This window comes from Schistocerca americana, chromosome 4, assembly GCF_021461395.2.
Source record: "Schistocerca americana isolate TAMUIC-IGC-003095 chromosome 4, iqSchAmer2.1, whole genome shotgun sequence".
NCBI classification, from domain to species: Eukaryota; Metazoa; Arthropoda; class Insecta; order Orthoptera; family Acrididae; genus Schistocerca; species Schistocerca americana.
In genome coordinates, this window is record NC_060122.1 from 308,708,614 (window position 1) to 308,778,113 (window position 69,500).

The 69,500-nt window shown below is 40.1% G+C and overlaps 1 protein-coding gene across 1 annotated transcript; it reads left to right on the plus strand.

The window, feature by feature from the left end:
* Positions 1 to 39,117: 39,117 nt before the first annotated feature.
* On the plus strand, positions 39,118 to 39,651 carry LOC124613438. The gene has a single exon (XM_047142140.1). The coding sequence runs from the start codon at positions 39,118 to 39,120 to the stop codon at positions 39,649 to 39,651; it is 534 nt and encodes a 177-aa protein (XP_046998096.1).
* Positions 39,652 to 69,500: the final 29,849 nt, after the last annotated feature.

The following is a 69,500-nucleotide window of genomic DNA, read 5'->3' on the forward strand; positions in this document are numbered from 1 at the left end:
TTGCTGATGATACCACAATTTTTATGAGCAGTAGAACAGACAACAATCTTGAGGAACTCATTAACCACATACTCTCAGATGTGGTTAATTGGTTTAAGGTGAATGGTCTCTCACTAAATTCCAGTAAGACTAGCTTTATTCAATTCTGTACAAAAACAGCAAAAGAGAGAGAGAGATAAGTGTGACATGTGGTAATCAACCAATACTAAGAAGGGAAACAACAAAATTTCTTGGAGTGCACATTGACAAGAAAATGAACTGGTCTTCACATATTATTGATCTCTGTAAGAAGCTTAGCTCTGTTACCTATGCTTTATGGGTTGTCACTACATGTGATGAACCTAACACTGCAAAAGTGGCATACGGTGGCTATTTTCATTCTCTCATTGAGTACGGAATTATTTTTTGGGGCAACCAGCCATTAGCAAGGAAAGTGTTCATTGCACAGAAGCGAGCTTTAAGAATTATATGTGGATTGTGCCCAAGATATCCGTGTAGAAATAGTTTTCGTAAACTTAAAATATACACAACTACATGCCAATATATTTTTTCTCTCATGTGTTTTATTTGTAAAAATATAGAGATATTTCAACCAAACAGTAATTATCATGAGCATAACACATAGAGGAAGAAAGACATACACAGCGAGCTCAGAAATTTGAGCTTGGCACAAAAGGGTGTCCACTACACTGGAGCTAAACTCTTCAATGCTCTTCCTCCCAAAATAAAGACAGAGATTCATAACAAGAGTAAGTTTAAGAAAGCACTAAAAATATTTCTGCTAGAAAAACCTTTTTACAGTCAAGATGAATTTTTAACTAAATAAATTGTAATATTTTAATATTATATAATACAAGTTGACATAACGCCACTAAGAATGTTATTTAACCTGAGCTCTGCATCTGTGTGTGCTCTGTATCTGTTTTCTGTAGTGTTTTAATGATTCTAAGAAAATATGTATTTTCTTTTTCTGTATTGCTGCCCGAAGAATTTACTGTATAAATTTTTATGTACTTATGTACTCAAATTTCTGTATATGCTATAAGATTATCAGATTGTATTTGTAAAAAACTGACTCGTTCCACGTCATTGTGTATCCAACACAGTTGGACCTATGGAACACGAAATAAATCAAATCAAATCAAAAAGAAGAAGTTATTAATCTGTGGCGATTTCAGTGTAAATTTTCTAAATAATTCTGAGAGGAAAAGTGAACTAGAAGTGTTATTAACAACATATAACCTAGAATCAGTCATCAATTTCTCTACACGTATAACTCAAGACAGTAGCATACTAATAGATCAAGTATTTGTACAGAAAGAGGATGTAAAACAAACACATGCTTTCTCTGTGGTAAATGGATTGTCAGAGCATGATGCACAGCTGATTAACTTACAAAACCTAACAGGGTGTACAGTTCGGAAAACATTAAGTAAAAATGTAAGGTCACTCAACCGGGTATCTATAGACCACTTCAAAGAAAGCTTAAGAAACGTTAATTGGGAAGATGTATATAATGAGCCAAATGCTAATGATAAATGCATCCTATTTCTTGATAAATTTATATCCCTTTTTGAACATCATTTCCCAAAGAAAATTACTAAATGTAACACCACACACTTTTCAAAGAAACCTCGGGTTACTACAGGTATTAAAGTGTCTTCAGAAAGAAAAAGGAAACAAGTGAAGATCCAGAAGTAGTTTTACACTATAAAAATTATTGTAACATACTGAGAAAAGTTGTAAGGAAATCAAGAAATATGTGTGTTATAGAAGAAATTAACAACTCTGGCAATAAAATCAAATCAGTATGGAATGTTGTTAGAAGGGAGACAGGAAAAGTAGCCGCTGGGGTAGGTAGTATTACTATTAAGGAGAATGAGACCATCCTAACCAACAGTACAAAAGTACCTAATGTATTTAGCAACCATTTCCTAAGTGTAGGAGAAAAAATTGTTGGGAACAGTTCAAAAGAAAAAGGCAGGCAGTACATGGAAGAGCCATTTTTGAAAAAATTTAGTCAGATTAAGTTTCACCTAACAACCTCTTGTGAAATAAGTAAAATTATTAAATCTTTGAGAAACAAATGTTCTGTTGGAGGAGATGACATCTCTAATAAGATATTAAAATAATGTGGAGCAATTAGAGCTGTTGTTTTGAGTCACATATGTAATGCATCATTAACTCAAGGTATTTTCCCAGACAGGTTAAAATATGCCGTTGTCAGGCCACTCTACAAAAAGGGAGACACCACAGATGTCAATAATTATCAGCTAGTATCTTTACTTACAGCATTTTCAAAAATCTTTGAGAAAGTAATGTACTCAAGAGTGGTTAGCCATCTCAACAGTAATGGGATACTTAGTAAATCACAGTTCGGATTTCAAAAATGCTGTTCCACTGAGACAGCAATATACAGTTTCACTGTCCACATAATAGTATCTTTAAATAATAAAATGTCACCAGTAGGAATTTTCTGTGACTTGTCCAAAGCATTTGATTGTGTGAACCATGGCATTATGTTACAGAAATTACAGTTCTATGGTATAAATGGAATAGCATATGAGTGGTTAAAGTCGTACCTACAGAACAGGAAGCAAAAAGTTTCCTTATATGGGTCAAGTGATTTAAGTAAGTTTGCCACTTCATCTAACGGGTGAAATTACATTAGGCGTTCCACAGGGTTCAATCAAGGGTCCCCTTCTGTTCTTGATATATGTGAACGACCTCCCTTCCTATCTGAAATGGGAAGCTGAACTGACACTGTTTGCTGATGATACAAGCATCATTATTAATCCAGCAAAAGAAAATCCAATTGAAAATGATGCAAATAAGGTCTTTGGAAAAGTCATTACTTGGTTTTCTGGAAATGGGCTTGCTCTAAGCTTTGAAAAAACACAGTACACCCAATTTTCTGCTGCAAAAAGTACAGTTCCTCCAATAAATAATGTAACAGAAGTCAGTAGACAGGGTAGAGCATATTAAGTTTTTGGGTGTGCACATAGATGAGAATCTTAATTGGAAAATTCATATTTTGGATCTTCTAAAGAGACTAGGTTCAACTACTTTTGCAATCCGAATAATTGCCAATTTTGAGGATATAGAAATTAGTAAGCTAACATACTTTGCATACTTTCATGTCATATAGAATAATATTTTGGGGTAACTCAACATTTAGACAAAAAGTATTCACTGTTCAAAAGAAAGTGGTTAGAATAATGTGTGGGGTCCATAGTCGCACATCTTGTAGGCATCTTTTTAAAAGATTGGGAATTCTTACAACAGCCTCACAGTACATTTACTCACTAATGAAATTTGTTCTCAACAACATGGACCAGTTTAAAAACAACAGTGACATTCATGGTTATAATACCGGAAAAAAGAAAGACTTACACTATCCATTACTCAACCTATCTTTGGCACAGAAAGAGGTAAAATATGCTGCTATAAAAATTTTTGACAAATTACCAGATGAAATAAAATGTCTGACAGACAACAGTAATAGCTTCAAAAATAAACTGAAGTCATATCTCCTTGACAACTCCTTCTATACCATGGATGAATTCTTGAATAGGAATAAATAAATCTATAAATATAGTATATGCATTTTGTGCCATTTAAGGTAATGGGGTAAATAATGGAAATTTTCATCCTTAACTCTGATTGTAAAATATACGCAAACATACATACAAAATTCTAGCTTTCACAACCAATGTTTGCTTCGTCAGGAAAGAGGGAAGGAGAGGGAAAGACAAAAGGATGTGGGTTTTAAGGGAGAGGGTAAGGTGTCATTCCAAACCCGGGAGTGGAAAGACTTACTTTAGGAGGAAAAAAGGACGGGTATACACTCGCACACACACACACACACATATCCATCCACACATATACAGACACAAGCAGACATATTAAAAGGCAAAGAGTTTGGGCAGAGATGTCAGTCGAGGCGGAAGTGTAGAGGCAAAGATGTTGTTGAATGACAGGTGAGGTATGAGTGGCAGCAACTTGAAATTAGCGGAGATTGAGGCCTGGTGGGTAATGGGAAGAGAGGATATATTGAGGGGCAAGTTCCCATCTCCGGAGTTCGGATAGGTTGGTGTTAGTGGGAAGTATCCAGATAACCCGGACGGTGTAACACTGTGCCAAGATGTGCTGACCGTGCACCAAGGCATGTTTAGCCACAGGGTGATCCTCATTACCAACAAACACTGTCTGCCTGTGTCCATTCATGCGAATGGACAGTTTGTTGCTGGTCATTCCCACATAGAATACGTCACAGTGTAGGCAGGTCAGTTGGTAAATCACGTGGGTGCTTTCCCACGTGGCTCTGCCTTTGATCGTGTACACCTTCCGGGTTACAGGAGTGGAGTAGGTGGTGGTGGGAGGGTGCACGGGACAGGTTTTACACCGGGGCGGTTACGAGGGTAGGAGCCAGAGGGTAGGGAAGAAGGTTTGGGGATTTCATAGGGATGAACTAAGAGGTTACGAAGGTTAGGTGGACGGCGGAAAGACACTCTTGGTGGAGTGGGGAGGATTTCATGAAGGATGGATCTCATTTCAGGGCAGAATTTGAGGAAGTCATATCCCTGCTGGAGAGCCACATTCAGAGTCTGATCCAGTCCCGGAAAGTATCCTGTCACAAGTGGGGCACTTTTGTGGTTCTTCTGTGGGAGGTTCTGGGTTTGAGGGGACGAGGAAGTGGCTCTGGTTATTTACTTCTGTACCAGGTCGGGAGGGTAGTTGCGGGATGCAAAAGCTGTTGTCAGGTTGTTGGTGTAATGGTTCAGGGATTCCGGACTGGAGCAGATTCGTTTGCCACGAAGACCTAGGCTGTAGGGAAGGGACCGTTTGATGTGGAATGGGTGGCAGCTGTCATAATGGAGGTACTGTTGCTTGTTGGTGGGTTTGATGTGGACGGACGTATGAAGCTGGCCATTGGACAGATGGAGGTCAACGTCAAGGAAAGTGGCATGGGATTTGGAGTAGGACCAGGTGAATCTGATGGAACCAAAGGAATTGAGGGTGGAGAGGAAATTCTGGAGTTGTTCTTCACTGTGAGTCCAGATCATGAAAATGTCATCAATAAATCTGTACCAAACTTTGGGTTGGCAGGCCTGGGTAACCAAGAAGGCTTCCTCCAAGCGACCCATGAATGGGTTGGCATACGAGGGGGCCATCTTGGTACCCATGGCTGTTCCCTTTAATTGTTGGTATGTCTGGCCTTCAAAAGTGAAGAAGTTGTGGGTCAGGATGAAGCTGGCTAAGGTAATGAGGAAAGAGGTTTTAGGTAGGGTGGCAGGTGATCGGCGTGAAAGGAAGTGCTCCATCGCAGCGAGGCCCTGGACGCCTGCCCAAACTGTTTGCCTTTACAAATGTCTGCCTGTGTATGTGCGGATGGATATGTGTGTGTGTGTGCGAGTGTATGCCTGTCTTTTTTTCCCCCTAAGGTAAGCCTTTCCGCTCCCGGGATTGGAATGACTCCTTACCCTCTCCCTTGAAACCCACATCCTTTCGTCTCTCCCTCTCCTTCCCTCTTTCCTGACGAAGCAACCGTTGGTTGCGAAAGCTTGAATTCTGTGTGTACGTTTGTGTTTGTTTGTGTGTCTATCGAGCTGCGAGCTGCCAGCGCTTTCGTTTCGTAAGTCACATCGTCTTTGTTTTTAGATATATTTTTCCCACGTGGAATGTTTCCCTCTGTGTGTGTGTGTGTATATATATATATATATATATATATATATATATATATATATATATATATATAAAAACAAAGATGAGGTGACTTACCGAACAAAAGCGCTGGCAGGTCGATAGACACACAAACAAACACAAACATACACACAAAATTCAAGCTTTCGCAACAAACTGTTGCCTCATCAGGAAAGAGGGAAGGAGAGGGGAAGACGAAAGGAAGTGGGTTTTAAGGGAGAGGGTAAGGAGTCATTCCAATCCCGGGAGCGGAAAGACTTACCTTAGGGGGAAAAAAGGACAGGTATACACTCGCACACACGCACATATCCATCCACACATACAGACACAAGCAGACATATTTAAAGACAAAGAGTTTGGGCAGAGATGTCAGTCGGGGCAGAAGTGTAGAGGCAAAGAAGTTGTTGCTGATGAGGCAACAGTTTGTTGCGAAAGCTTGAATTTTGTGTGTATGTTTGTGTTTGTTTGTGTGTCTATCGACCTGCCAGCGCTTTTGTTCGGTAAGTCACCTCATCTTTGTTTTTATATATAATTTTTCCCAAGTGGAATGTTTTATATATATATATATATATATATATATATATATATATATATATATATATATATATATATATATATATATATATAAAAACAAAGATGATGAGACTTACCAAACAAAAGCGCTGGCAGGTCGATAGGCACACAAACAAATTTTTTTACAGAGGTTTAGGATTGGGAGAGAGGTTTGGAGGAAAGGTTAACTACTGAGTTAGGGTGTTGTGGTTCCAGATTGTGTTGATTGGAATTTTGGGGTTTTGGAGGGAGTGGAGCTGGAAGTTGGAGAATGAGTAGATAAGAGAGACTGGGTTTGTGTGCAATGAGAGGAGGTTGAGGTTTGCTGGAAAGGTTGTGAAGGGTGAGTGAGTTGCCTTTCCGGAGGTGGGAAACCAGGAGATTGGATAGTTTTTTAAGGTGGAGGGTGGCGTGCTGTTCTAATTTGCGGTTGACCTGTAGGAGGATGCTCTGAACAGCCGGTGTGGATGTGGGAGAGGAAAGATTGAGGACTTTTATCAAGGATAGGAGTTGACGGGTGTGTTCATTGGCTGAGTTGATGTGTAGGTGAAGGATTAGGTGGGTGAGGGCAATGGATTGTTCAGTTTGGAACTGGTATAGGGACTGATGGAAAGAAGGGTTGCAGCCAGAGATGGGAACTTTAAGTGTGAGGCCTTTGGGGGTAATGCCAAATGTCAGACAAGCCTGAGAAAATAAAATATGTGAGCGTAATCCGGCTAGGGTAAAGGCATGTTTGCGGAGGGAATGTAAATAAAACTTAATGGGGTCGTTGTGGGGGTGTTGTGAGGGTGACATGGTATTAGAAGGTGGAAAGTGTAACATGAGGCTGAAATGAAAATGAAAATAAAAATATATGGGGAGAGATAAAGGTGAACTAGAAAGCAACTGGAGATCTGTTGTGAAAAAAGGCGAAAAAGTGATGGTTAAAGCTGGGCTATGTTGATCCTGTGGTGAACTTGGGTTGGTAGACAACGATGTGCATAAAGGTTAGGTGGTTGTGTTGCCGCCAAAACACGTTAAAGGGTGGAGAAATTCGGGAAAATTTCGAAAAAACTACGTGTAAGTGTATTAAAAGGAGTGGTTTTGTGGTGTCAGATTATGAAAATGAGGCTAACAATTGTCTGACGAAGAAATAAAGACGTTAAATCCTGTGGGAAGCGGCTAAAAATGATCAGTGAGAAAAACGGAAATGTAAATAAAGCAAAAGTTATTAGAACTAGCCGAAATGGTTGTTTAATAGGTGAAAGGAACTGTTTGTGAACTGGAAACGGTGGTTTTTATGGCGGCGGTAGTGTTGAAAGCGGAAAATTATTGTTATGGTTTGGAAGTGGGTTACGTATTATTACGTATTACGTATTATTGAGTATATATCGGCGGGATAAAATTGTATAGTAGATTACGGTAAAAAGGAGAAGGTGAATACAAAGTGAAACTACTCGCAAAAACAGAAAGAGAAAATAAGACGACAGAAAAGATTTCGAAATGCAACAGTGACAATAACAAACGTAATTGCTGGGTTCAAATTAATGATATGAATATAATAAAGGGAAACATTCCACATGGGAAAAATAATGGCTACCGTACCCTGTGATTGATCCATGGATCATGCAACCAACTAACTAACTAACTAACCAACTTTAATGTTTCAACGAATTCTTTATAAATGTAGCAAAGTCTTATATTTATGTATCATATTATAGCAAAAAAAAGTAATTCGCTTGGCTCTGATGAAAATACTGAAGACCATACAAAATTTTAAAATGTTCCTGTGAAAGACCTAGAAAATACAATGTTAGCATTAAAAAACAAAAATTCTATAGATTCAAATGAAAATACAGACTTAAGTTATCGAAGCACTACACAACATAATTGCACAACTATTATGTTAAGGAATTAATCAATGTTTTGAAGAAAGCTGCTTCCCAGAGGCACTGAAAAATGCTGAAGTTAAACCAATCCTCAAAAACGGATCAATAGAGGTCATGGAAAATTATCATCCCAGTCCATATCACTCAGTTTTACCCAAAATATTTAAAAATGTTACTGTTACCCAAATCCAAAACTTCATCACAATATATTTCATTATCCTTAAAAATCGATTTGGTTTTCAACAAGTGAAAAATAGATGTAGTAAACAGTCTTCTTGAAGAAGTAAGCACATCATCAGACACGAAAAATAAGGTGGCAATAATCTTCTGCAATCTCACAAAAGCATTTGATCCTGTAAAGTGTGCCTTGCTTTTATACAGACTTGACAAGTGTGACACTAGGGGCAGTCCCTCACAGTGGCTGAAATCGTACTTGTTGAAAAGAAACCAAAGAGATTCCACTGCTTTAAAGGGGGTAAATTATTTTTCTAACTAGAAAATATCAGCTCAGGGTGTCCCACAGGTCTCCATATTTGACCCAGTGCTATCTCAATGATTACCATTAAATATCAGCTCTCTGCCTGTTCTGTTCGCAGAAGATACTTGTGCGTTATCTAAAAATCAGGATGTAGAAAAAATTCCCCAATTTTTGATAAGTATCCTCAGTACCATCAAAACTTGGTTTTAGTTAAATAGGTCAAATCTGAGCATATATAAGACTCACATGATACAATTCTAAACCAAACAGACAAAATGTGAGCATCAGTCAGATTCTTGGAATTAAATCTGAATGAAAGTTTGAGCTACCAGGCATACATTGAGCATCTAGCTAACAAACAGAATAGCTTTGCATTTGCAACACAATTATTACGTTAGTCAGCAAATCTAAACTTTTCTCTGCATCTGGTTTGCAAATGGATGGATATTTCAAATGTTGGGATGATAAATTCACTGGTGAAATCAGTATTTCTCTATCACATCACATTTCCTAGATGTGTAGCAGACTCACAAACAGTACATGTGAAAGCACTGTAGATGGAACATTGGACGAGGATGGTCTGTCAGGAAGCACCATATTAAAAATTGCACCATGCACACTGCTGCGTTTACTCTTTTCAGTGGGTCTACAGCCCCTGGCCTCCATTCTACTTCGCAACCACTGGTAGCGTAACTTACTGTCAACAGGCCTGCACCAGGCTGTGACTTGTGTGCTCAGAAATATTGCACCAAAACTAGCCTTTCCCATCTTAAACATGGTGGTGCCACTACAGAACAAGAAATACATGTTCATAACTTTATAATTCTATACTACTTAATTTAAAAACGGATAGATAAATAATCAACTCACCAAGAGGCGGCAGGGGAACACACACACACGCACACAAAGGATTTAAATATTACAATCTTTCAGAGCCAGTGGTTCCTTCTTATGGCAGAAGAGTTAAAGGGGAAGGAAGAGGGGTAAAGGAAAAGGATGGGAGAGGTTTAGGGAAAGGGGTACAGCTCAGAAAAGTCACCCAGAATCCAGGGTCAGGGGAGACTTACCGGACAGCATAGGAAGAAAAGGCTTGATATGTATAAGGCCCAACTTTAGGTGAAGAGGAGGCAAAATTATTTTATTAAGCTCAACAAATGTGTGTTTTTCACAATTTCCTTTCCAGTAACTTATCATTTTCTTACAGGCCATTCCTTCATTGTGTAGTGGTTCTTGGTGTCATGGCTGTGTCACTGGTTCAGAAAAAACAGCACTATTTCTTGAACCCACCATGTAAACATGTTCTGAATCACAGCAAAGTTGCAATCATGGTCTTTAAATGTGACTGGCTCTAGCAGCAAAGCCATGATTTCATAAGTTTCTTTCCTGTTCTTGTGGCCTTCAGTCCTGAGACTGATTTGATGCAGCTCTCCATGCTACTCTATCCTGTGCAAGCTTCTTCATCTCCCAGTACCTACTGCAACCTACATCCTTCTGAATCTGCTTAGTGTATTCATGTCTTGGTCTCCCTTTACGATTTTTACCCTCCACACTGCCCTCCAATACTAAGTTGGTGATCCCTTTATGTCTCAGAACATGTACTACCAACCGATCCCTTCTTCTAGTCAAGTTGTGCCACAAACTTCTCTTCTCCCCAATCCTACTCAATACCTCCTCATTAGTTTTGTGATCTACCCATCTAATCTTCAGCATTCTTCTGTAGCACCACATTTAGAAAGCTTCTACTCTCTTCTTGTCCAAACTATTTACTGTCCATGTTTCACTTCCATACATGGCTACACTCCATACCAATACTTTCAGAAACGACTTCCTGACACTTAAATCTATACTTGATGTTAACAAATTTCTCTTCTTCAAAAATGCTTTCCTTGCCATTGCCAGTCTACTTTTTATATCCTCTCTACTTCGACCATCATCAGTTACTTCACTTTCTAAATAGCAAAACTCCTTCACTACTCTAAGTGTCTCATTTCCTAATCTAATTCCCTCACCATCACCCGACTTAATTTGACTACATTCCATTATCCTCGTTTTGCTTTTGTTGATGTTCATCTTGTATCCTCCTTTCAAGACACTATCCATTCTGTTCAACTGCTCTTCCAAGTCCTTTGCTGTCTATGACAGAATTACAATGTCATCAGCGAACTTCAAAGTTTTTATTTCTTCTCCATAGATTTTAATACCTACTCCAAAGTTTTCTTTTGTTTCCTTCACTGCTTGCTCAATATACAAATTGAATAACATCGGGGAGAGGCTACAACCCTGTCTCACTCACTTCCCAACCACTACTTCCCTTTCATGCCCCTCAACTCTTGTAATTCCCATCTGGTTTCTGTACAAATTGTAAATAGCCTTTCGCTCTCTGTATTTTGCCCCTGCCACCTTCAGAATTTGAAAGAGAGTATTCCAGTAAACATTGTCAAAAGCTTTCTCTAGGTCTACAAATGCTAGAAACATTGGTTTGTCATTTCTTAATCTAGCTTCTAAGATAAGTTGTAGGGTCAGTATTGCCTCGCGTGTTCCAATATTTCTACAGAATCCAAACTGATCTGCCCTGAGGTCAGCTTCTACTAGTTTTTCCAATTGTCTGTATGGAATTTGCATTATTATTTTGCAGCTGTAACTTATTAAACTGATAGTTTGGTAATTTTCACATGATAGTTCGGTAAATTTCACATCTGTAAACACCTGTTTTCTTTGGGATTGGAATTATTATATTCTTCTTGAAGTCTGAAGGTATTTCGCCTGTCTCATACATCTTGCTCACCAGATGGTTGAGTTTTGTCAGGACTGGCTCTCCCAAGGCTGTCAGTAGTTCTAATGGAATGTTGTCTACTCCCCAGGCCTTGTTTCGACTCAGGTCTTTCAGTGCTCTGTCAAACTCTTCACGCAGTATCATATCTCCCATTTCATCTTCATCTACATCCTCTTCCATTTCCGTAATATTGTCCTCAGGTATATCGCCCTTGTATAGACCCTCTATATACTCCTTCCACCTTTCTGCTTTCCCCTCTTTGCTTAGAACTGGGTTTCCATCTGAGCTCTTGATATTCATACAGGTGGTTCTCTTTTCTCCAAAGGTCTCTTTAATTTTCCTATAGGCAGTATCTATCTTACCCCTAGCAAGATAAGCCTCTACATCCTTACATTTGTCCTCTAGCCATCCCTGCTTAGCCATTTTGCACTTCCTGTCGATCTCATTTTCGAGACGTTTGTATTCCTTTTTGCCTGATTCATTTACTGTATTTTTGTATTTTCTCCTTTCATCAATTAAATTCAGCATCTCTTCTGTTACCCAAGGAGTTCTACTAGCCCTCATCTTTTTACCTACTTGATCCTCTGCTGCCTTCACTATTTTAATCCTCAAAGCTACCCATTCTTCTTCTACTGTATTTCATTCCCCCATTTCTGTCAATTGTTCCCTTATGCTCTCCCTGAAACTCTGTACAACCTCTGGTTCTTTCAGTTTATCCAGGTCCCATCTCCTTAAACTCCCACCTTTTTGCAGTTTCTTCAGTTTTAATCTACAGTTCATAACCAATAGATTGTGGTCAGAGTCCACATCTGCACCTGGAAATGTCTTACAATTTAAAACCTGGTTCCTAAATCTCTGTCTTACCATTATATAATCTATCTGAAACCTGTCAGTATCTCCAGGCCTCTTCCATGTATACAACCTTCTTTTATGATTCTTGAAGCAAGTGTTAGCTATGATTAAGTTATGCTCTGTGCAAAATTCTACCAGGTGGATTCCTCTTTCATTTCTTACCCCCAATCCATATTCACCTACTGTGTTTCCTTCTCTCCCTTTTCCTACTACTGAGTTCCAGTCACCCATGACTAATGAATTGTCATCTCCCTTCACTCTCTTAATAATTTCTTTTATTTCATCATACATTTCTTCAATTTCTTTGTCATCTGCAGAGCTAGTTGGCATATAAACTTGTACGACTGTAGTAGGCGTGGGCTTCATGTCTATCTTGGCCATAATAATGTGTTCACTATGCTGTTTGTAGTAGCTTGCCTGCACTCCTATTTTTTTATTCATTATTAAACCTACTCCTGCATTACTCCTATTTGATTTTGTATTTATAACCCTGTATTTGCCTGACCAAAAGTCTTGTTCCTCCTGCCACTGAACTTCACTAATTCCTACTATACCTAACTTTAACCTATCCATTTCCCTTTTTAAATTTTCTAACCTACCTGCCAGATTAAGGGGTCTGACATTCCATGCTCCGATCCGTAGAACGCCAGTTTTCTTTCTCCTGATAACGACTTCCTCTTGAGTAGTCCCCACCCGGAGATCTGAACGGGGGACTATTTTACCTCCGGAATACTTTACCCAAGAGGATGCCATCATCATTTAACCATACAATAAAGCTGCATGCCCTCAGCAAAAATTACTGCTGTAGTTTCCCCTTGCTTTCAGCTGTTCGCAGTACCAGAACAGCAAGGCCGTTTTGGTTAGTGTTACAAGGCCAGATCAGTCAATCATCCAAACTGTTGCCCCTGCAACTATTGAAAAAGCTGCTGCCCCTCTTCAGGAACCACACATTTTTCTGGCCTCTCAACAGATACCCCTCCGTTGTGGTTGCACCTATGGTACGACTATCTATATCGCTGAGGCACGCAAGCCTCCCCACCAACAGTAAGGTCCATGGGGGGGGGGGGGGGGGGGGGGGGTCCTGTCCACTGCATAATCCAAAGTTTCCAAAGGGAATGTATTGCCCTTATGCAGTAATCCTGCTTCCAAATTGGTTTGACTCGAGTCAATAAATATTGCCACTCCTGAAGATTATGTTGTACACCTACCTGCATCATCAGACCACTGTCTGCTCTGGAAACACATAATAAATTCTGCATGTGGAAATATTGAGAAAGAATTACCTCTTGATCTAAAGCAGGAATGTGTTGTCCCTGGAGCTAGAAGTGTCTGTTGTTACAGTCTCAGTCCCCAAGCATGCAGCTTGCTGCTTTGGAAGGTTTAGATAGAGAACCAAATCATTTACTTCCTTTCAATCAAAGAGATTGAGGTAAAGTATCATGAAATGGAGGGCAGTACTCTTGTATATGATCAGAACCTTATGATTCACTTAAAGTTGGGTCTGATACCATGGCCTGCAAGTTACAGACAGTAATGGGCCACACTTCATCTTGGGGCACAGGCCAATGCTCTGAAGATACATTTGGATACTTTATTTTTAAGTCTGGTTTAGCTTGAATGCCCTGCAGTGTTTGTTTGTGAGGCAGAAGTAACAATCTGAAATGTGGTCTTTAGGCTCACTCCCACACCACTGGAACAACAAACAGCAAGTTCAACTTTTTCTTTTCAGCCATTCAATTAAAATTGTAGTACAGGTTATGCAGGCCATATGGGGTGCAAAATTTTTATCTTGATCACCAATAGGACAACCAAAATACAGTTTGTGTGCCTTTTTAACTTTGGATTAAATTTCTCACACTTACAGCAAAAGTTGTCAGGACGATTTAGACAACAATGACGTTTGCCGGTTGCCATTTTTCCTAAGTGTAAGTTTTAAACAGCACAATGATTCTATTTCTCTCACAAGAAACATACAATGAGGATTATAGAACCTCACAATACATGGTTCGGCTGAGGATAGTATGATGAGAGCTCCAACAAATGTGTAACAGCTTGCAGTACACCAAAAAATCTCTTTGTCACTATGGATCACATTGTTATCAGGTGAGTAAAGTTTAGGCTCCTTATCTCACCAGCCATCTAGTGATAATTTGTTGGTCTTCTACCACTTATGTAAAAAAAAAAGAAATTAAACAAAAAAACACAAAACAGAGAAATAAACAATAAAAATATTTAAATGCTGCTGACCAAAACATGATAGAGTCAATGACTGTTTCACTACTTGTGCCATCCGGATACTTTCCTAAAGTACCAACTTTTTCTGAATTGTGGGATGGGGGTTATCCTTGCAACACATCCTTCACTCATTGTAATCCTGCTGGCTTCAGTCTCTGCTAACTCAGTGAGTGGTCTACTTTACACCTATAATATTTATATAAATATTTTTTGACGTGTCTATTGAAAGAAAACCATATGGTTGTCTTGTGTACAGTGCATGCACACATATCTTAAGTCACAACACACAGCAACAGAGACATTGTTGTCTCAGCAGTTCTGTACCAATTCTTATGCTATGTGTATGCTACTCATTTCTGTCAGCACTGTTATTAAAGCAGGCACTGACTGCTTTTCTCATTTTCTATAATAACGCAGTCTTTCAAACCAATGCAAATTTTGCAAATAAAAATTACTCTTTTTTAAAAAAAGGGTTCACACAGAAATGAAAAATTTGAGTGCTGTTCTACATCTACATCTACATTTATACTCTGCAAGCCACCCAACGGTGTGTGGCGGAGGGCACTTTACGTGCCACTGTCGTTACCTCCCTTTTCTGTTCCAGTCACGTATGGTTTGCGGGAAGAACGACTGTCTGAAAGCCTCCGTGCATGCTCGAATCTCTCTAATTTTACATTCATGACCTCCTCGGGAGGTATAAGTAGGGGAAGCAATATATTTGATACCTCATCCAGAAACGCACCCTCTCGAAACCTGGCGAGCAAGCTACACCGTGATTGCAGAGCGCCTCTCTTGCAGAGTCTGCCACTTGAGTTTGCTAAACATCTCCGTAACGCTATCACGGTTACCAAATAACCCTGTGACAAAATGCGCCGCTCTTCTTTGGATCTTCTCTATCTCCTCCGTCAACCCAATCTGGTACAGATCCCACACTGATGAGCAATACTCAAGTATAGGTCGAACAAGTGTTTTGTAAGCCATCTCCTTTGTTGATGGACTACATTTTCTAAGGACTCTCCCAACGAATCTCAACCTGGTACCCACCTTACCAACATTAATTTTGATATGAGCATTCCACTTCAATCGATCCTCATGCATACTCCCAGATATTTTACAAAAGTAACTGCTACCAGTGTTTGTTCCACTATCATATATTCGTACAATAAAGGATCCTTCTTTCTATGTATTCGCATTACATACATTTGTCTATGTTAAGGGTCAGTTGCCACTCCCTGCACCAGGTGCCTATCCGCTGCAGATCTTCCTGCATTTTGCTACAATTTTCTAATGCTGCAACTTCTCTGTATGCTACAGCATCATCCGCAAAAAGCCGCATGGAACTTCTGACAATATCTACTAGGTCATTTACATATATTGTGACAAGCAATGGTCCCATAACACTCCCCTGTGGCACGCCAGAGGTTACTTTAATGTCTGTAGATGTCTCTCCATTGATAACAACATGCTGTGTTCTGTTTGCTAAAAACTCTTCAATCCAGCCACACAGCTGGTCTGATATTCCTTAGGCTCTTACTTTGTTTATCAGGCGACAGTGCAGAACTGTATCGAACGCCTTCTGGAAGTCAAGGAAAATAGCATCTACCTGGGAGCCTGTATCTAATGTTTTCTGGGTCTCATGAACAAGTAAAGCGAGTTGGGTTTCACACGATCGCTGTTTTCCGGAATCCATGTTGATTCCTACAGAGTAGATTCTGGTTTCCAAAAACGACATGATATGTGAGCAAAAAAACATGTTCTAAAATTCTACAACAGATCGACGTCAGAGATATAGGTCTCTAGTTTTGCGCATCTGCTCGACGACCCTTCTTGAAGACTGGGACTACCTGTGCTCTTTTCCAATCATTTGGAACCTTCCGTTCCTCTAGAGACTTGCAGTACACGCTGTTAGAAGGGGGGCAAGTTCTTTCACGTACTCTGTGTAGAATCGAATTGGTATCCCATCAGGTCCAGTGGACTTTCCTCTGTTGAGTGATTCCAGCTGCTTTTCTATTCCTTGGACACTTATTTCGATGTCAGCCATTTTTTCGTTTGTGCGAGGATTAGAGAAGGAACTGCAGTGTGGTCTTCCTCTGTGAAACAGCTTTGGAAAAGGTGTTTAGTATTTCAGCTTTACGGTGTGTCATCCTGTGTTTCAATGCCATCATCATCCAGGAGTGTCTGGATATGCTGTTTCAAGCCACGTGTGTCATCCTGTGTTTCAATGCCATCATCATCCAGGAGTGTCTGGATATGCTGTTTCAAGCCACTTTCTGATTTAACATAAGACCAGAACTTCCTAGGATTTTCTGTCAAGTCGGTACATAGAATTTTACTTTCGAATTCACTGAACGCTTCACGCATAGCCCTCCTTATGCTAACTTTGACATCGTTTAGCTTCTGTTTGTCTGAGAGGTTTTGGCTGCACTTAAACTTGGAGTGAGCTCTCTTTGCTTTCGCAGTAGTTTCCTAACTTTGTTGTTGAACCATGGTGGGTTTTTCCTGTCCCTCACAGTTTTACTCGGCACGTACCTGTCTAAAACACATTTTGTGATTGCCTTGAATTTTTTCCATAAGCACTCAACATTGTCAGGGTCGGAACAGAAATTTTCGTTTTTATCTGTTAGGTAGTCTGAAATCTGCCTTCTATTACTCTTGCTAAACAGATAAACCTTCCTCCCTTTTTTTATATTCCTATTATCTTCCATATTCAGGGATGCTGCAGCGGCCTTATGATCACTGATTCCCTGTTCTGCACTTACAGAGTCGAAAAGTTCGGGTCTGTTTGTTATCAGTAGGTCCTAGATGTTATCTCCACGAGTTGGTTCTCTGTTTAATTGCTTGAGGTAATTTTCGGATAGTGCACTCAGTATAATGTCACTCGATGCTCTGTCCCTACCACCTGTCCTAAACATCTGAGTGTCCCAGTCTATATCTGGTAAATTGAAATCTCCACCTAAAACTATAACATGCTGAGAAAATTTACGTGAAATGTATTCCAAATTTTCTCTCAGTTGTTCTGCCACTAATGCTGCTGAGTCTGGAGGCCGGTAAAAGGAGCCAACTATTAACCTAGCTTAGTTGTTGAGTGTAACCTCCACCCATAATAATTCACAAAAACTATCCACTTCTACTTCACTACAGGATAAACTACTACTAACAGCGACAAACACGCCACCACCAGTTGCATGCAATCAATCCTTTCTAAACACCGTCTGTGCCTTTGTAAAAATTTCGGCAGAATTTGTCTCTGCCTTCAGCCAGCTTTCTGTACCTATAACAAAGTTCCGGTACTTTACCAATGCAGCTTCGACAGTTTACAATTACAATACTGATTGCTGCTTGGTCCCCACATGTCCTGACTTTGCCCCGAACCCTTTGAGGCTGTTGCCCTTTTTGTACTTGCCCGAGGCCATCTAACCTAAAAAACCGCCCAGTCCACGCCACACAACCCCTGCTACCCGTGTAGCCGCTTGTTGCGTGTAGTGGACACCTGACCTATCCAGCGGAACCCGAAACCCCACCACCCTATGGCGCAAGTCGAGGAATATGCAACCCACACGGTCGCAGAACCATCTCAGCCTCTGATTCAGACCCTCCACTCGGCTCTGTACCAAAGGTCCGCAGTCAGTCCTGTCGACGATGCTGCAGATGGTGAGCTCTGCTTTCATCCTGCTAGCGAGACTGGCAATCTTCACCAAATCAGATAGCCGCCGGAAGCCAGAGAGGATTTCCTCCAATCCGTAGCGACACACATCATTGGTGCCAACATGAGCGACCACCTGCAGATGGGTGCACGCTGTACCCTTCATGGCATCCGGAAGATCCCTTTTCACATCTGGAATGACTCCCCCCCCCCCCCCCCCCCCCCCCCCCCGGTATGCACACGGAGTGCAAATTCGTTTTCTTCCCCTCACTTGCTGCCATATCCCTAAGGGGCCCCATTACGCGCCTGACGTTGGAGCTCCCAACTACCAGTAAGTCCACCCTCTGCGACCGCCCGGATCTTGCAGACTGAGGGGCAACCTCTGGAACATGACAAGCAGCCATGTCCAGCTGAAGATCAGTATCAGCCTGAGACAGAGCCTGAAACTGGTTCGTCAGACAAACTGGAGAGGCCTTCCGCTCAGCCCTCCGGAGTGTCTTTCACCCCCTGCCACACCTCAAGATGACCTCCCACTCTACCACAGGTGAGGGATCAGCCTCAATGTGGGCAGTATCCCGGGCAGCCACAGTCGTAGTCCGATCAGTGGGTGCGTGGGACGAGCTGGCCGTCCCCGTCAAACCCCCATCCGGACCCCCACAGTGATGCCCATTGGCAACAGCCTCACACTGTGTGACCAAAGCCAACACTGCCTGAAGCTGAGAGCGAAGGGATGCCAACTCAGCCTGCATCCGAACACAGCAGTTGCAGTCCCTATCCATGCTAAAAACTGTTGTGCAAAGAACGTCTGAACTAATCTACAGAGAGCACAAACAATTTGACACAAAATTTAAACGGTTATTAAAATACAAGATTGCCTAGTAAATGCAGTAATTCTGTTACTTGCGCACTGCTGACACACTGCTCGGTGGCGGAAGGAGACTACACGATTTTACACTATTCAGGTACTAAAGCGCGATGCTTCAACTCTCAAATACTATAATAGGCCCGAAATTTATGAATTAAACAATGCAAGTACCAAAAACACACAAAGAAATTAAGAATTAAAATATGTAACAAATAAGTGAGCTAAGAGTATACGACTTGCTGCTGGCAGCTGCTTATCCAACGGCGGCACGGAGCACACTGTTGCTGTGGATAATTGCTATTTTGGTTTTTTTACTCAGTTACTAACAAAAAATAACAAACAACTTTTATAACCAAGAGAAAACAAATACTGAAAAATACTGGTTATTCAGAACCAAAATATAGTTATTGATTTTAACTGGGTGGTTTTTCCCATTTCTACACTGCAGTAAAATGGTTAAATGCCTCTGTGCTTGCTATAATTGCTCTAATCTTGTCCTCATAATCCCTACAGGAGTGATATAGAGAGAGTTGTAGAATATTCCTAGTGTCTTCATTTATAGCCAGTTCCTAAAACTTTCTAAGTAGGGTTTCTCCTAATTGTTTGTGTCTGTCTTCATGTATCCGCCAATTCCGTTTCTTCAGCATCTCAATGACGCTTTCCCATGTGTCAGACAAAGCTGTGGCTATTTGTGCTGCTCTTCTCTGTACAAGTTTAGTATCCCCCATTAGTCCCTATTTGTTACAGGTCCCACAAACTCAAGCAATGTTGTAGAATGGATCAAATGAATGATATGTAAGCAATTTTCTTTCATAGATAGACAACACTTTTCCTATTATACTAGCAATAAATTAAAATCTGCCACCTGCTTTGATTATGACTAAGTCTATGTTCCATTTCATGTCCCCAGTAAGTGTTACACCCAGGTATTTGCATGAAATTGCCAATTCCAATTATGACTCACTGACATTATATTCACTCACTGACATTATATTCATAGGATACCATGGCTTTTTTCTTTTTTTTTCGTTTTGTGAAGTGCACAGTCTTAAATATCTGAATATTTAAAGCACACTGCCAATCTTTGCACCATTTTGAAATCTTAAGAAGTACTTACTGAATATTTGTACAGCATTTTTCAGACAGTACTTCACTGTAGATAAACTGCATCATCTGAAAAAATTCTGAAGTTACTATTAACATTATCAGCACGGTCTTCAATACACAATGTGAACACTAGGGGTCCCAACACACTTCCCTGAAGCTCACCCAAAGTTACTTTTACATCTGTCAATGACTCTCGATCCAAAGTAACATGCTGTGTCTTCCCTACCAATCCAGTCACAAATTTTGCTTGATACCCTACATAATCATACATTTTATAATAAATGTAAATATGCTACTGAGTCAAATGCTTTTCAGAAATTGAGAAATATTCCATTCACCTGGCTGCCTTCATCCATGGCTTTCAGGAAGTGTGTGAGAAAAGTGCGGGTTGAGTTTCACATGATTGGTGTTTTCGGATTCCGTGCTAGCTGGCACAGAGGAAGTCATTTTGTTGGGACACCACATTACGTTTCAGCTCAGAATGTGTTCTACATATTTACAACATATGGATGTCAAGAAAATTGGACAGTAGCTCTGTGGATTATTTCTGCTGCTCTTTTTTGTATGAGTGTTATCTATGCTTTCTTCTAACGAGGTTTTTTTGTTCAAGGGATCTACAGTAGATTATAGTTAAATGAGGGGCTAACATAGCTGCAAATTTGGTATAGAATCTGATGAGAATTCCATTGTGCCCTGGAGTTTTGTTTGATTTTAGTGACTGCAGCTGTTTCTTATACCACTGACACTAATATCAGTATCACTCATCTTTTCAGTGGTACAAGAACTGAATTGGGGAAATAACACTGGATTTTCATTTGTAAGGGAACATTTGAAACCAGAGTTCATCATTTCTGCATTTGTTTTGCTATCCTCAATATCAGTCCCTGTCTCATCCATGAGCATTTGGGCAGTAACTTGGTACCACTAACAGCCTTTACAAATGACCAGACTATCTATGAATTTTGTGTGAGAGAGATCCTCCAAGAGTATTGTTACAGTAGTCATTGAAGGCTTCATGCATTGCCCTCTTTACAGCCAAATGAATTTCATTAAGCATCTTCTTATCTCTAGTCCTATGCATTGTTTTAAACCTATAATTCAGTAGTCTCTATTTGTTTACAGATTGTACATCATGGAGGGTCCCTCCCATCATGAACTGTTCTGTTAAGCACATATCTATCAAGTGCATGGTCAACTATTCTTCTTAACCTGACCCACAGTTCTCCAGTGTGCTCCCCTCCGGAGCTAAATGTGTAGATTTTTTTTATTGAGAAATGACATCATTGCCTCTTTATCTAGTTTGCTGCAACTACTAAACCTTTTATACACTCCTGGAAATGGAAAAAATAACACATTGACACCGGTGTGTCAGACCCACCATACTTGCTCCGGACACTGCGAGAGGGCTGTACAAGCAATGATCACACGCACGGCACAGCGGACACACCAGGAACCGCGGTGTTGGCCGTCGAATGGCGCTAGCTGCGCAGCATTTGTGCACCGCCGCCGTCAGTGTCAGCCAGTTTGCCGTGGCATACGGAGCTCCATCGCAGTCTTTAACACTGGTAGCATGCCGCGACAGCGTGGACGTGAACCGTATGTGCAGTTGACGGACTTTGAGCGAGGGCATATAGTGGGCATGTGGGAGGCCGGGTAGACGTACCGCCGAATTGCTCAACACGTGGGGCGTGAGGTCTCCACAGTACATCGATGTTGTCGCCAGTGGTCGGCGGAAGGTGCACGTGCCCGTCGACCTGGACCCGACCGCAGCGACGCACGGATGCACGCCAAGACCGTAGGATCCTACGCAGTGCCGTAGGGGACCGCACCGCCACTTCCCAGCAAATTAGGGACACTGTTGCTCCTGGGGTATCGGCGAGGACCATTCGCAACCGTCTCCATGAAGCTGGGCTACGGTCCCGCACACCGTTAGGCCGTCTTCCGCTCACGCCCCAACATCGTGCAGCCCGCCTCCAGTGGTGTCGCGACAGGCGTGAATGGGGGGACGAATGGAGACGTGTCGTCTTCAGCGATGAGAGTCGCTTCTGCCTTGGTGCCAATGATGGTCGTATGCGTGTTTGGCGCTGTGCAGGTGGGCGCCACAATCAGGACTGCATACGACCGAGGCACACAGGGCCAACACCCGGCATCATGGTGTGGGGAGCGATCTCCTACACTGGCCGTACACCACTGGTGATCGTCGAGGGGACACTGAATAGTGCACGGTACATCCAAACCGTCATCGAACCCATCGTTCTACCATTCCTAGACCGGCAAGGGAACTTGCTGTTCCAACAGGACAATGCACGTCCGCATGTATCCCGTGCCACCCAACGTGCTCTAGAAGGTGTAAGTCAACTACCCTGGCCAGCAAGATCTCCGGATCTGTCCCCCATTGAGCATGTTTGGGACTGGATGAAGCGTCGTCTCACGCGGTCTGCACGTCCAGCACGAACGCTGGTCCAACTGAGGCGCCAGGTGGAAATGGCATGGCAAGCCGTTCCACAGGACTACATCCAGCATCTCTACGATCGTCTCCATGGGAGAATAGCAGCCTGCATTGCTGCGAAAGGTGGATATACACTGTACTAGTGCCGACATTGTGCATGCTCTGTTGCCTGTGTCTATGTGCCTGTGGTTCTGTCAGTGTGATCATGTGATGTATCTGACCCCAGGAATGTGTCAATAAAGTTTCCCCTTCCTGGGACAATGAATTCACGGTGTTCTTATTTCAATTTCCAGGAGTGTATGTTTTAGTTGCCCTTTGTACTGTGGCAATCACTGTTGCTACAGCTGCCTCCTGGTCACAGATACCAATTTGTATTTAGACATTCACGAACAATCTGTTGTAGAAAGTTCTCAGAGAATGCATTTATACAATGTTTTGATTGACATCTTGTCACACCCACCACTTACAAAAATATCATCTTCTACATTCTTAAGCAAAAGAAAAGAAAAAAAGAGACATATTTTCTTAGCTTCACATTGATCAGATACTTTAAGCAGTTGCATTGCCATTACTACAGTATTTCTGTATTTATATGTTTTCTCAGATTTCTCAAGCATTTTGGATAAATTTAAGTACATTGGATAAATTTTTCTAACAGATAGTACTACTCATTAAAGGTATATGTGCACAAATTACACAGCTACTAATCACGAAAATAAGAGCTGATATCACTTTTGATATACCCATGAGAACATAACCACTGTATGTATAAAAAAGGATGACTTTATGATATCAATACAAAATGTGAAAGTGAAAATCAATGTTGAAAACTATGTTATTTTATTGTTGATATGTTTATTTGCGTGTGTTTCATGGATTCATATAGTAATGAGCTCACCCTGTATATTGAACATCTCAGGAGTGTGATTACATGCATGTAAATGTAATTTCAATTAAATTTTTCTGTTTAACATACAAACAGCTACTATAGTATTAAAATAAAAACAGTAAATGACTATAATCTTCGTACTTCATGTTCAAAATGGTTTGACAGGTGCAGTTAATATCATACTGCTCAGTAGTTTGGTTTTCCTACATACATACAGTACAACACAAATACGGATCCACACTATACAGTGACTAAATGTAGATAACATTAACAGCAATATGGAAAGGGTAGATCACTACTTACCACATTCAGGAGGCACTGAATTGCACATAGGGACAATGAAAAAGAATGTTATAAATGTTCAGCTTTTGGACTCTCACACACATCTTCAGGTGGTGAGGCCCAATTGCGACTGCATCTGAGGTGAGCAGGAATCTGGCTAGGATGGTAGTGGGGTGTGAAAGAGATGTTTGGAGGTATAGCAAGGTAGGAGTGGGCAAAGATGCAAGTTCTGTCTGTGGAAGCATGTATGGATGTGGTGGGACAGGATAGTGCTGTTAGGTAGAGTATCAGACATCGGGAGGTTATCCCATGGGGAAAGCAGAGAAAGGGAAAGGCCTACACAAGTGCACTGACAGGGTAGAAACTGTGTGTAATACCAGAGTGGGAGAGGGCAAGGGGATAGGCAGGTGAAGGACAGGGACTAACAAAGTTGAGGCCAGAAGGATTTTGGGAATGAAGGATAAGTGGGAGGGAGAGTCCCCACCTGCACAGTTCAGAGAAGCTGGTGTTCTTGGAAAGAATCCAGTTGGAACAGGCTGCAAAGCAGGCTGGGTAGTTCAGCTGTCTCTTCATCATAGTTTGATGGTGACCATCTTGCAGATAGAAAGCTTGTTAGTTGTTGTGCCTATGTAGAATGCTGCACTGTGGTTGCAGCTTAGCTGGTAAATCATGTGCCAGCTTTCACAAGTGGCTTTGCTTTTGATGGAATAGGAGATGTCTGTGACTGGACTGGAGTAGATGGGAATGCATGGATGGATAGAACAAGTTGGGAATCCAGGCCTATTGCAGGAATATGAGCCATGAGACAAGGGGTTGGGAGCAGTGGTGAAGTAGGGACAGACAAGAATATTGCTTAAGTTTGGTGGGCAGTGGAATACCACTGTGGGAGGGCTGGAGAGGATGGTGGGGAGGATATTTCTCATTTCAGGGCATGGCAATAGTCAAAACCTAGCGGTGAATGTTACTGAGCTGCTCCAGCCCATTTTGGTACTGGGCCATGAGTGGGGTGCTCTTTTGCAGCTGGAAAATGTTTACGTGGGGTATAGTAGATGACAGGTGGGAGAAATCATAGAAATCTGTTTCTGGACAAGGCTGAGAGGGTACAATAAGACAGTTGGCATATTTAGAGAGAAACTGGACATCACTACAAATGTGATGGTCACAGGTGGCTAGGCAGTATGGAAGGGACTTACTGGTGTGGAATGTCAAATTGACATTGTTGACAGCAGGCAGACATATTCAGTGTGGATGGAGGTACTGATGTAGCCTTTCTTGAGGTGAAGTTGATATCAAGGAACGTTGCTTGTTATGTTGAGGAGAATTATGTGAAACAAAAGGGAGAGTAGGTATTTTTCAGGGTGAATGTGGATAAAGTGTCATCCTCAGTCCAGATTATGAAGTTGTCATCAGTGAGTCTAAACCATATGAACGTTCTGAGTGGTTAGGAAGGATTCCTTTAAGTGGCCTATGAACAAGTTAGCCAAAGATTGGCACCACACAGGTGCCCAGTGCTGTACCATGGATTTATTTGTAGGTGATGCCCGCTAAGGGGAAGTAATTATGGGCAGTGATATCGTGGTCGTGGTGACCAGTTTATAGGTTTGGAATCAGTGAGGCATTCGGAAAGGTAGGGTTCAATAGTGGAAAGGCCATGTTCATTGGGAATGTTAGTGTAGAGGGAGGTGTTGTTGACAGTGATGAGCAGGGCACCATTCCCTAAAAGAACACAAACTGTGTGTAATCGGTAGAGGAAATGGTTGGTGCTTTTTATGCAGGAGAGCAGGTTTTTGGTTGTAGGCTGAAGGTGTTTTCCTGAGGCCACAATTATGTCTGAAAGGGCACAGTAACCAGCCTCAGTGGGGCATCCTGGTTGGTTGCATTTACATACTTTAGAAAGCTGGTAGAAGGTATTGTTGTTGTGGTCTTTAGTTCTGAGACTGGTTTGATGCAGCTACTCTATCCTGTGCAAGCTCCTTCATCTCCCAGTACGTACTGCAACCTACATCCTTCTGAATCTGCTTAGTGTATTCATTCCTTGGTCTCCCTCTACGATTTTTACCCTCCACACTGCCCTCCAATGCTAAATTTGTGATCCCTTGATGCCTCAGGACATGTCCTACCAACCAATCCCTTCTTCTAGTCAAGTTGTGCCACAAACTTCTCTTCTCCCCAATCCTATTCAATACCTCCTCATTAGTTACGTGATCTACCCACCTAATCTTCAACATTCTTCTGTAGCACCACATTTCAAAAGCTTCTATTCTCTTCTTGTCCAAACTATTTATTGTCCATGTTTCACTTCCATACATGGCTACACTCCATACAAATATTTTAAGAAACGACTTCCTGACACTTAAATCTATACTCGATGTTAACAAATTTCTCTTCTTCAGAAACGCTTTCCTTGCCATTGCCAGTCTACATTTTATATCCTCTCTACCTTGACCATCATCAGTTATTTTGCTCCCCAAATAGCAAAACTCCTTTACTACTTTCAGTGTCTCATTTCCTAATCTAATTCCCTCAGCATCACCCGACTTAATTTGACTACATTCCATTTTCCTCATTTTGCTTTTGTTGATGTTCATCTTATACCCTCTTTTCAAGACACTGTCCATTCCGTTCAACTGCTCTTCCAACTCCTGTGCTGTCTCTGACAGAATTACAATGTCATCGGCGAACCTCAAAGTTTTTATTTCTTCTCCCTGGATTTTAATACCTACTCCGAACTTTTCTTTTGTTTCCTCTACTGTTTGCTCAATATACAGATTGAATAACATTGGGGAGAGGCTACAACCCTGTCTCACTCCCTTCCCAACCACTGCTTCCCTTTCATGCCCCTCGACTCTTATAACTGCCATCTGGTTTCTGTACAAATTGTAAATAGCCTTTCGCTCCCTGTATTTTACCCCTGCCACCTTTAGAATTTCAAAAAGAGTATTCCAGTCAACATTGTCAAAAGCTTTCTCTAAGTCTACAAATGCTAGAAACGTAGGTTTGCCTTTCCTTAATCTTTCTTCTAAGATAAGTCGTAAGGTCAGTATTGCCTCACGTGTTCCAACATTTCTACGGAATCCAAACTGATCTTCCCCGAGGTCGGCTTCTACCAGTTTCTCCATTCGTCTTTAAATAATTCGCGTTAGTATTTTGCAACTGTGACTTATTAAACTGATAGTTCGGTAATTTTCACATCTGTCAACACCCGCTTTCTTTGGGATTGGAATTATTATATTCTTCTTGAAGTCTGAGGGTATTTCGCCTGTCTCGTACGTCTTGCTCACCAGATGGTAGAGTTTTGTCAGGATTGGCTCTCCCAAGGCCGTCAGTAGTTCTAATGGAATGTTGTCTACTCCCGGGGCCTTGTTTCGACTCAGGTCTTTCAGTGCTCTGTCAAACTCTTCACGAAGTATCGTATCTCCCATTTCATCTCCATCTACATCCTCTTCCATTTCCATAGCATTGTCCTCAAGTACATTGCCCTTGTATAGACCCTCTATATACTCCTTCCACCTTTCTGCTTTCCCCTCTTTGCTTAGAACTGGGTTTCCATCTGAGCTCTTGATATTCATACAAGTGGCTCTCTTTTCTCCAAAGGTCTCTTTAATTTTCCTGTAGGCAGTATCTATCTTACCCCTAGTGAGATAAGCCTCTGCATCCTTACATTTGTCCTCTAGCCATGCCTGCCTAGCCATTTTGCACTTCCTGTCGATCTCATTTTTGAGACGTTTGTATTCCTTTTTGCTTGATTCATTTACTGCATTTTTATATTTTCTCCTTTCATCAATTAAATTCAATATTTCTTCTGTTACCCAAGGATTTCTACTAGCCCTCATCTTTTTACCCACTTGATCCTCCGCTGCCTTCACTACTTGATCCCTCAGAGCTACCCATTCGTCTTCTACTGTATTTCTTTCCCCCATTCCTGTCAATTGTTCCCTGATGCTGTCCCTGAAACTCTGTACAACCTCTGGTTTAGTCAGTTTATCCAGGTCCCATCTCCTTAAATTTTTGCAGTTTCTTCAGTTTTAATCTACAGTTCATAACCAATAGATTGTGGTCGGAGTCCACATCTGCCCCTGGAAATGTCCTACAATTTAAAACCTGGTTCCTAAATCTCTGTCTTACCATTATATAATCTATCTGATACCTTTTAGTATCTCCAGGATTCTTCCATGTATACAACCTTCTTTCATGATTCTTGAACCAAATGTTAGCTATGATTAAGTTGTGCTCTGTGCAAAACTCCACCAGGCGGCTTCCTCTTTCATTTCTTAGCCCCAATCCATATTCACCTACTATGTTTCCTTCTCTCCCTTTTCACACTGTTGAATTCCAGTCACCCATGACTATTAAATTTTCGTCTCCCTTCACTACCTGAATAATTTCTTTTATCTCATCATACATTTCTTCATCATCTGCAGAGCTAGTTGGCATATAAACTTGTTCTACTGTAGTAGGCATGGGTTTCGTGTCTATCTTGGCCACAATAACACGTTCACTATGCTGTTTGTAGTAGCTTACCCGCATTCCTATTTTTTTATTCATTATTAAACCTACTCCTGCATTACCCCTATTTGATTTTGTATTTATAACCCTGTATTCACCTGACCAGAAGTCTTGTTCCTCCTGCCACCGAACTTCACTAATTCCCACTATATCTAACTTTAACCTATCCATTTCCCTTTTTAAATTTTCTAACCTACCTGCCTGATTAAGGGATCTGACATTCCACACTCCGATCCGTAGAACGCCAGTTTTCTTTCTCCTGATAATGACGTCCTCTTGAGTAGTCCCCGCCCGGAGATCCAAATGGGGGACTATTTTACCTCCGGAATATTTTACCCAAGAGGACGCCATCATCATTTAGCCATACAGTAAAGCTGCATGCCCTCGGGAAAAATTACGGCTGTAGTTTCCCCTTGCTTTCAGCCGTTCGCAGTACCACAACAGCAAGGCCGTTTTGGTTAACGTTACAAGGCCAGATCAGTCAATCATCCAGACTGTTGCCCCTGCAACTACTGAAAAGGCTGGTGCCCCTCTTCAGGAACCACACGTTTGTCTGGCCTCTCAACAGATACCCCTCCGTTGTGGTTGTACCTACGGTACGGCTATCTGTATCGTTGAGGCACGCAAGCCTCCCCACCAACGGCAAGGTCCATGGTTCATGGGGGGAGGGTAGAAGGTAACTCTCAAGGAATTCTTTTGTGGGGAACAAATGCACAAAATATTAACACAATTTTCAAACTCCAGAAAAGAACCATAAGAATAATAACCAAAAATACTAGTCAAGCTCATTGTAAAGATCCGTTCAGAACACAGGGGATTTTAACTGCTACATGTGAATACATTTACCAGTCAGTTGTACACATCAGAACCAACGTTGGTAATTACTGCACAAACAGCTCTGTCCATGACCATACAACAAGAGATAGACTCAACTTACATTTACCAAGAAAAAATAAGCATAAAACTAAAACAGCATTATCTACCAAGGAATGAAACTGTACAATAAATTGCCAAAAGAGATTAAAGAAATTGCCAAAATACACTTATTTAAAAAGGAAGCTAAAAAGTACCTGTTATGCAATACATTTTATACACTGAAGGATTTCTTACCTAAAACAGAGTAGGGGTTGGATAAAGAATGTTATACAAATAAATAATAATAATAATGGCTATAAAATATCCAACATTCCACATAACACCTTCACTTAATGTATTTTCCTTCTTTTTTTTCCTTTCTAGAAATACTTAAACCCCAAGTTATGCATAGCACAATACTAACACCTCTTCCTCTTTTTGAACTCAACATCTCACTCATTACGGAGGGGTGCTGACTCAGTTTTTCAGGATAGCAAATGGGAAGTTGCATACAGAAAATGGCCCAGAGATCACCAGTGTGTGTGTGTATGTGTGTGTGTGTGTAGTGAGTGAAGTGTTATGAAACAATGTGTGTATAGTGTGTGCAGTGACTGATAGTGAGATTTGAGTGAACAATGTGGCATTTAATAAGCTATTTGTAAAAGGAAGTACCGTATTTACTCGAATCTAAGCCGCACTTTTTTCCGGTTTTTGTAATCCAAAAAACCGCCTGCGGCTTAGAATCGAGTGCAAAGCAAGCGGGAGTTCTGAAAAATGTTGGTGGGTGCCGCCACAACTAACTTCTGCCGTCGAATACTTTCATTTGGTAAGTCACATCATAAAAAAACAAAGATGATGTGACTTACCATACTAAAGCGCTGGCAGGTCGATAGAAACACAAACAGACACATACATACACACAAAATTCAAGCTTTCGCAACAAACTGTTGCCTTATCAGGAAAGAGGGAAGGAGAGGGAAAGACGAAAGGAAGTGGGTTTTAAGGGAGAGGGTAAGGAGTCATTCCAATCCCGGGAGTGGAACTGTATATGTGTGGATGGATATGTGTGTGTGTGCGAGTGTATACCCGTCCTTTTTTCCCCCTAAGGTAAGTCTTTCCGCTCCCAGGATTGGAATGACTCCTTACCCTCTCCCTTAAAACCCACTTCCTTTCGTCTTTCCCTCTCCTTCCCTCTTTCCTGATGAGGCAACAGTTTGTTGTGAAAGCTTGAATTTTGTGTGTATGTATGTGTCTGTTTGTGTTTCTATCGACCTGCCAGCACTTTCGTATGGTAAGTCACATCATCTTTGTTTTTAAATATATTTTTCCCGTGTGGAATTTTTCCCTCTATTTTTTATGTGTGTGTGTGTGTGTGTGTGTGTGTGTGTGTGTGTGTGTGTGTGTGTGTGTGTGTGTCTATATATATATGATTGGAATGACTCCTTACCCTCTCCCTTAAAACCCACTTCCTTTCGTCTTCCCCTCTCCTTCCCTCTTTCCTGATGAGGCAACAGTTTGTTGCGAAAGCTTGAATTTTGTGTGTGTGTTTGTGTTTGTTTGTGTGTCTATCGACCTGCCAGCACTTTTGTTCGGTAAGTCACCTCATCTTTGTTTTTATATATAATTTTTCCCACGTGGAATGTTTCCTTCCATTATATTGATATATATATATATATATATATATATATATATATATATATATATATATATGTGTGTGTGTGTGTGTGTGTGTGTGTGTGTGTGTGTGTGTGTGTGTATATATGTATATATATATTGACAACACACGTCTACAGTAGTGGTAGAGATGAGTAACATTCTTTATACAATGTAAAACTTCAGCTAAAGGCATTAGAGGCTCGGCCATTGAGTATATGTTTTGAGAGTTATATAGAAATAAACTCTTTACATAATCAAGGTAACTGATTGCTCAACAAAATATGTACTTTTATATGTACAGACTTAAATACATTAGATGGAACGTAGACATCAGACTACAGATGACTTATCTAATATATCAGTACATAATGGTTACGTACAGGAAAAACTAATGAGGCAAATGAGGAAATTATGTTAAATGTAAATAATGAGTTGATTAGACATACCTCCAAAATTGCAGACACTTTCAACAACTTTTTCCTTTCAGTAGTAGACAACTTAGGTTTGCATACTTTCTCAGAAGACAGCTTAAAATATTTAAAAAATGCATTTCTGCAGAAATTCAACTATATCCAACCTCACCAAAAGAGATTTATAATTTTATTAGCTCTCTTAGAAACAAGTGTTCCAATGGTTATGATGAAATCAGCACTATCGTAATTAAATATTGCTCCTCAGAACTTTGTGACATACTGAGTTACTTATGTAATGTATCCCTCCACAGTGATACTTTTCCAGATAGGCTTAAATATGCTATTGTCAAACCATTGCAAAAAAAAGGAGACAAATCATCAGTGTAAAACTTCCATCCCATTTCATTATTGGCAATATTTTCAAAAGTGTTTGAAAGGGTTATGTACAATAGACTTTATAAACACTTTGTACAGAGAGATATTCTCATTCACAATCAGTTTGGATTTTGGAAAGGATTGTTGGCTGATCAAGCTATATTCACTTTTACAGATGATATATTAGAATCAATAAATCAAAAGTTATTATCACTTTGAATATTCTGTGATCTGGCTAAAGCTTTTGATTGTGTTAAGCATGATATCCCTATACAAAAGTTAAAATATTATGGGATAACAGGAGCAGCAGGCTCATGGGTCTCATCCTATCTTTTTAATAGAAAACAGTGTGTCTCTATATCAGGCTTACCACATAAAAATAGTCATTCAAAATATGATACCATCAGGCAAGGGGTGCCCCAGGGCTCTATTTTAGGTCCCTTGTTGTCCTTATTATATATTAATGACCTTCCAAATGCAGTGTCACAAAATGCAAGTGTTGTCTTATTTGTAGATGATACAAGTATTGGTATAAAAAACACTACCCGTGATCTTACTGAGCAATCAGCTAATGAAATATTTGTAAGTATCAATGGGTGGTTCACAGCAAATGGATTGTCACTGAATTTTGACAAGACCCAGTACATACAGTTTAGTACCTCACAAAGAATACCTGACTCTATAAGTATAATGTATTCAAACAATGAAATTAAAGCTGTAGACAGTGTTAAATTTTTAGGGCTACAAACTGACCACAACCTAAATTGGAAAACTCACACTCCAGACTTAATGAAACGTCTTAGTTCAGTTACATTTGCAGTATGCATGATAGCAGAAAAAAAGAAAAAGAAACTACTTTGACTCTTACACATCCCAAAGTCTCCTCTCCAAGGGATCCATGGAAAATGAAAATTGTAATGTAATGTACATATGTTGTTGTTGTTGTGGTCTTCAGTCCTGAGACTGATTTTATGCAGCTCTCCATGCTACCCTATCCTGTGCAAGCTTCTTCATCTCCCAGTACGTACTGCAACCCACATCCTTCTGAATCTGATTAGTGTTTTCATCTCTTGGTCTCCGTCTATGATTTTTACCCTCCACGCTGCCCTCCAATGCTAAATTTGTGATCCCTTGATGCCTCAGAACATGTCCTACCAACCAGTCAATTCTTCTCGTCAAGTTGTGCCACAAACTCCTCTTCTCCCCAATTCTATTCAATACCTCCTCATTAGTTACGTGATCTACCCATCTAATCTTCAGCATTCTTCTGTAGCACCACATTTCGAAAGCTTCCTGTCCAAACTATTTATCGTCCATGTTTCACTTCCATACATGGCTACACTCCATATAAATAACTTCAGAAACGACTTCCTGACACTTAAATCTATAATCGATGCTAACAAATTTCTCTTCTTCAGAAACGCTTTCCTTGCCATTGCCAGTCTACATTTTATATCTTCTCTACTTCGACCATCATCAGTTATTTTGCTCCCCAAATAGCAAAACTCCTTTACTACTTTCAGTGTCTCATTTCCTAATCTAATTCCCTCAGCATCACCCGACTTAGCTTGACCACATTCCATTATCCTCGTTTTGCTTTTGTTGATGTTCATCTTATATCCTCCTTTCAAGACACTGTCCATTCCGTTCAACTGCTCTTCCAAGTCCTTTGCTGTCTCTGATAGAATTACAATGTCATCGGTGAACCTCAAAGTTTTTATTTCTTCTCCATGGATATTAACACCTACTCCGAATTTTTCTTTTGTTTCCCTTACTGCTTGCTCAATATACAGATTGAATAACATCGGGGAGAGGCTACAACGCTGTCTCACTCCCTTCCCAACCACTGCCTCCCTTTCATGCCCCTCGACTCTTATAACTGCCATCTGGTTTCTGTACAAATTGTAAATAGCCTTTCGCTCCCTGTATTTTACCCCTGCCACCTTTAGAATTTCAAAGAGAGTATTCCAGTCAACATTGTCAAAAGCTTTCTCTAAGTCTACAAATGCTAGAACGAAGGTTTGCCTTTCCTTAATCTTTCTTCTAATATGTCGTAAGATCACTATTGCCTCACGTGATCTAATATTTCTATGGAATCCAAATTGATCTTCCCCGAGGTCGGCTTCTACCAGTTTTTCCATTTGTCTGTACAGAAATCACATTAGTATTTTGCAGCTGTGACTTATTAAACTGATAGTTCGGTAATTTTCACATCTGTCAACACCTGCTTTCTTTGGGATTGGAATTATTATATTCTTCTTGAAGTCTGAGGGTATTTCACCTGTTTCATACATCTTCCTCACCAGATGGTAGAGTTTTGTCAGGACTGGCTCTCCCAAGGCCGTCAGTAGTTCTAGTGGAATGTTGTCTACTCCCGGGGCCTTGTTTCGACTCAGGTCATTCAGTGCTCTGTCAAACTCTTCACGCAGTATCGTATCTCTAATTTCATCTTCATCTACATCCTCTTCCATTTCCATAGTATTGTCCTCAAGTACATTGCCCTTGTATAGACCCTCTATATAATCCTTCCACCTTTCTGCTTTCCCTTCTTTGCTTAGAACTGGGTTTCCATCTGAGCTCTTGATATTCTTACAAGTGGTTCTCTTTTCTCCAAAGGTCTCTTTAGTTTTCCTGTAGGCAGTATCTATCTTACCCCTAGCAAGATAAGCCTCTACATATTTACATTTGTGCTCTAGCCATCCGTGCTTAGCAATTTTGCACTTCCTGTCGATCTCATTTTTGAGATGTCTGTTTTCCTTTTTGCCTGCTTCATTTACTGCATTTTTATATTTTCTCCTTTCATCAATTAAATTCAATATTTCTTCTGTAACCCAAGGAGTTCTACTAGCCCTCGTCTTTTTACCTACTTGATCCTCTGCTGCCTTCACTACTTCATCCCTCAGAGCTATCCATTCGTCTTCTATTGTACTTCTTTCCCCCATTCCTGTCAATTGTTCCCTTATGCTCTCCCTGAAACTCTGTACAACCTCTGGTTCTTTCAGTTTATCCAGGTCCCATCTCCTTAAAATCCCACCTTTTTGCAGTTTCTTCAGTTTTAATCTACAGTTCATAACCAATAGATTGTGGTAAGAGTCCACATCTGCCCCTGGAAATGTCTTACAATTTAAAACCTGGTTCCTAAATCTCTGTCTTACCATTATATAATCTATCTGATACCTTCTAGTATCTCCAGGATTCTTCCATGTATACAACCTTCTTTCATGATTCTTGAACCAAATGTTAGCTATGATTAAGTTATGCTCTGTGCAAAACTCCACCAGGCAGCTTCCTCTTTCATTTCTTAGCCCCAATCCATATTCACCTACTATGTTTCCTTCTCTCCCTTTTCCTACTCTCGAATTCCAGTCACCCATGAATATTAAATTTTCGTCTCCCTTCACTATCTGAATAATTTCTTTTATCTCATCATACATTTCTTCATCATCTGCAGAGCTAGTTGGCATATAAACTTGTACTACTGTAGTAGGCTTGGGCTTCATGTCTATCTTGGCCACAATAATGCATTCACTATGCTGTTTGTAGTAGCTTACCCGCATTCCTATTTTTTTTAATTCATTATTAAACCTACTCCTGCATTACCCCTATTTGATTTTGTGTTTATAACCCTGTATTCACCTGACCAAAAGTCTTGTTCCTCCTGCCACTGGACTTCGCTAATTCCCACTATATCTAACTTTAACCTATCCATTTCCCTTTTTAAATTTTCTAATCTACCTGCCCGGTTAAGGGGTCTGATGTTCCACGCTCCGATCCGTAGAACGCCAGTTTTCTTTCTCCAGATAACGACGTCCTCTTTAGTAGTCCCCGCTCGAAGATCCAAATGGGGGACTATTTTACCTCTGGAATATTTTACCCAAGAGATCGCCATCATCATTTATCCATACAGTAAAGCTGCATGCCCTTGGGAAAAATTACAGCCGTAGTTTCCCCTTGCTTTCAGCTGTTCGCAGTACCAGCACTGCAAGGCCGTTTTGGTTAATGTTGTAAGGCCAGGTCAGTCAATCATCCAGACTGTTGCCCCTGCAACTACTGAAAAGGCTGCTGCGCCTCTTCAGGAACCACATGTTTGTCTGACCTCTCAACAGATACCCCTCCGTTGTGGTTGCACCTACAGTATGGCCATCTGTATCGCTGAGGCACGCAAGCCTCCCCACCAACGGCAAGGTCTATGGTTCATGGGGAAGGAATGTACATAAAAGCATTTAAAAATACATGGTTTTGAGTAAAAAAAAGAAAGAAATATGTGACCTGTTGTTCATTAAAATGAGAATTACATCTTGGGAGTAGGAACATAATTAGGCAAAGGAAACTTATTGACCAGAAGTCCATATCAAATACAATAAAAGTTAAAAATATAGTTACTGAATATTTAGCATACTCAGTGAAAAAAAAAAAAAAGAAGAGAAGTTACAAACATTTTATAAATGTTTACAATGAAACACGGTTAGACACAGGATGTGGATAACAAACCATAATATAATTTATCTGTACTGCATTTGCGTAATGAAAAAACCTAACATATTTCTTCAGTACTGCTCTATATACATTTAGTATTCGTATGTTTGCTTTTAAGGTCCTGTGTCATATATTTACATTCATGATATGCACTACACATTTTAAGTAATGGCTAATGCAATACGGTGGCTTCAACCATTTTAACCCTCATCCGTGAAATGGTCCCAGACCAAACCAGGTAGATATTTGGGTTTAAAATAAAAGCAGTTGATGGTTCAAATATGCATTTTTACAAATGTAATTTGCATTGTTAATTTACATAGTTTATCATGTTTTATACTTCTAAATTATTTATGCTACAAATTACCTATACAAACTTATCAGAAAATAATGTACCAAAAGTACATTGTCCACAGTTTATCTCTGTGTATTACTTTTCTATCATAATTTTGTAAATTTGCATCTCAAACAATACTATAGATTTTTACTAAAAGTACAAATACACATGCAACAACACTGTCATTATGCACATTGTAGTCAGTTTTTAGAGAGCCAAGATGTAGCCGGTTTGTAGTGGGAGGTGTTCATTGTTGCCACCACCTACACAGTAATAAGAATTCATTGCAACTCCTGAATTTCATTGATGATTTCCACAATGTGGCAAGACTACTACAGTTTCTTGCAGCAACATATTATCAGAAACAAAACAGATATGGAGATCTGAAAGTTGAGTGTTAAATTCTACTGCCAAGAGTACATCTGCCAAGAAATTTATTGACACTTTCATTCTTATTAGTTTCAGTCTAAGTTTTCGGTACAAGCACAAAGTGTTCTGTACCTGGTGGAAGAAACTTTTTTATTATTCATTTTTCGTGAGACTTCTCAATGAGATTTCAAACTGAACATTACTATTTAGCAGTTTTAAATAATTATATCTCACATTTCTAGCAGTAATTCTACAAAGTGGTGATAAGAGTTGGATATGTTTAAGACTGAAGTTAAAATCTTTTGTGTTATTAGCCTCATCATATTTCTACTAAAACGACTGATGATTCAACCTCTCTGCTGGGACCTTCCTCAGGATCTTCTGGTGTCCACTACTGTTAGAACACTGTCAGAGACAAGTGTCGCGTCCTCTTATAAGGGGAGTTTTCTAGTGTTCATGCTGGAGAAGTGATAATATCGGTTAAAATTCATATGGCTACCATTGGTGGGCCATAGTCATAGGCTAATATTCCTGCTCTGATGCAGAAGAAGGTGAGTTGTTGGCTAATCACCTGTAGATACCATTGGTGGCCCATCATCATTGGATAGAAAGACACGATTCCACACATACACTGGAGAAGGGTTATTGGTTGAAATTCCTGCTACTGCTATTGGCTGGATTGGCTGGTGGTCATCATTGGCTAGATTCAAAACGGACAGAGCAAGAGAGGGGGAATGTTTACTCAAAATATTATTGTCTGCCGAGATGACTTGCAGCGCGTTGTTTATGTCACTTGCACTGCCGCCGCATATTCACTTCCTTGATGGCGGGGAGCCATGATGCCAGAAGCCTATAGCCATCCTCTCTACTGAAATTAGATGCATTCTTGGAAATTTCAACCACTTCTCAGACCTTCCTTCCATAAATGTTTGTTTCCTTAGCCAGTACACGTACATTATTAAAATCTATGTCAGAGCCACAGTTCTCATGATGTTCCGCTACTGCCAATTTTGCATTTTGTTTTAGCTGCATGTGTCATTTGTGTTCCTTAATGCATTCCTTAACAGCTCTTCCCGTTTCGCCTATATACACATTGCCGCAGCCACAAGTCACTTGATAGATGTCTGCATTGTGGAGGCAATTCGATGCATCTGTTGTCTGTCAGAAAAAATCTTTTATTTTGTTTTGACTAAAGAAAAATATCTGAATACCATTTTTCTTTAGAATTCTGCTTATGCGGTCAGTGAGCCCAAAAATGAACGGTGACCTAACGGAGTGAAAAGGTGGTTCCTCGTCATTCTTATTAGCATCATAAATATTCTGCCTAAAAGCCCTGTCGATTGAATAACTATCATACCCATTTGCCTCCAATTTCCTCTTCAAAACATTCAACTCCAAATCCCAGTTGTAGTCATTGCTTATACAGAAGGCACGTGAAGACAGAGTATTGAGTACTGCTTGCTTCTGGGATGGGTGGTGGTGCAAAGTGGCATCTAAATACCTGTTTGTGTTGGTCAGCTTTCTGTGCACTCTGTGACCTAGAGTGTTATCAGATCTTCTGTATACCAACACATCTAGGAATGGGAAACCAACCTCATTCTCCACCTCCAAGGTAAATTTGATTTTGGGGTGAATTCCATTTAAGAAATTGTGGAATGCATGAAGTTCTTCTTTGCAGCGTGGCCATAAAACAAATGTATCGTCCACGTAGTGGAGCCAGCAAAGACTTCAAAGGAGCACTACTTAATGCCTGTTGCTCAAAAAGTTCCATAAAAACATCAGCTGCAACTGGCAAAATGGGTGAGCTCATAGCAAGGCCGTCAGCCTGTTCATAGAATTCACCATTGTATTTAAAATAGCTTGAATGAAGACATAATTCAAATTAAGTCACAGACATCTGGAGCAACATTCTCCCTTATGATCTCCATTGTATCTGATACTGGGAAGTTAGTAAATAATGGTATCACATCGAAACTAGCAAGAATGTCATCTGCAGATATCTTCAGTGTGCGTATAATTTCTAAAAAATGTTTCCTTCTGAACTTTAACCACTAGCTTCTCGAACTTCTCTTTTTGTTTCATAGCACTGAAATGCAAAAACCTTGTTGAATGATCAAACGTTATTCTGTCCACTTTATCCCAGTCCTGGGGTGAGAGTTGCCACGAGTGAAAAATGCATAACAATTAAAATGGAACTAACATAATTCAAGTCTCTGCGTATTTGCTGGATTCTTTCATGGAAAAGTGCTTGGCTGGCCCTTTGGTAGCACTTCTCTATGAAAGAATCCAGCAAATATGTAGAGACTTGAATTATGTTAGCTCCGTTTTAATTGATGTGCATTTTTCACTCACGGCAACTCTCTCACCTCAGGACTGGGATAAAGTGGACAGAATAATGTTTGATCATTCAACAAGGTTTTCAGATTTCAGCACTATGAAACAAAAAGAGAAGTTTGAGAAGCTAGTGGTTAAAGTTCAGAAGGAAGACGCTACTGTGGATCCAAAACAAGTAATGGTGAATCTCTCGCCAGAAGTAGCTGTTTCAGTTCTGGGCAAAGGGCTGAATTTCACAACTACACTGAAGAGAATACCTGTTGAAGAAATTGTAAGTGCTGTTGAAGCACCCTTGTTTTGTCTTCCAAAGGTGCAGGCCAAAGAAGTAAGACAAGATGTGTCAAGAGTTCTACGGAACTCGAAACCTCCGAAAAGCAACACATTGGTGCAGGAAAGGAAATCTCTTATTGAACTCACAAGAAACAAAAGCATCATTGTAAGAAAATTGGATAAGGGGAATGCTACTGTTATTTTAGACACTGTGGATTATCACAGGAAGATGGAACAACTACTAGCTGATCCTGTGTATCGCAAGTTAAAATGCGATCCAGCGAACACAATCATTCGGAAAGTGAAACACCTGATATCAGTCTCCAGATTAGACAGCTCTATTACAAAGAATCTAACTCCTTGAATACCTGTCTCACCCAGAATGTATGGACTACCCAACATACATAAAGAATCGGTTCCTTTGAGGCCTATAGTCAGTGGGATTAACAGGCCGACTTATTTTTTAGCATGTCATTTATCTGGCAAACTGAGACATCTAGTTGGTAAAATAAATACTTTTATAAAAGATTGAAAACATTTTTTAGAAATTATACCCACACTGAAGATATCTGCAGATGACATTCTTGCTAGCTTCAATGTGACACCGTTATTTACTAATGTCCGAGTATCAGATACAATGGAGATCATAAGGGAGAATGTTGCTCAAGATGTTTGTGACTAAATTGAATTATGTCTTCATTCAAGCTATCTTAAAAACAATAATGAATTCTATGAACAGGCTGATGGCCTTGCTATGAGCTCACCCATTTTGCCAGTTGCAGTTGATGTTTTTATGGAGCTTTTTGAGCAACATGCATTAAGTAGTGCACCTTTGAAGCCTTCTTGCTGGCTCCACTATGTGGATGATACATTTGTTATGTGGCCACACAGTGAAGAAGAACTTCATGCATTCCACAATTTCTTAAATGGAATTCACCCCAAAATAAAATTTACGTTGGAGGTGGAGAGTGAGGTCAGTCTCCAGTTCCCAGATGTGTTGGTATACAGAAGATCTGACAGGTCAGTCTCCAGTTCCCAGATGTGTTGGTATACAGAAGATCTGACAACACTCTAGATCACAGAGTGCACAGAAAGCCGACTAACACAAACAGGTATTTAGATGCCACTTTGCACCACCACCCATCCCAGAAGCAAGCAGTACTCAACACTCTGTCTTCACATGCCTTCTGTGTAAGCGATGATGACCACTTGGATTTGGAGTTGAATTTTTTGAAGAGGACATTGAAGGCAAATGGGTATGATAGTTATTCAATCGACAGGGCTTTCACGCAGAATATTTATAACGCTAATAAGAATGATGAGGAACTGCCTTCTCACTCTATAAGGTTACCATTCGTTTCTGGGGTCACTGACTGCATAAGCAGAATTCTAAAGAAAAATGGTATTCAGATATTTTTCTTTAGTCAAAACAAAATAAAAGATGCATCTGATTGCCTCCACAATTCAGGCATCTATCAAGTGACATGTGGCTGCGGCAAAGTGTATATAGGCTAAACAGGAATAACTGTTAAGGAACGCATTAAGGAACATGAACAGCACATGTGGCTAAAACAAATTGCAAAATTGGTAGTAGTGGAATATCATGAGAACTGTGGCTCTGACATCGATTTTAATAACGTACTTGTACTGGCTACGGAAACAAACATTTATAGAAGGAAGGTTTGAGAAGCAGTTCAAATTACCAAGAAGGCATCTAATTTCAATAGAGAGGATGGCTATTGGCTTCCAGCATTGTTGCTCCCCGCCATCAAGGAAGTGAATACACGGCCATGGTGCAAGCAACATAAACAATGTGCTGCAAGTCAGCTCAGTGAACAATAATATTTTGAGTAAATATTCCCCCTCTCTTGCTCTGTCCATTTTGAGTCTAACCAATGATGATGACCAACCAGTAGCAGTAGCAGGAATTTCAACCAATAACCCTTCTCCAGTGTAAGTGTGGAATAGTGCCTTTCTATCCAGTGACGATGGGCCACCAATGGTCTCTACAGGTGATTAGCCAACAACTCCCCTTCTTCTGCATCAGAGCAGGAATATTAGCCTATGACTATGGCCCACCAATGGTAGCCATATGAATTCTAACCAATACTGTCACTTCTCCAGCATGAACGCGAGAAAACTCCCCCTTATAAGAGGACGTGACACCCGTCTCTCACAGTGTTCTAGCAGTAGTGGACACCAGAAGATCCTGAGGAAGATCCCAGCAGAGAGGTTGAAGCATCAATCAGTTTAGTAGAAATATGATGAGGCCTAATAACTCAGAAGATTTTAACTTCAGTGATAACGGCTGCGAAAGCCTTCAAAATTACATATGTGTAAGACTGTTTTGCAGTGCTGATGTTGTCTGAAAGTTTCAGTTTTGCATATTTTTGAACAATCTGGACTGTGGGTGATTGTGGGTGATTGCTGAAAGAACCTATGCAAATCAAGTGGATGTTAATTGCATGCCAGACTGCTGCCTGACATTTCAATGCAACAAAAAAGATAAATATTTTCGTCAGTAATGTTTTTAAGTTGGTTTGTTAGGGCCTGTTAGGCCATGTGTAAAACTTGTGTGCATTTTGAAAAGTTTTCTTGTGCCGAATTTGTAGAATTTTTTCCAAAATGAGCATCATCAATATAAGTGAGATAGGCATCACTGTTAGCATGTATCATAATGACAACAAAGTGCAGCACCTTTAGTTGTCAAATTCAGAATTAATTAACTGTGAGGAAGATCATGAAGATAATGCAAAGAGTATTTGTTTGCCGCTTCAGGATTTCTGCAGCCAGGTCAATTAGAAGGCATTCTTGATCAGTTAACAACATTCTTTGGTGATAAATTGTAAGAACAAAATAAGAGTATAAATAAAAATTTCAATCAAATGTGAATAGGTGTAAAAAAAAATAAAGGAAACTTAGTACAGGTTAATAAAAAACATTGACTGTACTGTTAAACAATGGAAACTCCAGGTAGGAATATCAACAATGTAGGAAAAGATAGATTGCTACTTACCCTAAAGAAGACATGTCAAGTTGCAGACAGGCATGATTAAAAGACAGTCACATAAAGCTTTCAGCCACAGTCTTCATCCATAAAAAGAAGACCCACACACAAAACATTCACACACTCACAAAAGCAAGCACACCTCATCCACACACAACCGCCAACTCCAGCAACTTGGGACAGAATGCATTCTAGCCTCCAGCCCGACTTGCTGGAATTAGCTGTTGTGTGTGTATGAGGTGTGCTTGCTAGTGCAGGTGTGTGAATATTATGTGTGTGTCTCTCTCTTTTACTGACGAAGGTTGTGGCCGAAAGCTATGTGTCAGTGTTTTTTAATCATGCCTGTCTGCAGTTTGATGAGTCTTCTTTACAATACGTAGCTATCTATCTTTTCCTACGCTGTTGATTCTACTGTTCAGAGAGTTGATGAACTAGGAGCTGAACTAGGTGCATGTAAACAATTTACAGATATAGAATTCAAAGTAGTGGACAGGAGGGTTACTATTGCTGAGGAGAGATTAAGAGAAGCAGAGAAAATTATAATTAAAGAGACAGAGAAGAGTGAGAAAGATTTCAAGCACACACATAGATTTTTGAAGTTACAGTCACAGAATTTAGACAAAAAATTGGAATAAAATAAAACAGAAATAAAGATTTAGCCATTATAACTGGAAATGTCGAGGATTGTAACAAGAATATAAACGTAGTTAACTCTAAAGTCAACCAATTAGAAAGCAGTTTGTACACTAATAATCTCAGTAATAATTTTTTGCTTGAGAATATGTTCAATAACGTGATTTTAAAATATTTCCCAGGAGATCATAAGATTCACCCAGTGGACTTTTTACGTCAATGTGAAGATAGTTCACACTTAGTATGCTAGATCATTTCAAAGTCAAATTTGTTAAGAAGTTTTTAGGTGTAGAAGCTTTATCTGGGCTAATCAACATGATAACCCAGAAGATTCTGAAAAGTTGTTTCTTCATAAATTTTTTGATCAGAGAGCAAGCAAGCTACAATTGAGAGTGAGTTTCTAAATGGTTCCAGTCACAGAGAAGGTTACATGAGACTGTGGAAACTCTGTGAGAGAAAGTTAAGAACATCAGCACATTTGAGCAAATCACTACATGTGCTTACTCAGATTGACATCTTAAAACATAAATTGCCAAACAGAGTTCAATGGGGATTGATCTGTGGGCTGGATCATTCAATAGAGGACTTTTTGAAGTATGTAAATAAACTGGATAGGGCATAGAAGAGAAGTGATAGATATGACAGTAATAGTAATTGGAGGGAGAATCAATATCACAATGGGAGGTGCTCTTATAATCAACAAGATGGTAGAAACAGGAGAAGAGATGGGAATAATTTCAGGGGTAATAATTACAGCAATAATTATGATAGACAATACTGTAGGGGTGATGACAGGGATCAAATCTGAGAAATAGGCAATAGAAGAATAAATAAAGGAGAAATTCAGGTGGGAGAGGAGAGAACAGAAAGAAAAACCCGGGAAATGGGTAACTACCTCATTGGGTGCCTGTCAATCCAAGGTGAGATAGAGATACAGAAACCAGGCTAAGCAAAACAGAATTACGAGAAGAAGTTCCTGTTAACAAGTTGGTTGTCATCAAAGCAGTAACATGGATTACCAAGTAAGTAGAGTTGATTTTGATAGAGAATTGTGGGAAAATATTTTGAGGGAGATGAAAGATGAAGAAAAGAAAGTAAGTCAGATATTTGAATTACTTGATGATGTGCTGACAAATCTTTTTGATGAATCTGGAGATCAGTATGTGTCAAGTAATGTTAGCAAGTGTAAAAATGTTGATGAATTTTGGTTGATAATTTCGATGACTGATGGAGTTGTGTCTTGTTTAGCTGAAGTACATGTGGTAGAGGTTGATTATCATATACTTAGGGGCAAAGACGGTATGTTGAATAATGTTATTTATGAAACTGATGGCACAAATATTATTACTTTTTATGGTGATGCTGATTTTATGTAAGATTGGTTTTGATCTTGATGTTAGTAGTAAGATTAATGATTCTGATGCTAATGAGAAGCATAATGATATGATTTGTCAGTCTGATGGTATGTTTTATGTTGAGATCAGTTATGATAATGTTGGTAGCAAAGTTGTAGGTCTTGGTGGTGAGGTGATAATGGATAGGGAAGTACATAAGAGTCAGATCATACCAATTGATATCAGTGAAATCTTAACAAATAGTGGTTATAAACTAGAGCAGAACAAACAAATTGGTGATAAGATACTTGAAGCTATAGCTAGTCAGATCAATAATAAAGAAGTTAGTTGTGATGAGCGTAGTGATTTTCAGATAGATGATGAGCATACACATTATGGTTTAATCAATTGCAACACAGATAGTACAATACACTTGAATAGTCAACACACATACACTGAAGAAGATGATTTTTTCTATACAAGAGAATACTGAAATTAGTTGCAATGCAACATTAGAGGCTTTACAGCAAGCCACCATCAGTTGCATCACCTACAGGAACAGAAATACATTTTAGAGAAGTTGAGAATGATTTATGAGCTGGAAAACAAATTCTTGATAATGAAGACATATTAGTTAGTCCCCATATTAACATTCAGATAGGTAATTGGAAATGAGTTTGTTTAATTGACACAGGTGGTCCAATATGTAGTATTTCAGGTAAATTGAGAGACAAAATAAAACATACAGAGAATTATACTAAATTTCTAATCATAGGTGTTAGAATCAAAGGAGCAACAAAGAAACTTGCAAGCTAATTAACAGACAAGCTTTGATAACTGTGACTGCATGCAACTGCTTCAGCATCATGATCAGCCTCATCTTAATGCGGCTGTTAGGCATGTTAACATGGAGCTGGAGGGGGCACTGATGGTAGAGGGCATGGGTCACATTTCAGTCGTGCCATTTTCATCTTTAAGTAGATCAGGTTTCACTGGGCATGGCCTGCACCTCAATAGCAATGGAAGGGGAGGTTGGCAAAGCTTATGGGTGACAGTGTAGTGGGTGGTGGTGGGATCACTCATGGAAAAATTCCTGTAGTAGTTGTGTTAGAGGTGCACCAGTTTTAGATTGAAGTCAGCTGATGGGTATACCTGCTTAAAGGAAGTCCCTCTTAGGGTTCACCTTCAGAGGATGTCATGTTTCCAAGTAGAGAAGGAATTGAAAACACTATATTCTCTTTTCTCTGTGAAGTTGGATGGGTTAAACAAAAGGTTTTGAATGCTAAGCATATGTTTTTGATTTAAGTAAGGTGTTTGAATGTGTTGATCACAAAATATTGCTCCAGAAGTTGGAACATTATGGAACATGGGGAGTAGCTCACAATTGGTTCACCTCTTAATTTAGCAACAGACAGCAAAAGGTCATTATCCACATTGTTGAGAATGACTGTGATACGGAGTATGAGTGGGGTACAGTCAAGTGGGGGGGGGGGGGGGGGGGGGGGGGAGGGGCTGCCCCAGAGATCAGTGTTGGGGCCACTCCTGTTCCTTATTTATATAAATGATATGCCCTCTAGTATTACGGGTAACTCTAAAATATTTCTGTTTGCTGACAACACTTGCTTGGTAGCGAACTTTTAAGTGTTACAGGGTTTAGGTTAGCACCTCACTTTTCTAGATCAGTAACTGAGAATGGAGGAGTTGCCACATTCATCAGGAACTGTCATAAATTTAAGAACATAGACATTCATAAATTTTGCCTAGAACAGCATATGGAAGCATGTGCAACAGAAGGAAAATTTCACAAAAATTCCTTCATAGTACTAAGCGTATATCGAGCACCTACAGGTAACTTTAGTCTGTTTGTAAACCACCTTGAAGCTGTACTTGCCCATTTAACAACAAAAAATCAAAGAAATAGTGGTTGCTAGTGATTTCAATGTACATTTCCTTAAAGACTCTCCCAATAAGAACTTATTTGAGTTAGTAACACTATCATTGAACTTAATTCCCACTGTAAAGTTCCTCACTAGGGTAGCCAATTGCTCACAAACAGCCATTGATAATATCTTTATAGAAAAGTCCAATGAACAAAATTATATTACAAAACCAATAGTCAACGGCCTCTCAGACCATGACATGCAGTTCCTTCTGTTAAATGTTAATACTGAACAGGATATAAAATCTGTTAAATCTGAGCTCTAGAGGGTAATCAATAAGCCAAAAATTGATTATTTTAGGACACTCCTCAGAGACATTCACTGGACTGATGTTTACAGTGCTCATGGTATGAATGAAAATATAATATATTTGCTAATAAAGTGCTTACCTTATTCAAACACTGTTTTCCCCCAAAACTTACCAAGGTTAGAGCAAAGTCTACAGAGAAGCCATCGATTACTCAAGGAATAGGGATATCTTGTAAAACAAAAAGAAAACTGTATCTGTCAATCCGAAACAGTTCTGATGTTGATGCTATAGCAAATTTCTAGAAATACTGCAAAATATTAAAGACTGTAATACGGACAATAAAAGCAAATATATTACAAGGAAAATATAGTCATATCAGATAACAAAATAAAGACAATATATGATATAGTGAAGGAGGAGACCGGTAGAACCAGACATGAACAGGAATAAATAGCATTAAGAGTAAATGATACATTGGTATAGATGTGTATAGTGTTGCAGAACTTTTTAACAAACAGTTTACAACTGTTACTGAAAAGATGGGGTTGTCAGGTTCTGTAGATGCTGCTATGGAATACCTCAGACTACACATTTCAAATAACTTCCATAATATGCATTCGACCCTCACTACCCCAGCAGAAATAATGTCTTCATAAAATCTTTAAAATCAGAAACATCTAGTGGGTATGATGAAATATCAACAAAGTTAATTAAAGCATATGATTCTGTGTTAAGTAACATATTAAGCTATCTGTGTAACCAGTCGTTTATCAGTGGAATATTTCCTGAATGGTTGAAATATGCTGAAGTTAAGTCACTGTTTAAGAAAGGAGATAAAGAAATAGCATCAAATTTTCACCCAATTTCACTTTTGCCATCATTCTCAAAAATTTTAGAAAAAGTAATGTACAATTGGCTTTATGACAATCTTATCCCAAATAACATACTGTCAAAGTCACAGTTCGCATTTCTAAAGGGTCCTGACATTGAGAAGGCTATCTACACTTACAGTGAAAATGTACTTAATTCATTAGACAAAAAATTGCAGGCAACTGGTATATTTTGTGGTCTGTCAAAGGCATTTGACTGTGTAAATCACAATATCCTTTTAAGTAAATTAGAATATTATAGCGTAAAAGGAAATTCTGCAAAATGGTTCAAATCTTATATCTCTAGCAGGAAACAAAGGGTGTTATTATGAAAGACACATGTATCAAGCTATCAGGCATCACCCAACTGGGAACTAATTACATGTGGGGTCCCACAAGGTTCCATTTTGTGGCCCTTACTTTTTCTTGTGTATATAAATGACCTTTCATCAGTAACATTACCAGATGCCAAGTTTGTTTTGTTTGCCGATGATACAAACATTGCAATAAATAGCAAATCAAGTGTAGTCTTAGAAAGATCAGGTAATAAAATATTTGTGGACATTAATTACTGGTTCCTAGCCAATTATTTGTCGCTAAACTTTGAAAAAACACATTGAATGCAGTTCAGGATTTGTAAGGGGTGTCCCACAAGTATATGCCTAACATAAGATGACAAGCAGATAGAAGAAGTGGACAGTGTTAAATTCTTGGGATTACAGCTTGATAATAAATTCAGCTGGGAGGAGAACACCACAGAACTGCTGAAACGTCTTAACAAATATCTATTTGCAATGTGAATTGTGTCAGACATAGGGGATATAAAAATGAAAAAGCTGGCATACTATGCTTACTTTCATTCCATGTCATATGGGATTATTTTTTGGGGTAATTCATCAAGCCAAGGTAAAGTTTTCCGGGCACAAAAATGTGCAATAAGAGTTATATGTGGTGTGAACTCAAGAACATCCTGCAGAAGCTCGTTTAGGGAACTAGGTATACTAACTATTGCTTCCCAATATATTTACTCCTTAATGAAATTTGTAATTAAAAATATATCACTTTTTCAAACCAACAGCTCAATTCATGGAATCAATACTAGAAATAAGAATAATCTTCACAAGGATTTAAAGTCACTTAGTCTTGTACGAAAAGGTGTGCATTATTCAGGAACACACATTTTCAATAACTTGCCAGTAGCCATAAAAAGCTTAACAACGAATGAAATTCAGTTTAAGAGAAGCCTAAAGGATTTATTGGTGGCCAACTACTTCTACTCCATTGATGAATTTCTCAGTAGAACCAACTGATTTGTGTGTATACATATATATATAGAATAGAGGGAAACATTCCACGTGGGAAAAATATATCTAAAAACAAAGATGATGTGACTTACCAAACAAAAGCGCTGGGAGCTCCATAGACACACAAACATACACACAAAATTCAAGCTTTCGCAACCAACGTTTGCTTCATCAGGAAAGAGGGAAGTAGAGGGAAAGACGAAAGGATGTGGGTTTTAAGGGAGAGGGTAAGGAGTCATTCCAATCCCGGGAGCGAAAAGACTTACCTTAGGGGAAAAAAAGGACAGGTATACACTCGCACACACACCCATATTCTTCCGCACATACACAGACACAAGCAGTTCTAGTTAACAAACAGTTCCTTTCACCTATTAAACAATCATTTCGGCTAGTTCTAATAACTTTCGCTTTATTTCCATTTCCGTTTTTCCCACATCACTGATCATTTTTAGCCGCTTCCCACAGGTTTTAACGTCAATATTTCTTTGTCAGACAATTGTTAGCCTCATTTTCATAATCTGCCACCACAAAACCACTCCTTTTAATACATTTACACGCAGTTTTTTCGAAATTTTCCCGAATTTCTCCACCCTTTAATGTGTTTTGGCGGCAACACAACCACCTAACCTTTGTGCACATCTTTGTCGGTCTGCTTGAGTCTGTGTATGTGCGGATGGATATGGGTGTGTGTGCGAGTGTATACCTGCCCTTTTTTCCTCATAAGGTAAGTCTTTCCGCTCCCGGGATTGGAATGACTCCTTACCCTCTACCTTAAAACCCACATCCTTTCGTCTTTCCCTCTCTTTCCCTCTTTCCTGATGAAGCAACCGTAGGTTGCGAAAGCTTGAATTTTGTGTGTATGTTTGTGTGTCTATCAAGCTGCCAGCGCTTTCATTTGGTAAGTCACATCATCTTTGTTTTTATATATATATATACATATATATATATATATATATATATATATATATATATATATATATATATATATATATATATATATATATAATGTGTCCCTCTATTATATATATATATATATATTAAGAGATATTTTACGTCTATTACGGGTATACAAGGAGAAGGGTGAGGATGACATATAACATGATTTTCCAAACTCTTTATTTGCAAATTCAGTCACGTGATATGATCGATAGGCTATGACGTCACGATCAACGAAGCTTTCCAGTCCTGATACATTGGGTACGCCTGTACCACCTTGAACAATAGCGACTGTTAACCAACCATTCCCATGCGAGAATGTATCATTCAGATCAATGCTAAAGTTCAGTCTGCATCCACAGAAGACAGCAGGCCCATCTAGTAGAGAGTGTGCAGCGACAGATTTGATAGTATTCTTTTTCTTGTCAGCGGCAGTTGTTGTCATTTCAACGTCTTCAATTGTTTTATATATTGTCTGTCTTGCACGACGACGATTTCTTCTGTAAGAGTTTGGGCAGAGATGTCAGTCGAGACGGAAGTGCAGAGGCAAAGAGGTTGTTGAATGACAGGTGAGGTATGAGTGGCAGCAACTTGAAATTAGCGGAGATTGAGGCCTGGTGGATAACAGGAAGAGAGGATATATTGAAGAGCAAGTTCCCATCTCCGGAGTTCGGATAGACTGGTGTTAGTGGGAAGTATCCAGATAACCCAGACGGTGTAACACTGTGCCAAGATGTGCTGGCCGTGCACCAAGGCATGTTTAGCCACAGGGTGATCCTCATTACCAACAAACACTGTCTGCCTGTGTCCATTCATGCGAATGGACAGTTTGTTGCTGGTCATTCCCACATAGAATGCGTCACAGTGTAGGCAGGTCGGTTGGTAAATCACGTGGGTGCTTTCACACGTGGCTCTGCCTTTGATCGTGTACACCTTCCGGGTTACAGGACTGGAGTAGGTGATGGTGGGAGGGTGCATGGGACAGGTTTTACCTCGGGGACAGTTACAAGGGTAGGAGCCAGAGGGTAGGGAAGAAGGTTTGGGGATTTCATAGGGATGAACTAAGAGCTTACGAAGGTTAGGTGGATGGCGGAAAGACACTCTTGGTGGAGTGGGGAGGATTTCATGAAGGATGGATCTCATTTCAGGGCAGGATTTGAGGAAGTCGTATCCCTGCTGGAGAGCCACATTCAGAGTCTGATCCAGTCCCGGAAAGTATCCTGTCACAATTGGGGCACTTTTGTGGTTCTTCTGTGGGAGTTTCTGGGATTGAGAGGATGATGAAGTGGCTCTGGTTATTTGCTTCTGCACCAGATCTGGACTTACAGTGAAGAAGAACTCCAGAATTTCCTCTCCAAAATCAACTCCTTTGGTTCCATCAGATTCACCTGGTCCTACTCCAAATCCCATGCCACTTTCCTTGACGTTGACCTCCACCTGTCCAATGGCCAGCTTCACATGTCCGTCCACATCAAACCCACCAACAAGCAACAGTACCTCCATTATGACAGCTGCCACCCATTCCACATCAATCGGTCCCTTCCCTATAGCCTAGGACTTCATGGCAAACGAATCTGCTCCAGTCCGGAATCCCTGAACCATTACACCAACAACCTGACAACAGCTTTCGCATCCCGCAACTACCCTCCCGATCTGGTGCAGAAGCAAATAACCAGAGCCACTTCATCATCCTCTCAATCCCAGAAACTCCCACAGAAGAACCACAAAAGTGCCCCAATTGTGACAGGATACTTTCCGGGACTGGATCAGACTCTGAATGTGGCTCTCCAGCAGGGATACGACTTCCTCAAATCCTGCCCTGAAATGAGATCCATCCTTCATGAAATCCTCCCCACTCCACCAAGAGTGTCTTTCCGCCATCCACCTAACCTTCGTAAGCTCTTAGTTCATCCCTATGAAATCCCCAAACCTTCTTCCCTACCCTCTGGCTCCTACCCTTGTAACCACCTCCGGTGTAAAACCTGTCCCATCCACCCTCCCACCACCACCTTCTCCACTCCTGTAACCCGGAAGGTGTACACGATCAAAGGCAGAGCCACGTGTGAAAGCACCCACGTGATTTACCAACTGACCTGCCTACACTGTGACGCATTCTATGTGGGAATGACCAGCAACAAACTGTCCATACGCATGAATGGACACAGGCAGACAGTGTTTGTTGGTAATGAGGATCACCCTGTGGCTAAACATGCCTTGGTGCACGGCCAGCACATCTTGGCACAGTGTAACACCGTCCGGGTTATCTGGATACTTCCCACTAACACCAGTCTATCCGAACTCCGGAGATGGGAACTTACTCTTCAATATATCCTCTCTTCCTGTTATCCACCAGGCCTCAATCTCCGCTAATTTCAAGTTGCTGCCATCCATACCTCACCTGTCATTCAACAACCACGTTGCCTCTGCACTTCCGTCTCGACTAACATCTCTGCCCAAACTCTTTGCCTTTTAATATGTATGCTTGTGTCTGTATATGTGTGGATGGATATGTGTGTGTGTGCGAGTGTATACCCGTCCTTTTTTCCCCCTAAGATAAGTCTTTCAGCTCCCGGGATTGGAATGACTCCTTACCCTCTCCTTTAAAACCCACATCCTTTCGTCTCTCCCTCTCCTTCCCTCTTTCCTGACGAAGCAACCGTTGGTTGCGAAAGCTAGAATTTTGTGTGTATATTTGTGTTTGTTTGTGTGTCTATTGACGTGCCAGCGCTTTCGTTTGGTAAGTCACATCATCTTTGTTTTTAGATATATTTTTCCCACGTGGAATGTTTCCCTCTATTATATTCATATCATTAATTTGAACCCAACAGTTACGTTTGTTATTGTCACTGTTGCATTTCGAAATGTTTTCTCTCGTCTTATTTTCTCTTTCTGTTTTTGCCAGTAGTTTCACTCTGTATTCACCTTCTCCTTTGTACCGTAATCTACTATACAATTATATATACTCAATAATACGTCACCCACTTCCAAACCATAACAAAAAAAAAAAATATTTACGCTTTCAACAGTACCGCTGCTATAAAATCCACCGTTTCTGGTTCACAAACAGTTCCTTTCATCTATTTAACAACCATTTCGGCTAGTTCTAATAACTTTCGCTTTATTTCCATTTCCGTTTTTCCCACATCACTGATCATTTTTAGCCGCTTCCCACAGGTTTAACGTCATTATTTCTGCGCCAGACAATTGTTAGCCTCATTTTCATAATCTGTCACCACAAAATCACTCCTTTTAATACATTTACACGCAGTTTTTTCGAAATTTTCCCGAATTTCTCCATCCTTTAACGTGTTTTGGCGGCAACACAACCACCTAACCTTTGTGCACATCGTTGTCTACCAACCCAAGTTCACCACAGGATCAACATAGCCCAGCTTTAACCAACACTTTTTCGCCTTTTTTCACAACAGATCTCCAGTGACTTTCTAGTTCACCTTTATCTCTCCCCATATATTTTTATTTTCATTTTCATTTCAGCCTCATGTTACAATTTCCACCTTCTAATACCATGTCACCCTCACAACACCCCCACAACGACCCCATTAAGTTTTATTTACATTCCCTCCGCAAACATGCCTTCACCCTAGCCAGATTACACTCGCATATTTTATTTTCTCAGGCTTGTCTGACATTTGGCATTACCCCCAAAGGCCTCAAACTTAAAGTTCCCATCTCTGGCTGCAACCCTTCTTTCCATCAGTCCCTATACCAGTTCCAAACTGAACAATCCATTGCCTTCACCCACCTAGTCCTTCTCCTACACATCAACTCACCCAATGAACACACCCATCAACTCCTATCCTTAATAAAAGTCCTCAATCTTTCCTCTCCCACATCCACACCAGCTGTTCAGAGCATCCTCCTACAGGCCAACCGCAAATTAGAACAGCATGCCACCCTTCACCCCAAAAAACTATCCAATCTCCTGGTTTCCCACCTCCGGAAAGGCAACTCACTCACCCTTCACAACCTTTCCAGCAAACCTCAACCTCCTCTCATTGCACACAAACCCAGTCTCTCCCATCTACTCAATCTCCCACTTCCAGCTCCACTCCCTCCAAAACCTCAAAATTCCTATCAACACAATCTGGAACCACAACACCCTAATTCAGTAGTTAACCTTTCCTCTAAACCTCTCTCCCAATCCGACACCTCTGTCCTATCCAAAGGCCTCACCTTTAGCCCCACTCCCAGATTCAACCAAACAGCCCTCGTCAAAGATTTACTGTCCTACACTCGTACTCTCTGCTGGAAATATCACTTTGCCACGAAGAAATATGATCCTAATCCTACTCCTAATGATCCAACTCCCCAAGACACTATCCAAATTGAACCCTGCCTGGAACAGTTCCATCCTCCGTCACAGCGGGACCCACCTCCTCTTCCTCAAAATCACCCTCTCCAAACCTTCCAGGAATTTCTGACTTCCAGCCTTGCCCCTCAATCCTTCTTAAAAAACCTTAATCCTACTCCAAACATCACCACTGCTGAAGCCCAGGCTATCCGTGATCTGAAGGCTGACCGATCCATCGTCATTCTTCCGGCGGACAAGGGTTCCACGGCCGTGGTACTTGATCATCGGGAGTATGTGGCTGAGGGACTGCGTCAGCTTTCAGACAACACCACACACAAAGTTTGCCAAGGTAATCCCATTCCTGATGTCCAGGCGGAGCTTCAAGGAATCCTCAGAACCTTAGACCCCCTACAAAACCTTTCACCTGACTCCATCAACCTCCTGACCCCACCGACACCCCGCACACCTACCTTCTACCTTCTTCCTAAAATTCACAAACCCAATCATCCTGGCTGCCCCCACAGAAAGTATCTCTTCCTACGTAGATCAACACCTTCAACCCATTACATGCAGTCTCCCATCCTTCATCAAAGACACCAACCACTTTCTCGAACGCCTGGTATCCTTACCCACTCTGTTACCCCCAGAAGCCATCCTTGTAACCATTGATGCCACTTCCTTATACACTATTATCCCGCACGTCCAGGGCCTCGCTGCGATGGAGCACTTCCTTTCACGCCGATCACCTGCCACCCTACCTAAAACCTCTTTCCTCATTACCTTAGCCAGCTTCATCCTGACCCACAACTTCTTCACTTTTGAAGGCCAGACATACCAACAATTAAAGGGAACAGCCATGGGTACCAGGATGGCCCCCTCGTAACCCAACCTATTCATGGGTCGTTTAGAGGAAGCCTTCTTGGTTACCCAGGCCTGCCAACCCAAAGTTTGGTACAGATTTATTGATGACATCTTCATGATCTGGACTCACAGTGAAGAAGAACTCCAGAATTTCCTCTCTAACCTCAACTCCTTTGGTTCCATCAGATTCACCTGGTCCTGCTCCAAATCCCATGCCACTTTCCTTGACGTTGACCTCCACCTGCCCAATGGCCAGCTTCACACGTCCGTCCACATCAAACCCACCAACAAGCAACAGTACCTCCATTATGACAGCTGCCACCCATTCCACATCAAAAGGTCCCTTCCTTACAGCCTAGGTGTTCATGGCAAACGAATCTGCTCCAGTCCAGAATCCCTGAACCATTACACCAACAACCTGACAACAGCTTTCGCATCCCGCAACTACCCTCCCGACCTGGTGCAGAAGCAAATAACCAGAGCCACTTCCTCATCCTCTCAATCCCAGAAACTCCCACAGAAGAACCATAAAAGTGCCCCACTTGTGACAGGATACTTTCCGGGACTGGATCAGACTCTGAATGTGGCTCTCCAGCAGGGATACGACTTCCTCAAATCCTGCCCTGAAATGAGATCCATCCTTCATGTCATCCTCCCCACTCCACCAAGAGTGTCTTTCCGCCATCCACCTAACCTTCGTAAGCTCTTAGTTCATCCCTATGAAATCCCCAAACCTTCTTCCCTACCCTCTGGCTCCTACCCTTGTAACCACCCCCGGTGTAAAACCTGTCCCATGCACCCTCCCACCACCACCTACTCCAGTCCTGTAACCCGGAAGGTGTACGCAATCAAAGGCAGAGCCACGTGTGAAAGCACCCACGTGATTTACCAACTGACCTGCCTACACTGTGACGCATTCTATGTGGGAATGACCAGCAACAAACTGTCCATTCGCATGAATGGACACAGGCAGACAGTGTTTGTTGGTAATGAGGATCACCCTGTGGCTAAACATGCCTTGGTGCACAGCCAGCACATCTTGGCACAGTGTTACACCGTCCGGGTTATCTGGATACTTCCCACTAACACCAGTCTATCCGAACTCCGGAGATGGGAACTTGCCCTTCAGTATATCCTCTCTTCTCGTCATCCGCCAGGGCTCAATCTCCGCTAATTTCAAGTTGCCGCCACTCATACCTCACCTGTCTTTCAACAACTTCTTTGCCTCTACACTTCTGCCCCGACTGACATCTCTGCCCAAACTCTTTGTCTTTAAATATGTCTGCTTGTGTCTGTATGTGTGGATGGATATGTGCGTGTGTGCGAGTGTATACCTGTCCTTTTTTCCCCCTAAGGTAAGTCTTTCCGCTCCCGGGATTGGAATGACTCCTTACCCTCTCCCTTAAAACCCACTTCCTTTCGTCTTCCCCTCTCCTTCCCTCTTTCCTGATGAGGCAACAGTTTGTTGCGAAAGCTTGAATTTTGTGTGTATGTTTGTGTTTGTTTGTGTGTCTATCGACCTGCCAGCGCTTTTGTTCGGTAAGTCACCTCATCTTTGTTTTTATATATAAGTATTATAGTGGTTGTATTACACATTTATTACCTTATAAGTAAATAAAAAAAACTTTTTTATTTTAAATTCAGTGAATCAGTATTTGTAAAATGATTCTCTCATATAGTGTTCATTAAAAAATGATGATCATTCCACTTGGGACCTGTGGAATGGTACATTAGTTTATTTGAGTTGTAAATATGTGTCATGTATTGTGGTTTTTCTGACATTCTACATCCTGAAGGACCTCCTCACTATGGATCAATTGGAATTAAAGTAAATCTAATCTAAGGGATGTTTTGTGCAACATTGGTTTGTTTACGAATAGTGCATTTCGTGACCTCAGTTCATGGCCTGTAGAAAATAAACTAACAATAAATCACAGTAAGACTCAGTTTTTACAGTTTCTAACACACAATTCAACAATACTTGATGTTTTAATTTCACAGAATGGGAATATGATTAGTGAAACTGAACAGTTCAAATTTCTAGGTGATCAGATAGATAGTAAACTACCAGTGAAAGCCCACACTCAGGATCTTGTTCAAAGACTAAATGCTGCCATTTTTACTATCTGAACATTATCTGAAGTGAGTGATCATTCGACACAAAAATTAGTGTACTTTGCTTATTTTCATTCGTTTATGTTGTATGGTATTATATTTTGGGGTAACTATTCCCATTCTAAAAGGATATTTTTGGCTCAGAAATGGGCAGTTCAGGCAATAAGTGGTGTAAGTTCACGAACCTTTTGTTGACCCCTGTTCATGAGTCTGGGTATTTTGACATTGACCTCTCAATATATATATTCCTTACTGTCATTTCTTGTTAACAATATTAGGCTATTCCGAAGAATAAGCTGCTTTGACTCAATTAACACTCGACAGAAATCATACCTTCATTTGGACCAGACTTCCTTAACTCTTGTGCAGAAAGGTGTGCAGTATACAGCTGCATCCATTTTCAATAAGCTACCACTCGAATTCAAAAATCTTTGCATTAATCCATGTGCTTTCAAATTGAAACTGAAGAGTTTCCTCATGGGTCATTCCTTCCATTCCGTCAAGGAGTTCCTCGAAAAATTAAGCTGTTTCTTGTTGTATTGTTGATTGTGTTTATTAAACTTATGGATTGACTTTTTTTAGGTTCATAAACATTTTATTTTTATTTGTTATTACTTTTATGTTGTAATTTCATGTACTGACACATTCCATGACCTTGGAGCTATGGAACTGGCCGTGCAAATAAATAATAAATAAATAATGTTTAGCATTGAGGATAGTTTTGAACAGGGATGTTTGGTGGTGAGTGACTTAAATGAACACCTATTGTTAGGTATGGACTGGATTATGAAAGCAAATGCTAATTTTAGTTGCGAAAAGATGAAATTATTGATTTTTGAACCAAGGACTGGTAACATCATGAAAACAAAATTATACTACTGGCCATTAAAATTGCTACACCATGAAGATGATGTGCTATAGATGCAAAATTTAACCAACAGAAAGAAGATGCTGTGACATGCAAATGGTTAGCTTTTCAGAGCATTCACACAAGGTTGGCGCCGGTGGCGACACCTACAACGTGAGGAAAGTTTCCAACCGATTTCTCATACACAAACAGCTGTTGACCGGCGTTGCCTGGTGAAACGTTGTTGTGATACCTCATGTAAGGAAGAGACATGCATACCATCACGTTTCCGACTTTGATAAAGGTCGGATTGTAGTCAATCGCGATTGCAGTTTATTGTATTGTGACATTCTGCTCGCATTGGTCGAGATCCAATGACTGCTAGCAGAATATGGAGTCGGTGGGTTCAGGAGGGTAATACAAAACACCGTGCTGGTTCCCAATGGCCTTGTATATCTAGATGTCGAGATGACAGGCATCATATCCGCATGGCTGTAGCGAATCGTGCAGCCACATCTCAATCCCTGAGTCAACAAATGGGGATGTTTGCAAGATAACAACCATCTGCATGAACAGTTCGACAACATTTGCAGCAGCATGGACTATCAGCTTGGAGACCATGGCTCCGGTTACCCTTGACACTGCATCACAGACAGGAGCACCTGTGATAGTGTACTCAACGACGAACCTGGGTGCACGAATGGCTAAACGTCATTTTTTCGGATGAATCCAGGTTCTGTGTACAGCATCATGATGGTCGCATCCGTGTTTGCCGACATCGCAGTGAATGCACATTGGAAGCGTGTATTCATCATTGCCATACTGGCGTATCACCTGGCTTGATGGTATGGGGTGCTACTGGTTACACGGCTCGGTCACCTCTTGTTCACATTGACGGCACTTTGAACAATGGACATTACATTTCAGATGTGTTACGACCCGTGGCTCTACCCTTCATTCGATCCCTGCTAACCCTACATTTCAGCAGGATAATGCACGACCGCATGTTGCAGGTCCTATATGGGCCTTTATGGATACAGAAAATGTTCGACTGCTGCCCTGGCCAGCACATTCTCCAGATCTCTCACCAATTGAAAACGTCTGGTCAATGGTCCCTGAGCAACTGGCTTGTCACAATACGCCAGTCACTACTCTTGATGAACTGTGGTATAGTGTTGAAGCTGCATGGGCAGCTGTACCTGTACATGCCATCCTAGCTCTGTTTGACTCAATGCCCAGGTGTATCAAGGCCATTATTATGGCCAGAGGTGGTAGTTCTGGGTACTGATTTCTCAGGATTTATGCACCCCAATTGCGTAAAAATGTAATCACTTGTCAGTTCTAGTATAATATATTTGTCCAATGAATACCAATTTATCATCTGCATTTCTTCTTGGTGTAGCAATTTTAATGGCCAGTAGTGTGCATACGGTGTTAAACAAAAATTGTACTAATCAGATAACAGGAGTAGTAATTATGCATATAGCAATTATTTTGATGAGGATGAGGATTTTTGCGATAACATTGTAAATGATTCCTATGCACACCTTGTTACTGAAAAAAGTAATGCACCTGGTAAGTTGAGTGTAGGAGAGAAAAGTGACTTAGAAAGATTCTTGTGGGAGTTTTGTGATGTTTTCAGTGAAAAGCCAGGTAGAGTGAAGGATTACCAGTGCAAGTTGAAACTGAGAAATCATAATCCATTCTTTATAAAACCATATAGTATACCAATTAGCAGTAGAAAAGTAGTGGAAAGAGAGCTCCAGAAATTACAAAAGGGGAAGGGGCTAGAAGAAAGGGGCACCAGCCAGTACAATTATCCACTGGTTGTTGTAGCCAAGAGCACCCAGAAAGCATGGAAGAGTTGTTGCAAAAATTTTGATAGTGTTGGCTTCAGGGTTTCATCAGATTACACTTGAGCCTGAATCTAGAAAATACACTGTATTTCTTTGCAACGGGAAGTCATTGCAGCACTGTACTGTACCTTTTGGCCTTAATGTTTCCGTTGCTGAATTTGTAAGAGCTTTGAACTATGTCTCCGGGAGTGAGTTACTGTCAAAATTAGTCATTTATGCTGATGATATTCTAATAACCAGTAAAACATGGGAAGAAGATTTAGAAACATTGAGAGAAGTAAAAAAGAAATTTAGAGAAGAGGTTATGACTTTGAAGCTGGAAAAATGTAGATTTACTGTGAAACAACTGAATTTTCTTGGTCACGTTTTAAGTGAGGAGGGAATTTGCCTGATAATCATAAGCTTTAGCCCATTGTAGACTTCCCAAAGTCAAAATCAAAAAGAACAGCTCAGATCATTGTGTGGTTTATGTAATTTCTATAGGAAGTATGTCAAAACACAAACACTTAATGCGCCTTGTTTACATAACTTATTAAAGTTCAAAATAGCATTTGGCAGAGGACTAATGACTGTCAAGCAGCTTTTGATGAAATTAAACACCAGTTATGCAATAGTGAGATATTACACAGACCAGATTTGTCTTATCGTTTTATTGACGACAGACAGCAGCGATTCTGAGCTAGGAACTCATTTATTTCAAGAGAAGTTAATTAATGAGTACATTTTGCTAGCAGGTTCTTACAGAAAATTGCAAGAAATTACATCATTACAGATAAGGAATTATTAGCTATTTTATGGGGAGTCAAGAAATTTAGAAATTATTTTGCTGGGCGCAAAGTAATTGTAAATAAAGGCCATAAAGCCTTACATTATATTCAAGAATGCAAATTATATTCTAGTAGAATTATGAGATTGGTAGTATATCCACAGCAGTTTGATTACATGGTACCAATATAATGAAAAGGATAGTTGCTACTCACCATATAGCAGAGATGCTGAGTTGCAGAGAGGCACAACAAAAAGGCTGTCAGAAAGTTAGCTTTTGACCAACAAGGTCTTTGTCAACACACATGCACACATGCACATACTCATGCAAGGGTAACTAACACACACATGACCACAGTCTCCAGCTGTTGGAGCCAGACTCAGAATAGCAACTATTCTTTTCATTATATTGTTAAGTTCCATTCTGGATGTTCCATCATTTGATTACAGAGTACAATATATCAAAGGAGAAAAAATGTAATTGCAAATACATTATCTAGAATGCCAATGAGGGTGGGGTATGGAAATGGGAATGACAGCAAAGAAAGCAATAGAAATGTCAGAATTATGTACATTCAAGGTAATAAGGGAGAAAGAGAGATTACTAAAATTTGTGAACAGCTAAGGAAAAATCAGAATCACGATGATGAATGAAAGCTGGTAAAAAGGTTTTTAGTTTAAAAGAAGCTATGATAAAGTCAAACAGTACTATCGGGTACATAAAGGAATTTTGTTTAGAAGACCAATGTAGATGCACTTACACTATGTGATCAAAAGTATCCGGACACCTGGCTGAAAATGACTTACAAGTTCATGGCACCCTCTGTTGGTAATGCTGGAATTCAATACGGTATTAGCCAACCCTTAGTCTTGACGACAGCTTCCTCTCTCACAGGCATATGTTCAGTCAGGTGCTGGAAGGTTTCTTGGGGAATGGCAGCCCATTCTTCACAGAGTGCTGCACTGAGGAGAGGTATTGATGTCGGTCAGTGAGGCCTTGCATGAAGTCAGCGTTCCAAAACATTCCAAAGGTGTCCTATGGGATTCAGATCAGAACTCTGTGCAGGTCACTTCATTACCGGGATGCTACAGTCGTGTAACCACTCCGCCACAGGCCGCACACTATGAACAGGTGCTCAATCATGTTGAAAGATGCAGTCACCATCTCCGAATTGCTCTACAACAGTGGGAAACAAGAAGGTGCTTAAAACATCAATGTAGGCCTGTGCTGTGATAATGCCACATGAAACAACAATAGGTGCAAGCCCCCTTCCATGAAAAACTTGGCTGCACCATAATGCTATCGCCTCTTAATTTTACTGTTGTCACTAAACATGATGGCAGATGACATTCACTGGGCATTCACCATATACAAACCCTGCGATCGGATCGCTACATTGTGTACCAAGATTTGTCACTCGACAATGTTTTTCCACTGTTCAGTCATCCAATGTTTACGCTCCTTACACCAAGTGAGGTATTTTTTGGCATTTACTGGTGTGATGTGTGGCTTATGAGCAGCCGCTCAACCATGAAATCCAAGCTTTATCACCATCCACCTAACTGTCATAGTATGTGTTGGGGCCCTTTACAAAAGAAGCAGGGACCAAGGAGGACACAGGATACTACGCCCATCCCCTTAAACTAGTTAAAGGTGCTGGCTTTCCATGACACTGAAAATGATGCAGTCAGACTCAGTTCACCTATTATGTTCACAAAATCACTGCATTTATTCAAAATACTCTCTCCCTCAATTAATACACAGCTGAAATTATTTCAAAAGTGTTTTGAAACAATCACTGTGCCCTTTTTTTTTTTGGAACTGCATTTAGTATTTCAGTACAGTTGCCTTGGATGTCCTTAATTGAATTGTCGCAGTAACTTTCCAAAGCCAGCTTCAATATGAGGAACACCCAGAAGCCAGTGTGGCCAAATCTGGCAAATATGGTGGGTGATCCAGGAATGTGATCCATTTGCTGGCCAAAAGCTGAAACACAATCTTGACTTTATGGGGTGGAACACTGTTGTGGAAGAGCAACCAGGAACCTGTTTAGTGGTATTCCGGTCCAGATTGAATTCTCACGCACAAACACAAAACTTAACTAAAAACAATGTTGCCTCACTGCTCCAACACCATTTTCTAGCAAGTGTCAGACACATATTGTTACATCTGTGGCCAGGATGTCTGCTACAGTTGTCTACTACATGGCTGTTAAAGTGTGTAGCCTCAGCAGCGGTAATGTTCATTTGTGTTGCGGTAATGTTCATATGAGTTGCATTTAAGTGAATGTGTGTGTGTGTATGCTCTATCTCCGATGAAGGCCTTGTTGGCTGAAAGCTCATTTACTGACAGTCTTTTCATTTCCAGAATGAGATTTTCACTCTGCAGCGGAGTGTGCGCTGATATGAAACTTCCTGACAGATTAAAACTGTGTGCCGGACTGAGACTCAAACTCGGGACCTTTGCCCTTTGCGGGCAAGTGCTCTACCAAGTGAGCTACCCAAGCACGACTCACACCCCATCCTCACAGCTTTACTTCTGCCAGTACCTCGTAGAGCGAAAGGCGAAGGTCATGGATCCTCACAGGACTACAGAACTCAGCATAAGCACCATTGCTCTAGATTATTTACACTTTATTCTTCTAATATTTTATATTTGTGCATAGTTCATGTTTTCCACTATTTTGATACCAACTCCCTCATACAATTTGCAACAAGAATAATGGGAACCACCAACATTGTTACTGATAAAAGTTTTATGGATGTATCACAAAACATGTGTAAATATCATAGTTGGCCAAGACGGCTGAATTAAACTAAATTGAAATTACTTTTATTTGATCCTTTAGGATTACATTATCAAGTGAATGTTTAATACAGGACGTGTCAAAAACAGAACATTCTGTATGACTTGTTTTCATTACACTCTCTAACACAGTTGGTTGCAAAGAATGGTACACATGAATTTAATTTAAAATGTGCTCTCTAACACTGGAAAACTCCCTTTTCATCAGATAGTCTTTGCATTTCTTTAGAAACAATGTAGCAAAAGACAGAGTGCTGCTTATCATAAAGATGGCAGTTTAAGTTGCAGACGGGCACAATTAAAAGACACTTTTACAAAGCTTTTGGCTACAATCTTCATCAGCAAAAGAAAAACATACACCATACATATAAACAAGCAACCGTATTACTCAACTTAAAGCGTGAAATGGTTACGAAGAACCTCTCCTCATGGTCATGCCACACACACACACACACACACACACACACACACACACACACACATATATATATATATATATATATATATATATATATATAAAGGAAACATTCCACGTGGGAAAAAATATATCTAAAAAACAAAGATGATGTGACTTACCAAACGAAAGCGCTGGCACGTCGATAGACACACAAAAAAATACAAACATACACACAAAATTCTAGCTTTCGCAACCAACGGTTGCCTCGTCAGGAAAGAGGGAAGGAGATGGAAAGACGAAAGGATTTGGGTTTTAAGGGAGAGGGTAAGGAGTCATTCCAATCCCGGGAGTGGAAAGACTTACCTTAGGGGGAAAAAGGATGGGTATACACTCGCGCACACACACATATCCATCCACACATATACAGACACAAGCAGACATATACAGAGGCAAAGAGTTTGGGCCAACTCGTTGCCTCTGTATATGTCTGCTTGTGTCTGTATATGTGTGGATGGATATGTGTGTGTGTGCGAGTGTGTACCCGTCCTTTTTTCCCCCTAAGATAGGTCTTTCCGCTCCCGGGATTGGAATGACTCCTTACCCTCTCCCTTAAAACCCACATCCTTTCGTCTTTCCCTCTCCTTCCCTCTTTCCTGATGAGGCAACAGTTTGTTGCGAAAGCTTGAATTTTGTGTGTATGTTTGTGTTTGTTTGTGTGTCTGTCGACCTGCCAGCACTTTCTTTTGGTAAGTCACATCATCTTTGTTTATATATATATATATATATATATATATATATATATATATAATAGAAGGAAACATTCCACGTGGGAAAAATTATATATAAAAACAAAGATGAGGTGACTTACCGAACGAAAGCGCTGGCAGGTCGATAGACACACAAACAAACACAAACATACACACAAAATTCAAGCTTTCGCAAGAAACTGTTGCCTCATCAGGAAAGAGGGAAGGAGAGGGAAAGACGAAAGGATTTGGGTTTTAAGGGAGAGGGTAAGGAGTCATTCCAATCCCGGGAGCGGAAAGACTTACCTTAGGGGGAAAAAAGGACAGGTATACACTCGCACACACGCACATATCCATCCACACATACAGACACAAGCAGACATATACAGAGGCAAAGAGTTTGGGCCAACTCGTTGCCTCTGTATATGTCTGCTTGTGTCTGTATATGTGTGGATGGATATGTGCGTGTGTGCGAGTGTATACCTGTCCTTTTTTTCCCCCTAAGGTAAGTCTTTCCGCTCCCGGGATTGGAATGACTCCTTACCCTCTCCCTTAAAACCCACTTCCTTTCGTCTTCCCCTCTCCTTCCCTCTTTCCTGATGAGGCAACAGTTTGTTGCGAAAGCTTGAATTTTGTGTGTATGTTTGTGTTTGTTTGTGTGTCTATCGACCTGCCAGCGCTTTCGTTCGGTAAGTCACCTCATCTTTGTTTTTTTAATATATATATATATATATATATATATATATATATATATATATATATATATGTGTGTGTGTGTGTGTGTGTGTGTGTGTGTGTGTGTGTGTGTGTGTAATGATTACAGGGGAAATCTCTATGAAAATAGGAATGTTTGTTTGTCGATATCCAAATCTCAGGATATCCCTCACCAATTGCTTTGAAATTTTGACAGGTTGTTGCGTTTGAATACATCCATATTTTTATATTGCTAGTTTTTTAATATATCTAATACATAAATAATATATAATGGGGAAACATTGTTACCAAAAATCTCAATGTGACTTGACTGATTTGTTTCAGATTTTTACATGTTAGTGTAATAAATGTTTGTATGCAAATAGGTTGTATTAATTTTTTAACATATATAATACAAACAAATATGTGTATAAAATACATAATACTTAGTAGCATCTATTTGTGATGAAAACTTTTGCCTGATTTTGTCATTTTTAAAAAGTTATTTCGGTATTTCTTTCACTGTTTATATCATTTCATCAATAATTTTGATAAATTTTATTTCCACTTCTCAGCAATAAAAGCTAAAGCAAAAATCATTGATAGCATATTTGCTGTGAACCATCTTTCTCCTTACACATTGTGAATGGTTCAAGATATTCTGATGTTGAAAGTTCTTGCAGAATGAGAATTTGCTTAATTAGCTGAGAGATTTCAGCAGTGTATAAATCACCTTTCATTGTGTTTCTTGGATCAAATGATTTACTGATAGAAAATGACAATTTTCCTGTGTCATACTCCATTAAGTGGTTCAGTTTTATCAGGCTTGCTCTACCTACAGATTATAACAAGGATGTTAAATGTACTTACATTTGCTTAGGCAGTTTATGATGCTTATTCGATGTTGTCTCAGAAAAATCCTGCAATAATTTAAAGCTCTTTGAAAGGTCACTAAGCTTAGATTGTAGAACATGTACTAATGGTATCTTCGAGCTTTCTAAGGTCCAGTTTACAGTTTAAATGACTTCTACTATGTCATTGAGATATTTGCCAATGTTTTGACACTTTTAAACTGTGAGATCCACCTGATGATGACAGGAATAGGTAAAAGTTTAGCTTTTGTGGGTTCATATTAGTATATCTGATTTAGTTACTTAATTACATGTTCCATAGATCATTTAAATGATTTCTTTATCAAAATGATGTGGAATGAGTCATTTTACAGGATATTTATACATGATTAGTATTAACATTAATGAACACATTATTATTTTTAGTTCTGTTCTTACAACTACACTCCTTTATTTAACGTTTTTACTGGCTACCGGCTTTTAAGTAGGAATTCATCAATGGAATGGAAGGAGCTGTGCAGGAGAAATCATTTCAGGATAGATATAAAATATGCTTTGCTACCTGTCTCACATTTTATGTTATTGGACAAATGATCAAAAAGTTTTATTGCTGCATATTGAACTCCTTTCTGAGCCACTGACATGTTTAACAACAGTAAATAAAGGTCTTTTTCCCTCTAGTGTTGTAGGTATGTACATCACTGTTCTTTTCAAATTGTGATGAATTACTTATGGTGAATTTCACTAGCAAATATATGTAATGTGACAGCACAGTTAAAATGCCTATCTTCTTGAAGAGGAATTACATGATGTCTGTAAGTGAACACCACATATATTCTTACTGCTTGCTTTTGTGCAACCAGTACTTTCTTTCTAAGAGATGTGTTACCCAAGAAAATTACTCTGTATGACATTATTGAGTGGAAAGACGTGAAATACATCAAGAGGTTGATACATTTGTTTCCAAAATAAGAAATTACGCAAAGGGCAAAAGTACCTGAACTTAACTGTTTTAGAATCTCAGAAATATGCTCCTTTCAGTTTTAGTCAGCATGTACATTCAAAAGTATGGAGCATTCTACTCTATTTAGTGACTCCTGCCAATGTGCTACATCAGTTGTTGGTATACCTCTTTTTGTTGTACAGAAATGAATGTAATGGTTTTTTTTTCCAAATTTTGGGAGAGTCAATTTTCAGAGAACCATTTAATAATTCTTTGCAAATATAATTTACCATCTCCTCTGTTTCTTTCCCCCTGATGGAATTTATTATAACACTAATATTGTCTGCAAAAAGTATCAATTTTGCTTGTTGAATGTTAAGTAGATGATCATTCACTTACACAGGGTGTCTGATATGTCACTCCCTATTTTTAAAGAGCTATAATTTCTTTATTTATGAACCACTTTTTTGGAACTACTTTTGTTAGAAACAGCATTCCTTTTTTTCTTTTGTTTCAGTTGGAAAATGCCGCCTGTGTTGACTGTGGGAAAGCAGGCCAAAATAGCAGCTCATTATGAGGTCTGGGGATCTGTGGTGGAAGAACAAATATGGTGGAGGGCTGAATGAGATATCCATGCAGCACTAGATGCAAAAACAGTTAAAACTTGCCACTCCAAATTAATAACAACAGGGAGTGTCATTGATGCAAGATCAAGAAGACTGTCAACTTGGAGAACACCAGGGAATGTTGACAGCATTGTGAAATGTTCACAAGGAGCCCTAAGAATTAATTGCATCAAGGATCTCATGAGAGTTGCAATGATTCTTAAGAAATATCTTGCTTTTATGCTGTGGAAGCCACATTACATGCAGTTGTTTCTTGATTACTGTGACAGAATGGAGTTTGGAGAAGTCTTCTTGGGTTGGAATGATGATTGGCCTGAACTTTTGAGAACATTCTGTGGACTTATGAGGCAATTTCACACATTGGAGGATTTGTAAACAGGCATATATACCATTATTGGACAGCCGAAAGCCAATATGCATGCGTCGAAAAAGCACAGGAACATCTGAATGTGACAATATGGTGATGTACCAAGTCATCCAAAGTTATTCATCCTTTCTTTCTGTGCAACACAATAAATGATGAGAGATACCTGGAAATGCTTCAAGATCATGTACGGCCAGTAATTTCACAATGGAACAATCCACAGTTTCATTTTATGAAGGAAAGAGCACCTGCACGTTTTGCAAATGATGTTCATGAATGGCTGCATGAACATTTCCCAGGTTATTGGAGTGGCAGACATGGTGCCCATGAATGGCCTGTCCACAGCCTTGTGAATTTTTTCTCCAGGGATGAGCTGAGGAGCAAGTTTGCAAGAGTAAACCTAGGAACTCGGATGCATTTGAAGCAGCAATATGTGATGTGTTACACAATGTTCCACCTAACATGTTGCAGGCTGCAGTATTGCATGTACCAGTTCATTTGAAAAAAGCATAGAGAATGCTGGATCTTAGGTGGAGGTTTAAAATGGTGTTAAACATGACCTCAAGGTATGGTGTTTCTAACAAAAGTAGTTCTAAGAAAATTGGCTCACAAATAAAGAAATTATAACTGTTTAAAAATAGAGAGTGACTTGTCAGATACCCCGTATATAAGGACCCAAAACTGAGCCCTATGTGACTCTATTTGTGACCTTTTCTTTTCTTTTTTCAAGTCACTAAAATTTTCTGCCTTTCCACCAATGACTGAAGCATAACTTCTTACATTCTGTGCAAAGCCATAAATTCCATAAAATTTGAGTTTTCCTAAGACAGTATCACAATTGGAAAGATCACAAAAAAAACAGCAACTGGTGATATTCTGTTATTGAAGCCTGGATTGTTTGATGATGAATGTATAAATGGCAGTCTCAGTCGAGTATCCCTTCTGGATTTCATTTCACCCTGTTATACACTACTTAAACTGATCCACTTAAGTGTACAACTACTAATTGAGTATATTACTTTTTTGAATATTTGATAACTGAATGTATGTGAGCTTTATCTTTTGGGTATTAGGGAAGACATGTTTTGCCTGCACATCACAATGGTTCAAATCACCAAATTACATGGCCCACACCCTGCACAGCCAATTTAATTTATGAACTTAGGACTGCATGTGCACTAACCCTTCTGAAGCTAAACCCTAATTGCATTTATGCACGTGCCCATATAGCAGGCTAAATCCAAAATTATGGAAATTATGTTTTGGTACTGAATTTCAAGTTTCTCAATAACATTCATAATTTCTTGGGAACTTTCTGTAGCTTTTACACTTGCAACAACTTCTGATCTGTACCATCACCACAACTAAGTACTTGTAGCAGAACCATGAACACACACTACTGCCCTTTTCTGTCCATCACTTCACTGCCAAGAACTGAAACTCTCTCATCTTTACCAGCTTTTTTTAATCTTTCCTCCTCCTCTCTGATGATTAAAGGTACAGGACCATCCTGTAGTCTTCTAAGGACAAAGCCAAAGGCTGGAGAGGAGGAGGGCAGGAGGAGGGTTGGTTCCAGGAGGTCCAGATCCCTCCCCATCACCTAAATGAAATTATACATGACCTAGTTGCCATGCAGTGAAATCGAAAAAACGAAAGATATTTTGATTTTCAATCATACGATACACACTGTTGACAGTCAGCAAGGCTGACATAGATTTAAACTATCTATACATCTATAGCACCATCAGCTATCACCCA

Coding starts and splice junctions, on each gene's coding strand:
- LOC124613438 (XM_047142140.1), top strand. CDS start 39,118: ATGAAACAAAAAGAGAAGTTTGAGAAGCTAGTGGTTAAAGTTCAGAAG.